General features: G+C 35.4%; 1 protein-coding gene and 1 long non-coding RNA gene across 2 annotated transcripts in view; both read right to left on the reverse strand.

Annotated features, from left to right (window-relative positions):
- Nucleotides 1–16540: 16540 nt before the first annotated feature.
- On the reverse strand, nucleotides 16541–24023 carry LOC113093347 (uncharacterized). The gene is made up of 3 exons (XR_003287731.1): nucleotides 23908–24023; nucleotides 21693–21745; nucleotides 16541–16649 (listed from the first exon to the last, which is right to left on the reverse strand). It is a non-coding gene; the product is annotated as an uncharacterized LOC113093347 (long non-coding RNA).
- Nucleotides 24024–63299: 39276 nt separating this feature from the next.
- The window catches only part of LOC113093351 (collagen alpha-1(XII) chain-like), a 70143-nt gene continuing 61353 nt past the window's right edge, over nucleotides 63300–72089 (reverse strand). Inside the window, 9 exon segments of the mRNA XM_026259175.1 lie at nucleotides 63300–64148; nucleotides 67346–67516; nucleotides 68551–68628; nucleotides 69138–69320; nucleotides 69871–69937; nucleotides 70024–70059; nucleotides 70751–70822; nucleotides 70952–71005; nucleotides 71699–71752. Coding sequence (XP_026114960.1) covers nucleotides 64027–64148; nucleotides 67346–67516; nucleotides 68551–68628; nucleotides 69138–69320; nucleotides 69871–69937; nucleotides 70024–70059; nucleotides 70751–70822; nucleotides 70952–71005; nucleotides 71699–71752 — 837 coding nt within the window. The 3' untranslated portion in view covers nucleotides 63300–64026.

The raw sequence follows: 72089 nt of genomic DNA on the forward strand, positions 1-72089 counted from the left end.
ATATAAACAATATTAAATGCAATGGCTTTTTATAACTCTCTTTTGTCTCATTCATTCTTACATATGGACTTTTACACTGCTGGTGTACACAGCATCGCTATTTGTCTTTTTTTCATACCATCTTTATTGCTTTTTGAATGGGACATGTCCAACAGCTGGAAGCCTCTGGAATACTTTCTGAGCCAGATATTTAAAACTTGGTTCTGTTTTCCACTCGTTAAAAAACAAGAGCTAACTCATCAAAAAAACAAGTGTCATCTCAGAGGTTTGCGTATGGAGGTCCAGGAACCGTGCCATCAGCGTAGAGTACAGGTTAGCCGGGTCTGTCTCGAGCATGTCCCTACAGACCACCGTCACATAATGAGTATTTTTCAGCTTTCTCGTAAATCGGCATCATTTCCTCTTGAGGTACAATGCAATGATGGACAACGGGCCACATAAGGATATGTGTATAAGTGCAATGTGTATAAGCACATCAATGCTTAACATTTTTATACCCATTTTTGGTTATGCAAATCTGAACTGTTTCTCACTTTTGATGTAGGTTAAAATCAGTATAAAATTTGATCAGAAGTAAATTTTAAAATGAGGCCCATGGTGTTGAGAGTTTTGATTTAGGTCTGAGCTTTTCTCAAAGCTGTGATGTGCAGCAAAGATATGTTAATGTCTGATGGTGAGTTTGAATTGTTTATGTTCTGTTAATGGACCCTTTAACCAATAGCAGATGACAAAACAAGCTCATATTTAGGTTAGTATGGAAGCCTATTTTCTGCACCCCGCCCCCTCCCACAGATCATGCTTTGGTAAACAAACGTTATGATGAAAAAAAAAAAAAAACATGACAAAAATAATAAATGATTATTATTAGATCTTGAATAATATATAGTCATAAAAAGTATAAATAATGAAATAATGTCATAATTATGGCATTAATAGTTGAAATTGAGAATCTAAGTCATAAATGAGATAAAGACAGAATTAAGATATGGAAAAATTATAATAATTATGACATAAAAGTAGAAAATATTATATACCAAGTAAATTATGAAAAGTCAAAATTTTGAGATACTGCCATAATATTGATATTTATGAGAAACTAAGTCTCATCTGAGAAAGTCACAATTATGACTTGAAAAAGTTTATTATCACAAATAAATTTGAGATTTTACTTCATAACTATGACATCACAAATTGAAATTAAGTTATAATCTACGTCAAAATCTGTAATAATTTTGACATGAAGTTAAAAATGTTTAGATACTAAGTTATAATTACAGTATGAGATAAGCAGGAATTGTGACATACTTAGTTGTGATCATCAGTCATGACTTTTTATTATGACTATAATTATGATTAACCAAAACATTTTATTATTTGGCAAAAATTGGCTTCCTAAAATTAGGGATTAGAACACACACATAACTGGTTACATTCTTCTGATTCATAAACGCTTGGTGGTCCAGGTTCGAGACATGTCCTTATCTCATTTCTGTTGCTAATTACTTATCTCCTCACTTTTGCAGACAGTGATTACAGACTAAATCTAATCTGGAAGCTGAGTTTGTGAAGCAGCATGATGTTTGGTGTGATGACGAAGCCATAGTGTTCCAGTCTGCTGATAGCACAGATGGGAATAGATTTCACCCCAGAATAACCATTTTCATGTGATTCATCCATACCCACTGACGAGTTTCCAGGCACAACAGAGGAACTTTGGTTACAGTTAAACAGGTGGATGAACTGGTAGGAAATGTGGAATCATGATGAATAAATACCAACCCAAAAATAAAAACAGAAATCATAATTAAAACAGTGATGCAGAGAACATTTGTCATCACACTGAAAGGTTATCCCACTCTAATTTAGAGTTTCCTTAATGGAAAAAAATGAGAGGAAAGGAGCGAGAAGAATTAAACAAATGTGAAATGGGGCCACTATTCATATTTTTTAATCACAAAAAAATATATGTCATGTCATAAAGGCCCACATACTTTCCTCCCTGGATGTTTAGTGGCATGGAAGATGGTCAACTGTGTACTGTATGTTGTCATTTTGTGGAGATGGATATGCCCATTCTGAGGATGGGCCCATGCCAGCAGTTCAGGTTTGGGCATGAAACATTCTTGCCCTGCAGTCATAGAGCTTATGTAAGAGTGAGAATAAACACAGATCAGATGCTTTAGTTTCTTATATTACACACCACTGCTTTTGGGAAACCGTTGCATTCACATCATGATGGAATTACTGTAATTACATATTTCAACTCTGAGCTGGTAATTTCCTTGGACATAGAAATGTTCCTAATGCCAATATAGATCCATGTGCGGATTTGATGTCGTTAATGCCAAAATAACCCCCTTCTTTGTTTATTATTTGCAAAATCTTGAAGAACAAAATTGCATCAGGTTGCATTAGCTGTAATAAGATGATATATCAAACAGATATATGTGCAAGTAGCTACATAACTAACCTTATGCTTTCACTTAGGAGTAAATAATTCTTTGGCTTAACTCAAATTGAATTGTGCAAAGTGGTTCCATATGTAAAATGTGAATTGAGTAACCCCCAATAAAATTAGAGATGGCAAAATAACTTGATAAATCTCTTTCAGGATAACTACAAACACTTTTGCATTCTATTTTCATATTTAATGTAATGCTTGGGATGAAAAATACACAAAAAAGTATCGATGTTGTGACTTTTGTACAGTATTTGTTTATTACATGGTGAGTAGAAAAACAATTGGTCAGAATGAACTCTCTTGGAAAAATGTGCTTTAGTGAATTTCAAGATTTGGAATCACTATGGTTACTGATCTAGACAGTAAGAAAACATTTCCAATACCAGATTAAAAATGGCATACGAGCAATTAAGAAACATATCTGTTGTTATGGTTCAGATGTTGTTTTGGCACAGGATTCATCACATTCCCGCCTGACTCACTGTTTTTTTTTAGATTTCTTTGTTTTGAAAAGGTGATTTCCCCAAGATATCAACGAAAGTTCATTCAGATTGGTCCGTGTTAAATGCTAGCAGGCTAACTAGTTTAAACGACACTATTTATTTTAGCGACAAGCTGTATGCAAAACCTGCCATATAGTGTAGAAGCAGGACCGTTCCCCTTGAAAGGGAGCTCACGCTGCGTCCCCTATAGGGGCTATGGGGAATGCCATATGTAATAAATGGACGTAGTGTCTGTGACGTCACTCATAGGTTTCTGAAGAGTGTTTTTAAAGCCTAAAGTGGGCGGAGCCAGCCGTTGGCATCTTGGTAGCGTGTCACTCCCAGATAATTACAGAAGCAGCAATCCACCTGTCACTCAAGTGGCCGCGCCCTTAATTATGCAGAACTCTAAGTCTTAATATAATTTAAATGGATGAGTTATAAAAAAAAATACCCCCCCCCCCCTCACAGTTGTCAAAAATGGCAAAATTAGCTATATAGACCAAAAACACTTTTTGTACCAGGCTGTAAACATATTTTTTTCTGCTGTAAATTTGGGCACTTTAACATGGGGAGTCTATGGGACTGACTCCCTGTTGGGGCCAGCCTCTAGCGGCCAGTTGATGAATTGCAGTTTTAGTCACTTCTGTGTTGGTTTCATGAGAGAGAGAGGAATGTTGCTGCTTTGGTATGATGCATTCATGAGACAAGAGACAGGTAAAAAAAACTCTTTCTTTATACAGAGAGCTCTCTTTATTGAGGCATCTGCTTACCAGAGTTCCACTAGGACATAATTTTGCAGGTTGCAGGATCTCTGTAACCCCTTTTCCACCAAGGCAGTTTGAGTGCTGGTTCGGAGCCAGAGCCTAGTTTCAAATTGGTTCTTTGTATTTCAACACCCAAAGCACCAGCTCCGAACCAGGAAAAGGGGTTCGCAAGTAGCCCCAAACCATTGCTGGTCTAGAAGTAAGAACTGTTGTGTCAGGGGCTGAAGGCGGTGTTACCATGACCATCAAGATGAACAGAAATTTTGACCTCCATTTTTGAAATCGCAGCTAAAAGTGAATTTGCTGTGTTTTGATGCCGATGTAGATTCGCAAAGCCATAAACATCAATAGCAATGCAGTGTCCACCATTGTTGATTGTGTGCGTTTATGCTTGTTTGGGCTGCATCGGCATGTGTGTGGGGCATAGTTAGGTCTCATCTCGTTTTAGAGAGTCATCATGCTGAAGCCTCAACTCCTAGAGCTCGGCTATCTACTGTGAGTGTCATCAGGTGCGCTTTCACTGCAGATACTGTAGTTATCTTCATTAAGGCCTCCACTAGGACACCATCTGTGGGTTGAGGGGTCTCTGTGAGCCTCCTTACAAGATATTTTGTGCGTGTGGTGTTGTTAGCTGTTTTCTCGATTTAGAGAGTCATTCATTCTGAGGCTACTGCTCCTAGAGCTCGGCTAGGCAGTAGTGTAGTATGTTAATTTGCTAGGCTCTCTGGGAGACATATTGGCGTCTGATATTAGTGCGGAGTGTCTTTAGACCAGCTCTCATTTAAGAGGTGATATATTTAGGCCTCCACTCTGCAGAGCTTTACAGGGCAGTAAGTTCTGAGTGTTAGGTTCTCTGTGAGACTCCTTGGACACTGGACTGAATAAGAGGGTAATTAGGATTCTTCTCTCCAGATGAGGCCTCTGTTCTTGAGAAGCTATCTCTCTCTCTCTCTCTCTCTCTCTCTCTCTCTCTCTCTCTCTCTCTCTCTCTCTCTCTCTCTCTCGCTCTCTATCTCTACATATAGTGGATGAATGCCACTTATTAAAACATAGTAGGCAGTATATATTATCAATTGAACAGGAGGATGCTAATATTCCATTCTGAACATAATTCCATTCAGAATCTTCACTCACTTCCCGTTATGCTAGGAATCTTCTTCTAGTGCGTAACCATTCCAAAATGAGTCCCAATAATGTGAGCTCATTTTTCAGCTATGAGGGAAAGACTGTTTCATATGATTAGAACCGTACGCTAAAGCAGACACTGGGGTGCAGGTCGCCACTAGATGTCAGGCTGGTTGTGTAAAGAAAACCTTTTCTTTTGGAAAGGTGACACAGAACAGGGCCGCATATTGTTTCTCTCATATCATCATTTCTTTCTTGTCTCTCTGTCGGTCTGTCTGGGTCTCTCACTAGAACATTCTAACAGGCTCGTCAGGGAAAGGAGGATATGTTTCCACTGCCACAAATCATCCCAGATCAACCGCGTCTGGAAACTCAATAACTCCCATAAAGAGAACCAGAATCATGCCTCCCTACAGCTACCTATGCTGCTAAAACAGTCCTGCATTTACAGCCTTTATTAGTGATGTTTGCAAAAGCTAACATTGCTATTATTATTCAGAGTTTGGGTTAGTGATCTAAACTAACCTCTAACCCAAATTAATAAAGGGTAATAAAGACACCAGCTATATATAGCTAAACTCATGCAAATTATTTAGGATAGGAGTTTGTTACGCTCTTATATGATTACACTGGCAATTCTGGCCTGGTGGATGATAAAAAAGAGCAAAAATTATCTCAGACTTGGCCTGCTTTTGAAGCTGGGACACAAGCCATATCTAGAGAGCAGAATATCACAAATACTTTGAGATATTTTGATTTGGACCAGTAGCAAACACACATTTCAGTGCATTAAGAACTACCTGGAACACTTCAGCATCATCATTACTAAAACTTAAACCCACACTTGTAGGTATTTAATGAAGTACTGGAATCCTTCACAGAGAATAATAACGGTCTTCCAGGGACGATTACACATGTCATCCTTTTGCATGACTTCATTTGTCAAAACACGAGCTAAAATTAATATAAAGCATGTTTTATACATTAGATGCTATAAGTATAACCCAGCACCATTGTAATTTTGGGTCTTCATAGTGTCTCCTCATGGGATTTCTCATGTAAAAGGGAGTTACTGGAAAAAATAGCAGCCAGCGGAGAACTTTGAGGAATTGCATCTCAGAAACGTCTTGTTGCACATGGAAAAGCTATTTTGGATGGATGCATGTTGGTTCATCAGCATGCTTTGTGGGTTATGCAAATGCCTGGAGTTCCCCGTAATGGGAAGAAAGGGAAATAGTGCAGCAAAAGTAAGTTAGGTTCAAGACTTTTTTTTTTTTTTTCGAGGAGGACGTTATGGACTAGAAAACAGGAAATTTGCATCTTCATGTTATGTTTTTTTGTTTGTTAAGATTACATAATTTTAGATGAGGATCTAATGCATCTCATGACATGCCAAGGTGCTAGGTGTAGTTTGTCAACAAAAGGTGTTTTCTGTCATCCAAAAAATTTACATTTTGTAATGATGAACATTTCAAACCATTGTATGCTGAAGTGTTGCATATTTACATTTATGCATTTTGCAGACACTTATCCAAAACTATGTTCTGTACATTGCATTCAAGGTACGAATGCATGCATTTCCAGGGAATCGAACCCATGACCTTGCCATTGCTAGGTTTGTCTTCATCTGGAAAGCTGCAGGTTTGGAAATGATTGGTTGTGGTACACTCTTAAAAATTAAGGTTCTTTTTTTGGCATTGATGGTTCCATTTGTAAAGATTCACAGATTTCCCTTCCACACAAGATTCTTTATAATGAAAATTAGGAATGTAAGAATTGAAGATTTTCTAATGTAGGTTCTTTAGGGATGGCCTCAATGAAAAAAATAAAATGAAAAATAAATAAATAAAAGGATGTACCATTATGATATTCTTGTGGAAAATATCAATATGTTATTTTAATGGTGTTACTGTGAATCACTTTTATAGTTGATTTGATTTATTCCAAAACACATGTAACCATTATTGCATTTATTACTTGAGTCTGAATGACCAATCATGGCATTTTGTACTCAAATTTCATTTATAAATCCTGATCATCCTGTTAAAGTAGGTTGTACAGCATTGTACCCCTTGGTTTACATGGAGATAGAATAGTATATTATCAGCTTTTTATATTCTTTCATATCAATAATATACGCATAGGCTAGTCTTCACCTCCAGTTGACTTTTTTTTTTTATAGAAACCTGTTGAATCATCATAACCAGTGGAAGAAAAACGGGGGAAGTGTTTGAAAAACCTTGTTTGAAAACCATCATTAATTTAAAAAATTTCCTTTGGCACAGCAGAAATGACACAATATTTATCTCCAGCCCTCCTTGTGCGAATGATATCTGAGCACGCTAGTTTCTGGTTCATTGTATATGATTGTACAACTCACATTTGAACATCACTTGAAATATATTCCATGCGGTTTGCTTGGATTCCCTTGTGCATATCTGTTTGTTCAGTATTTTGTTTTCGGTATATGGAGTGATATTTTCCGTAGCTTTCTAGTAGCAGCTCAGAAGCCCTCCATCATTGGCTGTCTGCCGAACGCATTACTCTATGACAGGAAGAGAATATCTGTGGCTCAACTGTCTTCTTCTAGACATAACATACGCTTGCTCAGATCTGTCTGATTGGCTGACCTTGAAAAAATGAAGGCCATGGTGACTCCAAAGCAGTACAGGGTTCCACATTTTTGTTATGTAAGGGGTGTGGGGTCACCTCAATGGTATTTCTCATAAATGTTGCTCTGACTTCCCAGCTAACAGGGAATGTGCTCAGAACTTTGGCAAGGTTTTCTCAAAGTTAACAGATATTCTAGCAGTAATGTAAATCCGGGGTAAAATTGGGCTGGGGTCACCCGGAGCTGAGCCATTGCACATGGCTTAGGCTGGTAACTCCTTAGTGAACATTCATCATATATCTTAAACAGTGTTCAGCTTGAAGGACACTAGGGACAGTTGAAGAATTGTACCTGCACATGTTTTTAAGTCTTGCCAATTTATTCATAGTTTTTAAACCATTGAAGCGCAATAAGCAGTAAAAGAGTACTCCTTTCAGTACTTACACACATTCTGAGAGATGGTTTACAGTAAGCATGCACACATAATAAAGCAGCCTCTCAGACAGCAAGACTCACTTAAACACAATCAGTTATATCCTTAGTGAACGTAAACAACTAAAAGTCCCCCTGTCCAAATACCCACACTGTTTGCACTTGACCACTTGACTACTTATATGATGTATTTCCTGTATTTGGTCCAAGTGTTCAAGTGAGTATGAAGAACACAAGTGTATGTAGAATTTTTCATTACATGATGGGACACACTTATAGTGTTGTAAAAATGCAAGGTTTTACCGAGCTTTATTTTTATTTTCAATATTTAGAATTTTAAAATCAACTTCTAAAAAAAAGTTATAGTCTCTATAACAGACAACAGAATTTAATTGTGTTGCTTCTAATTAAGTGATAAAAAAGCAGTTGTAAATGTTGTACAGATTATCACCAATACTCATTTATTTGCACCAGTAAAATGTGCAACTCTTTGTTTTACTACCAAATTATATGCAATATTTAAATATGATTAATATTTTAACATGCAATCTAAAGCGAGATCTCTGCAAAAAGTCTAAAGATTTATTTCCACAACATGATGCATGATGGGTTCCACTAAACCTCAAATACTGCTCCGGAGTTTTTAGTGTGCGTGAAGGGCACTGCACTTTGGCATTTTTAAGACCTGGGACAATCTTGTGCATGCACTTCCTGTCGCGAGCATGCACTCTCAAGTGGCCAAAAGACAGTGAAATCACTCACCCCTCTTTAATTGTAAGTTTTCATCTGTATTTGCTTATACAGTGAAGACTCCAGGGTTATTTTACATTTAATTACTTAATTCAAATTCTGTCTTTCATCAAAGAATTCTGAAAAAAGTAACATAATTTCCACAAAAATATGAAGCAGGACAACAGTTTTCGACGTTGAGCAAATCAGTATATTAGAATCATTTCTGAAGGATCATGTGACACTGAAGACTGGATGAATGATGCTTAGAATCACAGAAATAAATGACATTTTAAATCTATTCACATAGAAAACAGTTATTTTAAATTGTAATAATATTTCACAATATTACTGTTTTTTTTTTTTCGATCAAATAAATGCAGCATTACTGAGCATAAGCGACTTCTTTCAAAAACATCAACAAAAACCAAACAAAAAATCTTACCAACCCCAGACTTTTGAATGGTAATGAATACTGCAAGCCATTATTTATTTTAGAAATAGATAGATTTTTTGATGTAGAATAAATGTCAGAGTTCTGAAGTGGAACTTTGATCCCAAATCAAATTCTAAAAAAGAAACACCCACTTTAACAAGTCTGTCTTTTTCAACGCCTTGCAGTGGTTAATGGATACATAAGAGCAACACAAAATCACACTGATGCAGTAAAATTGCATTTTCCATGGAGCTTTACATCAGAGAACAGAAAGAGGTGGGAATGAATGCAAACATAATGGAAGGAGCTATAAAATAACAATTCACATGAATGCAGAGAATTTCTGCTGTGTATCGCCGGACGTCCTACATTTACAGAGTACTTTTGCAGATCTACTGTGGTAGTGCTTCTTTTTGAAGTGCATTAAAGATTTTACAAAATCTGTAGTTAAATTAATCAGCCACTAAATCAGCCGTACAATCTCATATTAAACAGAAATTTAATGAGTCACATGAATATGAACCGAAAATGATGTCATATTATCTTTTATGGCTAAATGCAAAAGTCACGATTAAATTTATTACACCACATAGACAATAGGGCGTGTATATTGATCTTAAAGAATTTTACAATCTCTGTTTATTTGGGTATTATTGTAGATTGCAGAATTGGTGATACGTCATCTGTGGTGTTCTAAACAAACTTTATGCAACCGTTAACATACGTAATGTAATTTTATGCCCAAAACTTTCAAGAAAGAATACAAGTGCCCCATGAGCTTTATTGGTTTCCTAAAACTATAATTTTTCATTGTAATAGAGCTGCATGAAGCATTGCATAAGTGCAAAAAAAACATGCAACATAAACAGGACAACTGAAAACATATGTAGCACTAAAACCTGAAGTTAGCCTGGGATATGTCACATAATGAAAGCTTGTGTAATTTTTGCCTGGAGAAACTACATCACCTTTTGCCAAAACGTTGGTAACTAATAACGATGCTTAAGTGACTGTGAAGTTTTTTTTCTTTATTTAGTTTGCCCCTTTTACTTGCACCTCTAAAAGTTTTGCGTTTGTTTTATTAATTTATTGTAGAAGCTGCCACTAGCTTTAGTGTTCCTGTGGCTCAAAAGACATTAACTGATGGACTGTAGTGGTGTGGATTATTGTGATGTTTTTATAAGCTGTTTGGACTCTCATTCTGACGGCACCCATTCACTGCAGAGGATCCATTGGTAAGCAAGTGATGAAATGCTAATTTTCTAAAAATCTTTTCAGATGAAGAACAGATTTGAGACAAGGCATGGATGCGTTCGGCCCATAACGCGTTTTGCCAACTGCAAGGCAGTGAGAGCTCAGTACAGCTATGGGCAGATACCTTATAGCTCTCATTATGTCGAATGATTGCTGTGTACGGTTGTGTAATGACCTCAAATGAATACGAGGTCATTTTTATAAGACCAGCTGCATCCTACATTATGAATTATGTTGAAGAGTTGTTACAGAAACGCCTTCAATCACTCACCACATCTAAACGTCACCGAAACTTTAGTTTGGCATACTGTACAGTAGGTCATATATCGCTTGTCATTATTTTTATTTTGCTTTTACTAAACATCCATGAGTAGGCTTGCAAATGTAAAGGTGCAGCACTTTGCACTCTGTTTCAGCAGTCTGCATCTGCCAGTGGTGTAATAAATGAATCGGTCCAGGTCAGAAATGTTGCATCTCGCCCGCCAGATTCAAATTCAATCACTGCTATTAAATAAAATCTCTTGAAGGGATCTTTGTAGGGAGGGTAGAAAGATTTACATTTACTTAAGAGAGTGTAAACTCCCTGTAATTCATCAAACGAAGCCTCACAGCTGGCCGTGTTCTGACGTTGAGTACTTTTACATGCTTTGAGGTGGATTATCTGAGCACTTTAATCAGACCAGCACTCAAATCCTGTCTGTCTGTCTCCTTAACCTCCTACGTCCCTTACAGGGGCCATTTGTCTGGCTGTTTTATATAGAAAGGGGCATTCCTAGCGGTTGTGCTGTTGGACTCACTCCTCGACTGCTGAATACGGCAATATCAGGCGGCAGATCCCATGAGCTTCAGTTCTGCAAAAAGATAAACTTGATATAAAATGTTTTCATTTGAAGCACTTGCAAATTGTAACATGGGTTATTAAGAATTATTACAATCTTTGTTGTAGTGAAACCAACCTGTCAAAATGGGTACCAAAATAAAAACTGTGTTTGCATTGTGAAACAGGCCCTAAAGTCTTCTATATTTCCTCATCAGTACTAAATGTCTTTGAGTTCATGAATGGCCCAAGTGGGCATTTTAGAAGCACAACATAATGGTTTCCGTCTAACATGAATGAATTCCTGGGAATCTACCTAAATCCTTTTCAATTGTTGCGAAGGTGTGCCAATGGCTTAAAGGCAAAGCTGTGCATTCTCCACAAATATCCCTTAGCCAGGAAATAAAACATGGTAATCATCGTATTTCAAGCCATGTACTCATTTAAATTTATGCAGCAGATGTATGCTTTTATGAGTTTTGGAGCATGAAAGATGTAGACCCACACACACACACACACTTGAATACTGCAAATGCCACTCTTAAGCTGGCTTTGGCCTCTTTACTAGTTCACATAGGCTAGTATTAAATGGCTAAATTACTGATTTATTCTCTTGCGTCAAACAAATCGTTTTTATGAGAAGCAAATTCTCAGAGGTGAAAATGATGAGGATTATAGCCTGCAGTCTTGTGTTACTGTAAGAGCTCAAAAGTCTAATTTGCCCAACCGTTCACACATTAAGGAGGAAAGACATTAAAACGGCATACTGTAATCCTGCTTTTTCACAGATTACACACACCGTTTGTAAGTAAAAAATCGATTTAACTTCATCAAATGGATCCGTCATGTCACTGTTCTTGTTTAGAGAATATGTTTTAAATTAGTGCATGCAACATTAATCGCATCATTTAAATTGGATGTTAGTTTACACACGTCTACTTTGGCGTCATTGCAGCTTCACTGATTACAATGGAAGTGTTCTATTTTGTGCCATGTCGTGCCTATTGGAGAGTAGATTGCATGGATCAGACTGTGTGTGTGTGTGTGTGTGTGTGTGTGTGTGTGTTTATATAGCCTTAAGTAAGCTATCCAAGTGTTTGCATGGAAGCCCATTTCCACTGCTTGATTAAAAATATATATATATATATTTCACCATTTTGACTATTTTCCTCACAATTGTGAGTTTATATCTTGCAATTCAGATTTGTTTTTCTTTCTCAGAACTGCGTGACATAAATTCTGAATTCCGATTTATTTTTTCAGGCTTTTACAAGTCTACATTTTGCAATTATTACTTTTTCTCAGAATTTTTGGCAAACTCACAATTCTGACTTTTTTTCTTGCATTTGCATGATATGATATAGACTTCAAGTTATAAAGTCTGATTTGTTCGATATAAACTTGCAATTGGGAGGAATAAATTAAGGGATTTATCTACGAGATACCCAGCCAGCAATGACATGTGGGGCCCACTTGTATACGGCTTGCCCCAATGTGGATCCCGGGTACAAGCCCATAATGGGGCCCACATTTGCCGCCCATGAAGCCCAGATGTACAGTACTAAAAGTGGGACCTGTAAGGGTACTTCATGGGTCTTAATTGGGCAATTCATGTCAGACCCATTTGGGCCCCACCTGCCCAAATGGGTCTAAAGTGGGTTTGCAACCAGGATCCAGCCGTGGATGCCCAGGTGGGCTTTTAAAAGGGATCTATAAGGGTGTTATGTGGGATCTGAACCAGGCAATTCATGAAAGACCCATTTGGGCCCCACCTGCTCAAAGGGCGTTTAAAATGGGCTTGCACCCGGGATCAGCCGTTGGGATGCCAGCCGTGGATGCCAAGATGGGTTTTAAGTGGGACCTGAAAGGGTCTTATGTAGGTCTTAACTGGGTAATTCTTGTCAGACCCATTTGGACCCCACCTGCCTATAGGGCTTTAAAGTGGGCTTGCACCAGGATTCAACCGTGAATGCCCCTATGGGCTTAAAATGTAAACTTTGACCTATTTCTATGTTTTTTACATTTCTGGGAACATTTTTCATTTTCTGCACTACTAACAAAAATGACTGCTGGATTGTTTTGGCAAAAGATCTACATGTATGCAATGTTTGTTATTTGGTGACTAGCGTGACTTGATATGTATTTAGTTACAATTACTCCATCACAACATGCTTGATTAGCCTACATGTAGAGTTACTACAAGTTACTTAAAATTGTACAGTAAGCAATTACATAACTCAATAGACCTACATAGTTACTTTGCACCTCTACCATGCAGGACCCGTGTTCCCAGTTCAAACCCAACTTAGCACATAAATATGCTATGCAGGACCCATATATGTGTTCTCAGTTCAAACCCATGCCCAATTGGCCCATGCCTGTCCCTTATTGGGCCCATGTAATCAGCTCATATGGGCATCCTATGTGGGACTCATACTACAACAACTTACATGGGACCCGCTGATTTCACCTAGCCAAAGCCCATGCCCACACAGTAACCATATATATATATATATATATATATATATATAATTTTCTTAATGCAACCTTAATTAACCTCAGTCCTGATCAAAACTACCAAATGTTTTCATTTTTTTTTTTTAATCCAAGATTTTAACTCTTTAATTACCAAGTTCATAAATTATGTCACTGATTTAGGTAAAAAAAAACACACAGAATTACATATTTTCAATATAAAAAGTGATTGTGGACTGGATTTTTTATTTATTTACTTTTTATCACAGTCTTGGGCATGTCAAAGATTAGTAACAACATTGGCTTTGATGCATTGTTAGTTTTTGTGCAGCATTAGATTTAAAAATGTTCTCCCTCATTTATGGTTTGTGTCTGTTTTTGCCCCATTGACTTCCGTTATAACGACATTTTTGACTGAAAAGCCATGACACCATAAAATCATGCATTCTTGATTGCTTGTGATTTTCTCTTTTGGCAATAGGTCAAATTTGTTATTTTAACAGTTGATCACTAGGTGGGACCATTAACCCTTTAGATACGCCTGTGCAAAACAAGGCTCAGCTCTATATTCTTACTATATCATAAAAATGAGCCATAAAAACCTGATGTATTGGATTTGATTGTCAGCAACAACACCAACGACAACTAGTTTCTTTTAAGGTTTCTTTTTTTTCATAATTTCATATTCCTTTACAGGTTTAATGTTTGCGAGTCAAAAAGTGCAGTTGTGAAATGCTTTTCTGAAGCTTATGATGTTGCATTGAGGTGTTTGTGCTAATTTGAACTTTTGTTGTTTTCAGATGTTATTGGGAGTCAACTTCACAAAAGATATAGTTTTATAGTTCCCTTTACTTCCGTTTACCTCCACATCCAAAGTCTTCCTGTATTTTAAGTACAGCAAGTCTATGTACATTAAGTCCTTTCTTAAAACAACAAAAAATTGCCTTATGCATTGCATGCAAAGGTTAAAGTGAACATTTCTGTGGAGAAATTTGGCAGGAGATGAAAGATGCTGGTCAAGACAAGGAAGCTAAATCTGAAACGGATTCTGTGTAAGGATGAGTTGTTACCACGTTTATTAAATATTTTATTGATAACAGCCCTGAAAACAGGAACGCACTTAATCATCAAGTACAAGTACATGCACAGATCTGTCCACATGTTCATCTACAGCAGCGCTGTGTGATTCATATCTGCGTCAGATCTCAGTTGAGGCATGTATACATTTGGACTTTTTATGAGAAAGATCACAAAGCATTTAAACCATATACTCTATGGGCTTTGGCTTTAACATTGCAACATTTTCCCTCAACTGATTAGACGTATTTGTATGCCTCCACACAATGTGCACCACATGTTTTCAGATAGCTTTATAAAAATAAATATTGACATAAAAAAAAGACTAGAAAAAAGCTGTTTGTCATGCAGAAACACAGAATGTCCACCCATGTTTTTAGATCAATATTTTTTTTTTTTATAAAAATAACTACAAAATAAAAGATGTTAGCATAACCAATGCCTTCTTTAGCCTTATATTTGTTCATTCTGTAAGTACTTTGAGTTTTAGTTGGCTTGTAACCCTCTGACTGTCAGTTAATGTAAAAACCCTGCTCATTTCCCAGAATATGCATGAGTGCATTCACTGGAGCAGGACGCACCATTTCAACAGAAGCACAAACATGCCATGATGATGCATTCAGAGCACTTTTAAAGTCAAACTGCAGGAGATCATCGACTGTGATCTTTTGTTATCTTCTGACAGAAACACTTTGCACTTGCGTCAGATTCTGACTGGAGCAGAAGAAATGATTAGGTGTGTTGTCTGGCAACCGCAGGACGTTAGCACAGAGAAGACAGCTCGCCCTTGTTTCACAGTCAGATCTCTGGTTACAAGATAAATATTACCACCGTTTATAGCAATAACTTTTGTTTCTAGTGCTCAATCTCTCTTTATACTCTAGACACTGGACGGCCAGCCAAGTTTCCATCTCTTATCATCACAGCACAGGCTGAGTATGACTGATATAACAAAATATTTTATACAATGGTCAAAATGCTTGATGATCCACTTACAAACTTGCATTACTTGAGAATTACACCTTCGTGTTTGCACTGAATGGCTGTCTATGGAGAAAGATTACACACACCGTAAACAGCAGGTGAACTTTGTCATTGTGAAAATGTACTTCTTAGTTTAACCATTAAAAATGGTGTCATGGGCTGACATTGCACAAACAGATTACGACAGAAAACATAGATAGAAACAAATTGAATTCAGCTTATGTTGAGTATTACATGACTTAGAAGATAATATAACAAGGGACACAAGAAAACATATGAATTTTAAAAAAGGAGAAAACATTTTGATCTTAATAAATGGTCAGTTTTTCTAATGATGAAATAATAGCATACTATTTTATCTAATATGTTTCTCTAATATAGTTACATATACAACAAATATATGACTTCTTTAATAACCATGCAATGTTGAAAACAGCAGTTCAAAAGAACAATATTTAAAATCTTTTGTAACATCTGATCAGTTTAATGGTTCCTTGCTAAATAAAAGTATTCATTTCATAAAAAAAATATATTTTACTGATCCAAAAATGTTGAACTTTTGCACCTGGGAATGACCTATATGATATAGCAGGCGGATTTCGATGTAACCTTGTTCTTTGTGACTGGTTCTCTTTCTGTGTCTGGGTGGCTCAAACAATGGAGTGTGTTGCGCACACACACACACACACACACACACACACAGTCTTGTTGTTTTTGCACAGCGTGGAATGAAATGCTTCCTCTGGCATATGAACGCACCTCTCTCCTTCGCCTTTCATCTCCACAGATGTGAACGATCGAGCAGGGTGAGACACGGCCAATCAACCCAGCATGTGCACAAACACAGCATCCTAAATAAGAACAGAAACTCCACTCCAATGCAAGCATGCAGGGATGCAGAGGTCAGGCAGGAACATTTGCAATCCCCCGTTGAACTTTTACATTTCTCTGTGGAACATATGTTTGTTTTTACTGGATGCAATCAAAATAGGATGAAATCTGTAGAAAGTAGAAAGAAAATTCATTATGAAATTGCTATTAAGTTTAAAAAAACAACAGAAATAGCAAGTAATATTAAAAGAAACATTAAGCAGAGAGAATGAGATAATTTTCTTGTAAAACGTAGTCTTTGTTTTTCATTTACAACTATAATATATATATATATATATATATATATATATATATATATATATATATATATATATATATATATATATATATATATGTATGTGTGTGTGTGTGTGTGTGTGTATATATATATATATATATATATATATATATATATATATATATATATATATATATATATATATATATATATATATATATATATATATATATATATATATATATATATATATATATATATACAGTACAGACCAAAAGTTTGGAAACATTACTATTTTTAATGTTTTTGAAAGAAATTTCTTATGCTCATCAAGCTTGCATTTATTTTATCAAAAATACAGAAAAAACTGTAATATTCTGAAATATTATTAGAACTTAAATTAATAGTTTTCTATTTGAATATACTTTAAAAAAAAATGTATTCCTGTGATGCGCAGCTGAATTTCCAGCATCATTCCTCCAGCCTTCAGTGTCACATGTAACATCAGTCGATCACATGATCATTTAGAAATCATTCTAATATTCTGATTTATTATGAGTGTTGGAAACAGTTCTGCTGTCTAATATATTTGATGAATAAAAGGTTAAAAAGAACTGCATTTATTAAAAAAATAAATTCTAATAATATATTTTGTTTACTATCAATTTTTATCAATTTCAACACATCCTTGCTGAATAAAAGTATTGATTTGATAAAAAAAAAGAAAGAAAAAAAATTAATGACCCCAAATTACTGACCAGTAGTGTATATTGTTATTACAAAATGTTTCTATTTTAAAAACATAGCTTTTTTTTTTTCATCAAAGTATCCTAAAAAAGTATCACATGATCTGAAAAAATATTAAGCAGCAGAACTGTTTCCAACTTTGATAATGAATCATCACATTAGAATGATTTCTAAAGGATCATGTGATAATGATCCTAAAAATTCAGCTTTGCATCACAGAAATAAATGATCATTTAAAGTATAATAAATTTAAAAACAATTATTTTAAATTGTAATAATATATCACAATATTACATTTTTTTTCTGTATTTTTTATCAAATAAATGCAAGCTTCTTTCAGAAACATTAAAAATTGTAATGTTTCCAAACTTTTGGTCTATATCTCGTTCAAAGAGTTTTCTTTATTTTCATAACTATGAAAATTGTAGAGTCACACTGAAGGCATCAAGGGCTATTTGAGCAAGAAGGAGAGTGATGGGGTGCTGCAGATGACCTGGCCTCCACAGTCACCGGACCTGAACACAGTCGAGATGGTTTAGGGGTGAGCTGGACCGCAGACAGAAGGCAAAAGGGCCAACAAGTGCTAAGCATCTCTCGGAGAACTCCTTCAAGACTGTTGAAGACCATTTCAGGTGACTACCTCTTGAAGCTCATCAAGAGAACGCCAAGAGTGTGCAAAGCAGTAATCAAAGCAAAAGGTGGCTACTTTGAAGAACCTAGAATATGACATATTTTCAGTTGTTTCACACTTTGCACATGTGTTAATTCATAGTGTTGATGCCTTCAGTGTGAATCTACAATTTTCATACAATTAAATAAAGAAAACTGTTTGAATGAGAAGATGTGTCCAAACTTTTGGTCTGTACTGCACACACACACACGCACGCACACACACACACGCACACACACACGCACACACGCACACGCACACGCACACACACACACACACACACACACACACACACACACACACACACACACACACACACACACACATATAATATATATATATATATTAAATGCTGATAAAACAATAAATTAATTAATATTAACCTGATTATTTCCTTAAAATAAATCAGAATTTTCAAGGTTTAGTTATTAGTTTGGAAAACTGCTGAAACGGTTTGTCATGTACAATATAGTGAAAATTTGCTTAAAGTTTATATAAAGTTTGGATTATGAACTCTGGATTTTGGCCAGTAGAGATTTAATGGGTAAAATTTTAGTTTGAAGTTATTAGTTTGAATTTTAGTTTGTTTATTAGTTTTTGCATTTTAGTTTAAAGTTAAAATGCCTTGATGGATTTGTTTCATTTGTTTGAGAAGCTTTTCACTTCTCAAGATATTAACTGATGGAGTGGAGTGGTGTGGATTATTGTGATGTTTTTATCAGCTGTTTGGACTCTCCTTTTGACGGCACCCATTCACTGTGGAGGATCCATTGGTGATCAAGTCACGGAATGCTATATTTCCCCAAATCTGTCCTGGATTGGTTTGAGAATGAGTACATTTTCCCGCAAATTAAAAATTTTCGGTGAACAATGCTTTTAATCTAATCTAATTAATGTTATAGTCTTCCTGATTTTTCCACAGAAAGGTATAACAAGCTGCATATGACACAATCTTGATCGCTTCACAACTAATGGCACATTTGAGTTGTGTAACAGCCGTTCACATCTGGTCATGGCATCAATCCCAGTGTGTGCTTTTGGGAACGACGGGTCATGAAACACGGTTTATATCAGCAGGGATGTCGGCTCACACAGCAGTCATGATAACATTTACCTGGGAAGCATTAAACTTTATGTGTTTGTTTCTAAGACTGAATCGTGGGTACACACTGAAGAATTTTAAGCATGTATTAGAGTCCGCTTGTAAACAAATGTTGTTCCTGTTCTTTTTCCCTTTGCTGTTTTCAAAGGTTTAGTGCATTTACTGATGCACAGTGGCTGTAATGACATGATTTACAGAGTAGGCCTACGGCACTACCACACACCATCACCAGAGTTGGGTATAACGCGTTACAAAGTAACGCGTTACTGTATTCTAATTACTTTTCGTGATAACGCAGTAATGTAACTCATTACATTTAAAATAAATGTAATTTGATTACAGTTACTGATGTCAATAAAATTACGTTACTTGCGTTACAAATGTATTGGTAAGAAAAAATATTAAAGTAAATAAATTAAAATGCATTTCTAATCACGTTTTGGGGCGGCTGCGTCAGTTATTGAGCATGCGCTTTAATGAATTACTGGAGAACTCGTGCTGTTAAAATGGACGGAGATTTTTGTTCAAGATCGGGAGGGAAGGTAACTTCTGGACAGGTGAAGAGCTGTAGCAGCGTGTGTGGTGGAGGAAATTTAGAGACTTGCTTACGATGATAGTGACGGACAGCTCTGTACCCTTGCAGGACCGAAAGATATTTGCAAGGTATCTAGATAAATGCTATGCGGATGGAGGGCTGTCACTTTTGTGTAAAAAGCATTTTCGATTTTTAAGACATAAGTGTTCATTGAATTGATTGTAAAATCGATTTTCCATGTCTAAAAAAAAAGACGTTTCCTTTTTTTTCAACGCCACATATCGGACGAACGAGAGCGCTTGGAAACGCACAAGTCGGCTATATTTCTTATTTATTGGCATTAGAGCTTTAATCGGGCCTTAAAAGTTAGGCCCGACAGGACCCGAGCTCGACAGGTTTCGGCCCGAGCCCGAGAAGTATTACATTTTGATTGACAGCTTTTTAAAAGCCCGAACCCGTGTGCAGCGCAGCCCGACATTCAGATATGCGCATACACACACAGCTCTTTTGCCTTTTGTCAACAATGAGTCATGAGTCATACATGTTTTAACATAATTTATTCATAACTAACGTAGACTAGGCCACTTGGAAGTTGGAATAAAGAAATAAAATAAGTCCTCTGTAACATCGTAACATCTCAGCACTCTAAATAGACATAGACTCATTTAGCCTATAAATAAAAAAAACGCATCAATAAAAACGAGTCTTTTTTTAACAGATTAAATTAAGATAAATTTTAAATTAAGATGGATATTTGGCAATAACGAAATTAAGATAAAGGCTCCGCTGGGTTTTCTTCTCCACATATCAGCTGACATTTAATAATAGAATAATGCCAACATTAGCGTAAATACTCAGTCCACATTATGCATTTAAGCCTTAATGAATATATAGTTATCATTTGAAAAACCTTTACACACAGAGATTAGGCTAGGTCTACATGTTTTTGTGGAGGAAAATGATTGAATCCACTGTAGATGTCTTCAGCGCGTTCCTGCGCTCACTGATGGTGCGTCATTATTCACTCATTATTCTCATTATAAACACGGTCAAAACTTTTCCACACCTCAGAACTTTGCTTTAGTTGCTGGTGCAACCAAAACGTATTTTCGCCAGAGGCAAGCTTCCGTTGCATCTACTCAGCATCCATTTCACATCTTTCTCGCGCTACTCGAAACACATCACATGAACGTTCATTTACCTCACAAACTGGAGCGCAAGCCCGAGCCAGCGTAACATGATATAAAGTAAGCCCTAACACAAGTTTTTTTACATCTATATATTTTTAATTGTTTAATTATTTTAAATAAATCGATAATTATTTCAAAATCGATTCCCTATTTTCATTTTCGAAACTTTTTTTGGTTGGTCCGATCGATTGTGCAATCGATTTTCGAACGAAAAGTGACAGCCCTATGCGGATATGGAGTATGTACTTAAAAAAACATTCGATCGTTTGGAATATGTCTCCACAACCGCAGACATCTGGACTTGTAATAATAGAATCTTCCTTGGAAGGACACCCATGTAGTTAAGACATAGCTACTGTAGATACATTTAAAAAGACTACAGTTTTCATGTTAGGCAAGTTTATGTTAAGAATGTTAAGTTATAGAAATGCATTGCATTTTTAATTCAAGTTGCTGTTTTCATATTTCTCTAATATTTTTCAGTCAATATTAAATTACGGAAAGAACTGAGTTTCACTTTGTTTGTAGTTTTTTTCCTTGTATGTTTAATAGGTTTTCAAAGTAACTTGAAAGTAAAGTAATTAGTAATCTGATTACTTTTTACATGCAGTAATCAGTAATGTAATCAAATTACAATTTTAGAGCAGTAATTAGTAATTTGTAGTGGATTACTTTTTTTGAGTAACTTACCCAACTCTGACCATCACTGACTTCATTCCCACTGTTCACTGCTGCTTTTTGTTCTAGGACAGAAGAAAATCATTGGACAGCAATGTTTCAATGTTTCAGTTTTCTGAAAAGGTATTTTTAATATGCAAATAGAGCATTATCTAACTGAATATGCACTAAACTGCTTTCATTTCTAGAACAGAAATCTGAATATTGCAGCCATGTTCAAAATGTATTTGACAAATTAAGAGTTATTTAGTCATTAAAAGTGTTTTTTATGATTCCATAAAGCAGAAAACTCTGCCAGGATTTTTTTTTTTTTATATAAAGTTAGTTATACTTTTTTTTTTTTTTTTGTGAGAAAACTGCCTTTAGGAATATGTATTGTAATTGAAATCTACATATCAGTGTAATAAAATGGTCATTTAAATGTGCATTCTGGATGTTTTATTTTTACTGGTTTAAATAAACGGTAAGTTGCAAAAGCAAAATAGCCTAAAATCTAAAATAAATACGATATATGAATAATAAAAATGAGTGTCACATCACCAACCAATATGTTACTGTAATGATGGGCCACTCTTGCCAAGCAAACATTGCAGTTTAATTTCCCAAATGAAATATAAAGCAGTGACCTGTATTCCCGTTGCCTAATATTGCCTGTGAACCCTTAATCTCTCAGCCGTCTGTTTCTAGTCAGTCTCAGTGAATGCGTTTAAAAGGAGAATGCATTTCCTTTTGTAAAAGCTTGTAAACTTGAAGAATTGTCTTTGAGTTTCTGCTGAATTCAAAAAAAAAAAACAAGGTCGTTTTTGCTTTTTACCTTTCTGCTCTCCTCTAGAGAGTTATTTTGCCTAACAGTGGTGATGCAACTACTTTGCCAATTTAATAATCAATGTCCAAAAATCGAATTTTATTTACACCATCTTATTGAAAAAGCATGTGTGCATCTCCGCAGGCAACCTGAGCTTAAGTGTTTCGATCAAAGCTCAATCCTTCTAAAAATCAAGCCAGGTAACAGCCACACGCTTTAATCACACTACCTCACGAAATCAAAAAATCACTTCATTGATCTGTTGCTTTGTTTTGGAAAGGAAAATGAATCTATGGAGGCTGTTTATAACGTCTGACTTTTTACTAGTAAATTGAATATCTGGTTGATATGACTGTGGTGGAATAAACTTTTTAAGAAATGAATTCACTTGAAGGTTGCACCACTTCTGTGCCCATCATCCTCACTATCCACTTTAGCCACACATTGAATGGACTGAAATAGCAATTTAAATGAAATAATTCTCATGCATTTCAGCACGACTAATGCATGACTAAATTAAAAACTTTCTAATTCACAAAACTCGGCCAAACTTGTTTCACTGCCACTGTTAATGTCATGCAATCATCACCTGCAGAAAGGAACAAATAATTATATGAATTCTATTTTTATTTTTATTTTTTTTTTAGCAAGGACAACAATTGATTAAAAGTGTCCATAAAGACATTTATATTATTAGAAAATATTTCTGTTTCACATAAATGCTGTTCATTTAAACTTTCTATTCAAAATCCACGAAAATTTGAGGGAGCACAACATACTGTTTTAGACATAAAAAGAAATGTTTTTCATCATATTAGAATGATTTTTGAAGATCATGTGACACTGAAGACTGGTGGTGATGAAAATTCAGCTTTGATCACTGAAATAAATTACATTTTAAAATATTTTCAAATGGAAAACAGCTATTTTAATGTGTAATAATATTCCACAATATTACTGTTTTAACTGTATTGTAATCAAATAAATGCAGCCTTGGTGAGCAGAAATGACTTCTTTTAAAAATTAAAAAATGACCCCAAACTTTTAATGTTAATTAGTGTACTGTATATTCATGTACAGTATGTTCTAGTAATTAATGGCAGCAGTAATTTATATATATATATATATAAAATAATATAGCAGGGCATTATAATTAGAAAAACAGTCAGGACTCATGATTCAAAATATCAAAAAAGTCCCAGTCATTATTTTTGCAATTCCAAAACACTGAAATAACATACTTCTCCATTAATCTGATGAGGAAACTTTACACGTTCAAGAATCTTAAGTACAATATTTTGTCCAAGAACATAAAATAAAGCTGAATTATGGTAGCCTTCATCTTAACTGTTTAGAAATAGCTTTTTTTGTTTGTTACTGGTGTGCACCTCCCACCAAAAAGAAGACATCTGTTTGTTTTACCTGACTGACTTGGAGTCATTGAAGGTCATTCGCTGAACTCTCTTCTTTTTCTTTTTTGGCTCTCATACACCATTGAGTCTGCATGAAACTTGAAATCTGTTTGTCTGAGATTCTGTATGAAATATAATCCACATAATTATAAACAAGCTACAAAGAACAGCTAGATGGAGTGCAGCTTAATGGAACAAGGGTCAAAAAACAGCATGCAAGAACAGTATCTGTGTGAGAAAATCTGACAAGCTCATGTTAAATGCAGGAAAGAGGGATATATGTACCTCTAAAGCCACTTTTCCTTTATTTAATGCTTTTGTCTGACACTGTAATGTTATCATTTGGGTTTTGGCATTGACAGTCTTAATTATAAGCCACATTTCAGCACATACAATTAAACTAATCAAGGCCGAAAATACAATTTCCATTCCCTTTCCACAGGGACCATTCTCTGTTTTCCATATAGACATTTTTTGTAGAAACATCTGAATAAAACATCAAATCCTACACGGTCTCCACATCCTGCATGCACTTCCTAACCGCTTGTTCTCTATCGAGCGTATTGTTCACTCCCCATCTGTCACTCAAGGTCTGTTCATGTATTCAGTCTTTCAGCTGCTTGAACAACCATTAACCTCCCATCTTTGATTTTGTCATCATCAATATTCGGCTACTATGTTGCACTGGACCTTGAGTTGACCTGGCACGAATCAACTCACTTGCGCCAGGCATTGCAAAATCACAATGAAATACAAAACCATTGCAGTATTTTATGTTTACTTTGTCTAACCTAATATTTACCTAGCCTTCAGATTCAATGAGAACAATGCATTTACGTTTTGAAAAGACTGACTTGTTCTTGAAACTCAGACAATTTACTTGTAATTATACAAGCACATCTATATTTCTGGTTTATATTATTTGGTGTAATGTATTCTCAAGACTGTTGCTTGATAACTTGAAACATTTTAAATGAATTATGCATTATGAAGGTATTCATAATGTACATTATAATGCATTTTCTTAAATAATTGTAACAAAAGTTAAAATGCAGTTCTGGTATGAAACTCTAGATGGCACAGTCCGATAGGTCTAGTTCAATCTGACTTGGTGACATCATTGTCACATGGCAGCTGATTGGTTCTCTCCTGTATCGGTAGCCAATGAGCTCGCTGCTCAGTATTGAAATACCTGTTTTTTGTTTGCTGTAGCAGTTGGCAGCGCAGAAACCCTCCACCTTCCCCAGCTCCACCTGTATAGATAAGTTTCGGGGTGATTTATGTATGCTATATGGTGGTTATTCATATGTGTTATGTGCCGCAGCAGCAGTGTAGCAGATCTATTCCGCCAAGACCAAATACATTAACATGGTCATTTACATTACCATGCCAATCCCTCCGAGAGTTGTCATGACAGAACTGTATTAAGCCAGTTGTGTTCAGATCAGTCAGAACCAGGTGTAAACGAGGCCTCTGCGTCTGGGATTGACTAACCGGTTCCCAGCAGGCCGATTCCAGACTCAGTCCCTCTGGAGCAGCATCTGGTCTCCATGCACAAGTCTGCGAGTCTGAGGACATTATTTTCCTCCCCCTCTCAGCGCCTAAGAAAATGCCACAAATGAACATTGCTGTGTCACAGAGATTTGCATTTCACCGAGTTAAGTTAGTGTTTGTGCGTGTGTGTTTTATTCTCTTGGAAAGCGTTTCGTGCCCGCTGACAGAATTGCAGCAGTGTTTTTAATGTTATATATTTAAGAGTCATTGTTGCTGAGATGACTTTCAAGATGTAAAATTTGACTGCACATCTGTAAACACTTTCGGTGGTTTGGAAAACGGCTTTGTTTCACCACTATGGAATGTGTTCACTTCCCTCTTTTGTGCACAGAGCCGACAGACACCTTGGGCACCTTCGAACGATCACCGAGGAGGATTGGCTCTCTCAGACGGACCTTGAAACTTTCACAAAAACGCTCAGTGAGGAGGGCGGCCGCCGTACAGGAGGTCTGTCTCATTCAAGACTCATTAACTCACATCACTAACCCATGAATCACAACTCCTCTCGGAGTAAATAATGGATCTCATCTCCATATGGCTCCTTGAGACATCATTCTGGGTTTTCAGAGACATGAGTGACAAGGCAGACTGTCTGCGGTGTGATGGATGGATCTTTCGCTCCGAGACTGTCGGCTGTGTCCCGGTGCCAAGGTCATCTGATTTAGGAGCAGCATGCTGGCACGTGTTCATGTTGATGGAAAAAAGCCTGTGAGCCTCAGAACAGAGTCAGAAAGCAGAGTTGAGATCAGTAGGAGGCGCAATTTCCTTTTCTTACCCCACAGAAAAGGCTCCTGATCCTAGACATTAGCTCAGATGTCTGCTCGCATTCATGCGTTTGGCTTGATTTCTACCATTTTTCAGAATTAGCTGTCCTTTCTTGAAAACACCTCTGAAATGAAAAACAGACTAAGTATTAAATGAATGATTAATGCTTCCTATACAGTGATTTAATTAGTCTTTCTCTCTATCAATCAATCTATCTATCCTTGCAACATAGATAGATAGGCATAGATGGATGTTTGCATGGACAGATGGACAAATGCACAAATAGATAGAGAGATGGATTGACGGACAAATAGGCAGACAGGTAGCTATAAATTATTAAAACTCCAGTGACACTCAGTGAAAAATCACCCAGAGCTGGTATGTAGTCAAATATCTGAATGCCGTTACACAACCGTGAATCACTTGGCGTTCTTGGAAGAGCCATTTTCCATGAAGTCTCATATAAAACCTTGTTGGTAAACTGCTACAATAAAATGCAGTTTCCTGAGGCTGCAGAAGGAGTTGTAAAAATGCAGTATTGATGAAGTCATGAGGGGGAATCGGCCAGAAAGAGTTCTTCTTAATTCTTTAAGCTCCCCATTAGTGAATGATGTCACAATAGCAGGAGCAATTATGCGGCTTTAAACGGTTGTGTGCTGGCATCGCTTTACTAACATGAAAACAACATGCAGAGCAGGAATCCTTTACCAGAGACAGATGCTCATATTTCCAACCTAATTACAGATGAAAAGAGACTCTAAGGTCTTTAACACATTTGAACTAAGTGTAAAAAAAATGTAATGGCCCATGCAAAGTAAAAGTCAAAACAAAAACAAACAAACAAAACAAAACACATTGCTAGGGTGTTGCTAAAGAGTTCAATTGGAACTCATTACAAGGTAGAGCTGCAATATTGACAAAAATCATTATTTTCATTTATTACTCTTGACATTGTAATAATGATTATTAATATCGATGAATAGAACAGATGTAAAAACGTTGTTTTGAGTTTTGGGAAATCACTTAATATTCTGGCTGTACAGACAAACGTGTCCGTTCAAGGCTTATCAACTGCGAAACCCGCAAAATACACTTTTTCATTCATTTTCTCATTTATTTTTAATTACAACTCCCATAATAGATTTGATTGAATTGTGCAGAGGCAATGTTTGCACCTTTATCTTGAATCTGTGTGCCATTTTGTTAGTTTTTTCTGACCCTTCTTACCTCCTTCAAAGTAAGTTTGACTCTCTACATTTTATGAAATCATCATTTTTTTCCTATGGATGTTGTCTCTACTGTACTATTTGTACAAGTATTTGACTCCATTGGCCCCTCTATTGTTGAGATGATTAATTCTTAATTTTTAACTGGTGTTGTTCCTAGCTTTTTTAAACATGCTGTTGAAACGCCTGTACTTAAAAAAACTAATCTGGATCCGCTACAACCTATAAGCTATAGGCCAATATCTAAACTTCCATTCATGTCAAAAATTCTAGAAAAGGTTGTAGCAGAGAAACTCACTCTTTTTCTAGAGAAGCATGAGTTATTTGACAAATTCCAGTCTGGTTTTCGAAAAAAAACATTCCACAGAAATTGCATTACTTAAAGTCTCGAGTGATATTATGATGTCAGCTGACTCGAAAGAATATACAGTGCTGGTTTTGTTGGACCTCTCATCAGCTTTTGACACCATTGATCATAGTATTGTGATCAATAGACTTCGTGATCTGGTTGGTATGTCTGGATCAGTTTTAAAATGGTTTTCTAGTGTTTATGTGAATCAGATTATGTCTGAAACTTCTGAGTTGTCGTGTGGGGTTCCCCAGGGTTCTGTCTTGGGACCTATTTTGTTCCTCTTGTACATATTTCCTCTTGGTCAGATAATTAGCCAGTTTAGTGACATATCTTACCATCTTTAAATTGTCTTCTTTAACCAACTGCCTGACTAGTGGTTGTGTGAGAACTGTTTGCTCCTGAATTCTGACAAAACAGAAACACTAATTATTTCTCCTGAAAGTAAAATCCCTAAGAATATAAAACATATTGGTGATTTGGGCTCGTCTGTCCAACCGAGCCTCATGAGCTTAGGTGTTGTTTTCGAGTCAGCTATGACCTTGGAGCTGCATTCTAAACAATTAATTAGAAACAGTTTCTTTCAACTGAGGAACATTTCCAAATTACGATCATTTGTGACCAAGGGTGAATTGGAGATGATCATTCATGCATTCAGCTCCTCTCGATTAGACTACTGTAACAGCCTTTTTACCTGTTTGAATAAGAAGGAAGCTTTATCGTCTCCAGGCTGTCCAGAACTCTGCTGCAAGGCTTTTAACTCACATTAAGAAAAGAAAACACATCACGCCGGCTTTAGTAGCACTTCACTGGTTACCAGTCCAGTATAGAATTCATTTCAAAATCCTGGTCCTTACTTTTAGAGCCTTGCATGGCCAAGCCCCCACATACATCACTGACCTGATACAGCTTCATACTCCTACCTGGAGTCTCAGATCATTTGACCAAAGGCTATTAGTCGTTCCCCGTACTCATTTTAAAACAAGAAGGGACCAGTCATTCCAGGCAGTCGCTCCTAGGCTGTGGAATGCTTTGCCTCTTTCTTTGCGTTGTGCAAACTCTGTTGATTATTTTAAAAAACAGCTGAAGAGTCTTCTCTTAAAGCAGGCTTTCGGTTAGTTGAGGGTTTTTTTATGGTTGTTTGTTGTGTTTCCTGTTTGTTTTTTTATATTGCTATTGTATTACACCTTATTGTGAAGCACTTTGTGATTTTAATCTGTGAAAAGCGCTATATAAATAAATTTTACTCACTTACTTACTTTTTGGCCTGTTTCGTCATCCGCCCAGTGAAAAACACAATTCCAGTTACTTTGAAATATAATAGCATGACCTTAGTGCAAGGAAACTGGGGTTAGATCGATGCCAAATTTGAATACTTTGTGAACCTCTAACCCTATAAACGACTCCCCAAAAATGTCTGAACCATCTTTTCAAATGAGCTCCATGTTCTGAACTCAGAGCGTCTGATCCGTGTTTCTGAGATGAGAGCCGGTTACTGAGTTAGAAATCAAGAACGTGCTTTTGATTAACCTAACTCCAATTTATCTTAATTAGCACAGCGTCTGTCAACTAAATTAAACAGAAGAAGTCATGTGAGAGTATATAAATGTGAAATATGGAGAGCAGTGGCAACCACATGAAGCCTCTCTCTGTCTGTGTCTCTGACATTAATTAAAGTGATTTACTGCACGTTCACGTTCAACACTTAACCATCCCAGCTTTAACCAAACCCAGCACAGCTTCAGATTTAGATGCAGTATGTTAGTCCTAAATGTTTACAGTAAACTACTATTGGATTGCTCTGTAAATGTAAATATAAATGTGAATGTATTTATCAGCAACTGTATGGCCGAATTACAAAATAAAATAAAAAAATACGATATAACTTAACATTAATGCACCAGTTCAAGAAAAGTTAATTAAAAGCACTTGAAAAAGCTAGCAACTTCAGCAGACTTGTTGTATGATCTGATAGGCCTACTTTGTATTAACATTTTATTTTTATTTTTCATGTTTCAGTTTGTCATAATTTTAAAATTAAAATGTTAATTTTAAATATCAGTGCATATAAAATATTACTACTTCATTATTTCACGTAAGCTTTCATGTTATAACTAGTCTAAAGTGTGCTGAATTAGTAAATAAGACATTTATGGCCCTTGTGGCGTTTTGTGGTAAAGTCATTTTAGTAACATCTGCTTAGTGTAAATTTGTCTCAATGCATGCAACAGTTTTGGCAATAAAACACATTAAGCTTTGACAACTGCTAAGACTTTGCGGACACAATCTGGAGCTGAAACTCGTCATATGGTAACAGTGCCAGGAAAGAGACTTTGCATCTTTATCATTTTTTTCAAGCTACTGCTCTTCAACAGTGAAAACATATAAAAGTTAGCCACTAAGCAGACAACATTATTTTTAACCTGACATTTTATAGTAGCATTACATTTTTATGCATGTTTTATCTGCCATGTTTACTATTGTAAATAAAATTTATATTTTATATGTAATTTTTCATGTTTATAAGTAAAGTAAAACTATCCATATAAATATTATTTCATATAAAGCATTAATTATAATATATATATATATATATATATATATATATATATATATATATATATATATATATATATATATATATATATATATATATATATATATATATATTATAATTAATGCTTTATTTTCATGTTTAGCATTTTTATATTCAAATTTTAATAATAAATAATATACTGCTACATTATTACTTTTATAATTTTTTCAGGTGCATCATTTTTTCATTAAAATATTAAATATAAATATTAAGTAATATTAAATATTACTACATTTTTATTTTATTGTTTTTTTAATGTTTAGAAATTACTTTTAGAATTTTTTTCAGGTGCATCATTCTTTCATTAAAATATTAAATATAAACATTAAGTTATATAAAATATTACTACATTTTATTTCATTGTTTTTACTTTTATAATTTTTTTTCAAGTGCATCATTTTTTCATTAAAATATTAAATATAAACATTAAGTAATATAAAATATAACTACATTTTTATTTCATTGTTTTTATTTTTATAATTTTTTTTCAGGTGCATCATTTTTTCATTAAAATATTAAATGTAAACACTAAGTAATGTTAAATATTACTACACTTTAATTTCATTGTTTTCTTAATGTTTAGAAATTACTTTTATATATTTTTTTTCAGGTGCATCATTTTTTCATTAAAATATCAAATATAAACATTAAGTAATATAAAATATTACTACATTTTTATTTCATTGTTTTTTTAATGTTTAGAAATTTGTAAATATTAATACAGCAATATTGATTATAAAATATAAATATTAGTTATAAACAAATATATAAACAAAAAACAATTGGAATGACAGTCTCACATTTATCCCTAAATATGTTTTCCTTAAAACATTTTTTTTCCTTCTAAAAAAATTCATGATTCATGCCATACAATACATGAATCAGTGAATAGATTTTTATTCTGAATAACCTGCACTATGAGCTACATTGTTGTAGCTCTGTTGTGTATCAAAATAGCTTAGTTATACTCAGTCTGTTGGAGAGTTCTTGCTATAACACGTGTTGTAAATGACAGATCACGATCAGCACTCAACAAGGTGAATCCTACTCACATTAGACGAGAGCAGCCTGATGAAAGATGAAACACTCCTCTTTGTGTTAAAGCGAACAGTCGAGCACACCTGAGCAAAGAAGGGATTAGGTGGATTTGTTCAGAAGTGTGTATGTGTGTGAACCTGCAACCGAATGTCTGCATGTGTGCTTGTTGATGTCTTTGTGTTGGTTTAGCACATCAGAGGCATGTAGTCTTGGATCAGTTGTTAAATCATGGTTGTGATTCACACCATGCTGTGTCTCGCCTGCGGTGAAGCTTTGATTCATTCTCATGCCAAACATTATACAGCGAGGATGTGCTGGGACTTCACAGGCCTATTAGGAGGGACTAGATCAATTTGACATTTTAATCCCTTCTGAATTGAAACATTGTTCTCTCACACAATTTATCTAGAAATTATGTAGCAAGTTACCTGCTGCTTTTTGACTACTTACACTGAAAAAGTAACAGTTTTCACTAATAAACTGCTAGTATGGATTGCTTTGTAAATAATAACAAAGACACTGCAAGTAATATACTGAATTAATCAAGAAATCTGGAAGTAAAAAGACTACTTTTTATTAATATATGTTTTTATTAATATATGATAATGTTTATTTGTTATCTTCTAGTAATCTTTTGTCATTTTAGTACTTTTAGATAAAAAAAAAAAAACATAAAAATAGGTCTATATAGTGTTTAGATTTTTTTTTTCAGTTTTAGTTTAGTTTAAGTTAAAGTAAATGAAAATGAGAAATTTTGTCTTGAAAATTTGCTGAAATTAAATGAGTTTAAGTTGTTTAATGTGCAAAAGAAAGGAAATTAGAAAATGTGAAATAAAAGTGCAAAAAGTGAGAGAAAGCACAAACAGAAAGCTGAAAGAAAGTGCAAAACAAATTGTGAAGGTGTGAAAGAAAGAAAGGGAATACATAATGTGTGAAAGTATGAAAAAGTGAATGTGAAAGAGTGCAAAAGAAAGTGCAAAAAAGGGTGAAAGAAAGAAACTACTGAAAGTGCAAATGAAAGAAAAAGGGTGAAAAAACTACAGAGTGCAAAAGCGTGAAAGTGCATGTGGGAAAAATTGTGAAAGTGCAAAGAGGGCAAAAAATGACAGAAAGTGGGAAAGAAAATGGAAAATAAATAAAGTGTGAAAAGTGCAGAAAGAAAGAAAGAGAGAACACATTAATAATAACCCTGGCGAACAGTAGCATATACAAATTAAAATTATTAATCACTTCTGCAAATAAGGATGGGCTGTTTCCAAATAAATGGCAAAATGCACCAGAATCAACCAAACTGCATTCGCACAAACCAAACAAACTTTGACAAGTGGATGTAGTGTGAGAGCGTCCTAAGAGACATGAGGGTTTAAAGCAAGCCACCAGCCGTCCCAAAAACAATTAGCCTGCTTTTGCCAGCAGAATTATGAACTTCCACATACAGTACAAATGAATCCTTTTTTCTTTCATCGAGGATATCCAGTGACCGAATTTCTGAACGTGGAAACTGAACGTTGCTGGATCCTCCTGAATAACTGTCGGCTTGTTTTTTGGACTTTACGCACTATGGAGTCTGTTTCACCGTTGCACTTTAAATAGGTGCACAGGCGAAGAAAGTATAAATGCTCTTTCCTCGCTGGCCACCACTTCACTTTTTTTCACTGGGAAAAATCCACTTTGGCTGCTTCTCTGGGAAAGTCAGCAGTTTTCCACATCGCAGGGAAACACTGATCATTTCAAATAATACTTCAAACAAAGTTAAACCATTTTTTTTTTTTTTTTTTTTTTTTTACCAGAAACATACTATACACAAGTTGTGAATACTTGGTCACACATCACAAGTGTGCCGTCCTGTTGTACATTCATGAAGAATGAAAAGTTAGTGAAAATTGAGTACATTGAGTGAGTAGATTTTCAGCAGATTTTCATCTGTGTGTCAAATATTCTTGTAAGATACATAACCTCAGTACTCAAATGTCAGACATTTTTAATCACTGTTCGATAGAGTCACGGTTTATAAAAGTCTTTTCAAACTCGTTTCATCAGTAGCTGATCTAAAAGAGAAACAAGAAAGACATTGCAGTTGTATTCTGCTTCAAAAATTATTTTTCAAAGATTAAGAAAACACTATTTCTAAAATACAAGAAAATACATTCCATGTTTAATTCATTGTGTTACTTCCCGGTTCTCGGAAACGAAACAAAATAAATCCAGCACCAGCTGATTCCAGTGTGTGTATCTGTTCACAAGTCAGCTCTTAATGTGCATGCAATGCATCTTGTGATAAGATCACTTTCTGAGGCTGCGGTCAGATTGCATGTGTAGTGCATGTGTAAACGCTAATGTATCTTGATACGTCAACACCGCAGGCCGTCGAGTCACCTCACATGCAATCAAACTTTGCCAGTTTAAATGAAAGCAACTTCTCAATCTTAAACAATGTAAACATTTGAGACATGTTAGTACCAGGTGTAAACAGCCATCGGTCTCGACTGACATGTGATCCGATCACTCCAGACAGATGTGCAAACTGGCTGCTATTTGGCTCTTATAAGGTGCACTGGCTGTAAATGCAATTAAAATCTCATATTAAATTACATTATTTTTTTATTATACAATAGTATTCACTGTTTAAATAAGATTTAGATAATTAATCACAATGCAATAACGTTTGTTTATTTATTTTATGATTACACTCCACACGTTCATACACATATTGCTTTGTTTTTTTTTGTTTTGTTTTTTGTTTTTGTTTTTTGTAATGGACAGTGTGATTTTGGTCTATTAATCTAGTCAGTACTGAGAATTGTTTTCCTGTGGTAATGGATGCAATCCATCCTTTGGGGTTTAATTAAAAAACTTGATTTTTCATTTTTTGAAATTTTTGAGTGATGCCTTGCATATGCAAATCTCAATTGATCTCTTAAAGCAACAGAACACCTCCTTAAAAGCATGCAGTGTGATTTGTGGTATCATTGGTGTTCGTAGGACAAACGGTGTGGGATAAGTTATAGACCAAAATGTAATACTTATTCTAAATATGCATACTTGATAATGCATAATGCAATATGAGAATTTGTTTATGTGACACGCATGCAAAACTTCATCTACAGTCTATTAATATTGATAGACATGCTCACCTTGATAACAAATAAACTGGTTGTCATGAGCAAGTCAGAGCACAGCAAAAATACATTTCCTAACTTGGTCAGGCCTAAACCCTGGCAAATGTCCTGGTTATAACTAAAGGAATTGCAATCGCACTGGATCCAAACCTCTAAACAAAAGATTCATAAGTGTTATTAATGAAATAGACCTTTTCCTTGTTATTGTATGTCATTTGATAAAGCATCTCACCCCCTTCTTTCCAATCCACATATTTCCAAGTTACTAACGGGTCAGGAATGGAGGAAAATATCACTCTATGAATCACTCAAATCCTCACCTAAAATAAAAAATATTTGTTTTTCATGAAGTTCTATTTAAAATGAGCAAGATGATTAATTTCCAGGCTCGTCTGGGATTTGAAAACATTTACAGAAGCCCTGCAAGGCTTTTCTTCTGGTTTCCTTGCGATTATGTTTTTTGTAATTGCTAAATTTCCAGAGCACATCTGCCAGTTTGGTACTGTGTGTGCTATCTTGACTACAGGGAATATCAAACACACTTTCAGATTGGTCATTTTGTGCACATTGTGACACTAAGAGATTCTGAATTAATTATTATTTATAGTTATATTCGCCATATGTTCGAGGAAATAAAAAAGTAAAAAGGCCTATGTTATAAATTTATCCAAATATTAAAAGAAAATGAAAAGAAGCTTTTTTCAAGATTTTGTGAATTTCACCCCTTTGGACTGTAACTGTGCATGTGAGACTCATCTTGTGACGATCATGGTGTATGTTTTGAAACACATGGTCTTAGAAATGTGTGTAAAACAGCTGAACCTGTTTCTGATCATGGTAAATGAAAACTCAATATTCGTGAGCAAACAAATTCTTGCGTTTAAACAAAGTAGAGGAAAGTGTTCGCCATCATTGTTCTTTGTCAAAAGTTGCATGTGGTCAAAAGCGAAAGTCTGCAGGGCACAGACAAAGCATCTGGCTGGCTGACAAAAATTAGTGATAAAAGAACGTAAACAGAGAGAAAACGCGACTCAGATGTTGGAAAAAATACTTCAGCCTTCAATAATTATCAGGGTTTTCTTAAAACTGTCACAGATGGCATGTTGAAAACAGTTCCCCGCAGACTCAACAGCTGCCTGATTAAATTACAGCGCATTGTCATTGAGTCGATGCTTTTATCCAAAGTGACTTTATTAAGACATTAAGTTCACTACAACCTGCGATTCTGAACGAAACCACCTGGTCACTGAACCCTGAACCTTCACACACGAGCTCTGAGCTCAAACCTCTGGACTACTGCATGAAATACGTCTATTTTTATGTCACTCCATTTTCTCCAGCCAAAACTCAAAGTGAAATTCGCAGTAGGGACCATCTGGTGGATACTGTACACAGAAACCTTAAGCTCCAATCTGATTGCCAGGTTTTATGCAATCTCCGTGTCTCCGAGTGCATGTGTTTTTTTCATTGTCTTTCCAAGTTCCCCAACTGCTGCATTACACTTATGCTGTTAAAAGCCTGTCTACACAAACCTGTATTTCTCATGAGCGACTTCTTGGACCTAATCAGGGATGTGTAAATTGGAGTAAATCTGTAAATCTGCAGTTTGTTTGCTTCACGAATGCTTTTCTCAGTCAGTATTCCTGGCTGTATTCCCCACTCAATTGCTCTCCCTCAGAGAGGTCATGACCTCAGAAACACAGAAACACAAGCGGCATTACACCACAGGAGTCGTGTTTCACTGGCCCCGGAGCCACGACGTCTACCGTGTGTGAAGAGCTGAGATGCTGACGGACTAAATGGGGACCACACTCCAAAATATGTGCACCTAAATTTAAGATCTATGCATTATAATTGCATTTCCATGCATTTGGATTACACTGTTTTAATATTGAATATCATATTTTCAAAATGCATTTATTCAAATGGCATAGAATCAGCATAAATCAGAAAAGAGGTAGTTAGGTTAAAATATGACAAGCTAGATTTAATTTGCATCTGATTTTATTTAAAATAATCATGTTTTTAAAACGCATTTCTTTAAATTGCTTAGAACCAGCATAAATCTGTTTATTGTGCAAATGTTATTTATTCAGTTAAAAAGTATGAACAGGGTTAAACATTGCTAGTTGTGGAACAAGAAATATAAATTTATTAGTGATAATTATATAAATTTAAATTTATAAAATATTTACAAATATATTATATAAACTGATTATTGTTTATTTAAAACAGTCAGTTTATTAGTACCATTATTGAGATCTGACCTGTTTTATTTATGCATGTCTGACAAATATACATCACATTGCTTTTAAAAATTAGAAATCCAAATGGATGGAAATTTTATATGCAATTTTAATAATAATAATAAAAAAATTACTTTAAGCCTAACTCTTTTTTTTTTAGAGTGTAAACGCGTCAGGCATCTGGCTTTTGTACTGATTTACTCTTGGCAACATGTCGCAGCACAGGCAAAAGCCATTTAAAGATCTAGTTTTATGCAATTAATGCAGTCCAGTTATTCATTTTATTAAGTGTCAGCAGTTATGATGAAAAAAACTGAATGCAGATAAATAATTAAACCTGATTGCCAAATGGACAGACATTTTTACACTGTAAATAACAACCAGACAGTGTAAACAAAGCAATTGAGAACTTAAGGTGCATCTTAAATCCTTCATGAATGTACGAGGTGTTCTGAGGAAATCACTTACCATCCTGAAAAGATAATAAGGAAAAGAAAACGGGATCCTGAATCAGAACGGTAACATCTCCTAAATAAACATCCATCTTTCTGCTCCACCCGTTCAGTGGATTTTCTCTTCATCTGTTTGGCACGACATCCGTTCTTCAGATCTGACCTGACAAGAGACGAAAGGATGAAATGAACTCGATGATGAATGCGCTGTGATGAAGGTTTCTCACTCTATTATTCACCAGAACATCACCATTTCTCAACTTCTTACAATAATTGATATCTTTTTGTTATAGTTTTCCCTCGCTCAAATGAACTTGGGGAAATCAGCAAAGATAAGCCCTTTCCAGAGGATGTTAAATTTTCATTATCAAAAAAGAAAGAAAGAAATTAGTTCTGACTTCATGTTGTGACCAACAGCTAGCAGACAGCATCTGATTTCCAGCTCAGATTAGCATTACCAGTATTACAGTTTATATTTCCATAAAAAAAAAAAAAAGAAAGAAAAACACACAAAGCAGCTGTAGCAAACAAACACAGCAGGTGCTTAGCAGAACACACACAAGTGCCAGCCATTATCTGCTCCCCATGACACAGATAGTTTACCTTCAGCACTGTTCAGAGGCTCAAACAATACATTCCCAGCGCTGTTTTCTAATATGAAAGTGACGTGACATACAGCCAATTATGGTGACCCATACTCAGAATTTGTGCTTTGCATTTAACCCATCCAAAGTGCACACACACAGCAGTACACACACACCCGGAGCAGTGGGCAGCCATTTGTGTTGTGGCACCCAGGAAGCAGTTTGGGGTCTGGTGCCTTGCTCAAGGGCACCTCAGTCGTGGTATTTCCGGCCTGAGACTTGAACCCACAACCCTAGGGTTAGGAGTCAAACTCTCTAACCACTAGGCCAAGACTTCCCCCATGTGTTATATAAACTATATGTACTGACAACATTTTAAATTTAAGTAAGTTTTAACTAGAAAATCTAAGCATTTTAATCCTTCTACTTTACATTCAAATTTAAACTGCAATTCTGCATTCTATTTACCACCTCAGTTCAAATTCATGAACTGGAATTTAAAGGGATTCTTGATTGAATTCTGAATTTTATCAGATTTTTTTGTGAAGTCTGTCCAAAACCAGAAGTATGTGTAAAATGTACTGCAGTGTCTTTTTAGTATTGTGTCCAAATGGTCCACATGCTGCAGATTCCACCTGAATGAACTGTATATGAACCCTGAAGAAGATCATGGACAGACATGAATCACACCTGGAGGAGCGATTGATCTGTTGATTATTAATGATGGGAAAACTCTAGACATTTAAATGTATGGTCTTTCAGCATATATCCATCACTCTAAACATATTTGAATCTGTAAATAAAAGATGGGTCAAATAACTCCAACGCTATTATGCAATGACATGAAGCACACATCAATGCATAGCATAATTCTAGCTTTTTAATGACGTTCGCTGTTTCATGAACCAGCTGTATATTATTATACTGAGCTATTCGGAGGTGGGGAAGCAGTATAGAGGAAGCCACATCACATTTTCCGGGTCTCTCTAAGACACATAAACCACTCCTGTGGTCTATCCTAATGCTACCATACTGTAATATTCTTGGCAAGAGTTTTGTTACCAATCTGCCTCTCAGGAGTGTGAGACGTGGCCTGGTGGGCTTTATACACGCTCTGAGATGTTGCATGTTGGCGCTTAACTTATGCATTTAAATCCATCACTGCACTCCGTTCTTCCCATGGACTCCTGTTGCTTCTTCACTTTCCTGTCGGATTAACTCTTTCCCCACCAGCGGTTTAAAAGTAAAGAAATATCCAGACAGCATAATAGCTTATTCTAATTGTTACATGTTTATAAAATATATGTATGTGGGTCAAAGACGAAAAGCATAAAAAAAGTGCAATACTGCTTTAAACTGTTGTAGTTTCCCCCCCAAAAAATGCATAAAGTTTTCTGTTTCATGTAATTGCAATTTTTATTTTTGTTTTTCTGAGCAAAAAATAAACATCATACATTTAGCCCTGATTTACAGAAGACACCCAGTAAAATGGCATTCAGTGTAACAATCTTGTCAGGCATATTTACAACAAAAATCAATTTATGACATATTAAAAGACTAATTACTTTCACCCCAAATACTTATGAGTTGTAATTTTACATTTTTAACATTTGCCACTATCCTAGGTTTTGCCCATTTGTCAGTAAGAATTTTGTCCTTAATTAAAACACAATCAAATTTAGTATGCTCCATTACTCTTTTAGATATTTTAATATGTACACGTCAGAATAAGTTTATGTTTGCATAATTATTGTGTTAAACTGAATGACAATGTAACATTATTTCAACCAAATTTTGACATTTTATTTTCCCAAAACTTATTTAAAACCTTAAAAGTAGACATTTTACTTGCATTTAATGTGCTTTCTATGGACACAAAATCACTTTTGTACATTTTTCTTGATGTGGACATCTTAACGTCTTTGACCCGTTTGTGTGTGTGTGTGTGTGTGTGTGTGTGTGTGTGTGGACCGCAGAGGCTGATTTTGGGACATCCAGCTAGCTTCAGACTCGTGTTTGTGAGCCTTGTTTCTTTTCTTTTTTGAGTTGACAAGTCAGGCTACATCCTGACTGTATTGTGACTGTAGATGTGTTTGAATAACGCAGCCAAATCAAGTAATTAACAGATGAGGAAAAGCCAGTAAAAACCCTTGAACATGCTTGTTCATTCGAGGTCTGGATTTGATATCTAAAGAACAGAAAGAACGATCCAAGCCAAATCTAGAAACCAAAAGGTCACAGAGGCTTGAGCTGGGACAACTGCACAGCAACAGCCTAAACCCCCTCATAACACCCCAGCATCATAGCAGTGACTTCTGAATGTGTAAGTGTCTCTCATGTTTACTTCTGAAAGATCTAGTGTTAGCAGACACCTGCAGAGCATCATGGGAGAAGGAGCTCAGTGATTGTTTATGGAAGCTCACGTTTGTCAGCACAAGTCTCTTAATGACTGCTTTGTTCTGCTGAACACTCATTCTGCTGTAAAGGGTTCACGTCAAACTCTACTGTTTCTCTTTTATAAAGGAAACATAATTTGGTACTATACGCCATTATGAGGTTTAGGTAGTCATCATAGTAAGCTACCCAAAACTACATTTTTGTTGGTATAATGGTTGTACAGGTTGTAAGCTCTCGTATTTCTTGACTTTAACTCTTTCTGCACAATTGATAGGATTTTCCAATTTTCTGTCTTTTCACTGTTATATAATAGGGGGCTCTATTACACATTTGAAACAGTACTGAATCAAAACGAATATGACTGAAGAAATTATGACAGCTTTTTATTTTTAATGAAACTTGCCCACATTCAAGTGCTGATAAGAATGCTTGAAGCTAGGATAAAATGATTTTTGTCTATTTTATTTAAAAGCAGAGGCTCTGTTCTTTCTTTTAATATATTGAATGATCAGATATTCGTCCAAAAAATTAATTCGAAATTTTGTGATGAAATGACATTTTTGTGAAAATTATCAAGAATGCAGGCAATGGCTGGCAAAAAAAAAAAAAAAAAACAATGGCGGTGAAAGAGTTAAATATGAAATCTTTCCCATTCTATGGAAATCAATGGGAACCTCAAATATTTGTTTTTTTTTTTTACATTACTCAAAATATCTTCTTTTATGTTCCATAGAAGACAGAACGTTTTTGAACAGCTTAAGGTGATTAAATGACAGAATTTTCTTTCATCTTTTTTTCTCTTTTGGGTATACTTTCCCTTTAAAGAGACAGTCTGGCCAAAAATGATGATTCTGTCATTTACTCACCCTCATGTTGTTTTAAAACTGTATGCCTTTCTTTCTTCTGTGAAAAAAAAAAAGGGAAAGGGGAAAAAATACTAAATAAGTGGATGGCTACCACAAACTTGGTTACCCACATTTTTCTAAATATTGTATAGTTTTGGAACAATTAAGTAGCTTCAGTTTACATGAATAATGGCACAAATAACTCAAAAATAGTTTTTTTTTTGTCCAATGAATGTCAATGGGCTCCAATGTTGCTTTGGTCCCTACAGACAAAAACAGTTCTCAGTTTTCTATCGTGTATTTGTAGAAGACTTACATGTAAGTCCGTCTAAATTGAAACAACATTGTTTTACACATAACAGGAGTTATGTATAACATTGTTTTGCTATTTTTGCCTGCATGGAAAGTTTTCTTTTGGTGTTTTTTCATCCAGAGTGGACAGTATCTGGATTTACAACAAACTTCAGCTTTCTCAATCTGCTTAGGGTCAACTCCTGCCTTCAAGGGGTCGTATTATGGAAAACCAGATTTTCCTTGCTCTTCTGAATTAAAAGAGTTTGAGAAAATACATTATCTTCAGAACTGAAAACTCAGAATACTTTCATCATCTGAGTTCATTCATTCAAGTGAATGATGCTGATCTGACATCAATATCAGCTGCTTTTATCAATAGTTCATAGTAAGCTGATAACTTTGATGCTGATTGACATCAAACATATAACACTAAGTCATCCAGTTTCCCAAAAAACAGGTGTTGAAAACTAAAGATGAATGGATGAATGGATTTTTTTATCCAGATGCGTCATCTTATAGAAGTCCCTCATAAGTGCAGTTCTCATAAAAGGAGACTATAAAATGACATCAATATTCAACATAGTCTTAAAAGTTATATTTGTATGAGTAAGGACAGAACGTGGTGTTTTAAGAAGCATGATGTATCTGATTGGTTTTTCCACTGAGGCGGAGAGAGGGCGAGACGCTGTTTCTGCCATGAACGCAGATCTATGGAAAGATGCTCTGCTGCTTAGAGATCAGTGTGGTTGAAAAACTGCTTTGGAAAGCAAAAGAGATCTTGTTCTGTCTTCCTGTGTGGTCTGACTCAAACACGCTGCACAAAAGGAGATGTTAGCCAGAATAGCAGACTTTTGGTTCGACATAGTAAATTGTGATTTATACTAACAGACCCCTGAAAAGACCAAAAAGAAAAAGTATCATAAAAGTGGTCAAAATGACTCACAAGCTATATTCCAAGTCTTCTGAAGTCATATGATTTATATGCAATTTGTTCTGTGTGAGGAACAGACGCTATTTGCCCAAAATTGTCCTCTCAAATCTCATTCATACTAACAAGCGAAAAAGTGCTAATCACTGAAATGTATTTATTATGTTTTATTTTTTGGGTAATTACATTTTTGGCAATTTACATTCATTAAACTGCTTGTAACCGAAATGGCCAGGTTTCTTCTTGTGATTCTGATGTTTAAAAGATACAAAAAAAATATATATATATATGTTATTTGAATGTTTATTCATTTTAAATGTTAAGATATCCAGCTTTCTTTTGTGATTATAACACTAATTAATGTTATGAAATAATACATTCTAATAAATTAATTTCCACCTAAACTATAACTTTATTTGAACATTTATTTTTGATGTTCTAAGAATGTTGAAATGTCCCATTCTTGTCACGAAACCCATTTCATAGAATGTTCATCAAATAACATCATAAGAATGTTTTTAGAACGTTCCATAAACATTACTTTAAGAATGTTTAGTCCTAACATTTCACTTTTCAAAGATATTAGAGAAAGTTGTAAGAACATTCCATGTTAGCTGAGAAACTTCACAAATAAGTAAAGAAATAACAAGTAACACAATTAAGTACAATAAAGTAAAAATGCCTGAAATTTGATTTCCTTGTAAAACCCTCCAATTATCATATTTACAACTTTGAGAAAAAAAAACACAGTAGATTGACAGCTGAGGTCTTGCAAATCTACTAGCACAGAATAATGCGTCTAATATGACAGAAAAAAAAGAAATCGAATGAAAACGCATTATTGTTTGCTGGTTGACAAACAAAATTTGAAATCATTTTTATTTGGCCAATTCTGACATGGCCATCCAGACCGTCCACGAGGGTGGGCACATATATGACTCCCAGAGCGGCTTATTGAGAGAAAACGTAAATATTTCCACTGACATCATGGCCATCTCCAGAGCGGAAACCTTGGAGTCGGTGGATTTTCTTGTGCTCAATGGCACAGAGATCCCACCAGATCAGGATCGCTTACGGTCTAAATGAACATCAGCTGCTGGTCTCCCTGCATTTGAAAACCCCCCAACGCTGCTCTTTTTCCAGCTTTAACGTGCAAAGGTCCAAGCATAAACCTGAAGCTGCTTTAGTTTAAGAGAGTGGATTCTTCACGAGCATGACGTTCACACATACACATGCTGATGAACTGTACGTAGATGTCCTTGTCCTTCCAACGACACATTCGTCATGTAGTCTGTAAAGTGTTTAGTCTTTTGATATGCATGCATGTGTGACTGAAATAGATTTACGAAGCCAGATACTTCCTTCTTAAACTTTTAACTGCAGGTTAAAATCAGACGTTTATCATAAAAGTTTTATTGGGTGAAGAAAGATGCTGCCTCCACCAAATTTCCATTCGTGCAGCATGTCTGGCTGTAGTCTTACCTGTAAAGCTGTAAACTGGTGCATAGAAATTCCAGTGTCAAACAGGACAAAGTTGAAACATAATGAATTATTAGACCAGCACTGTCCTGACGTCTCCAGTAGGTGGCTTCTGCAAAGCTACTTTTGAGTCTCATTCACCAGATTTGCTTGAGAACACGTGAATTTCGCATTTTCTAAAGTGCTCTGGCAAACATCAATATAACTTTGATCACACCATAAGGTTAGTGATTGAAACAAACTCATGAGTATTATACTTGGATGCATAACTCTTTGAGCTAATAATTCAAATCGTACGTATTGTTGAGAAGTATTGTTGTTGTGCAATTATTTTTCTAAGGAACTGGACTCGAATCTGGCAGGCGATAAAAGATCTAAGACTTCATTTGAGCCATGCACTAATTAGTCTTTGGATTGAAAAACAAGTGTAAAAAACAAATAGTCTTTAAAGAAACAATACTTGTTTATAGATATATAGACATTTACGTAGAGAACAAGACATAAATACTCATGTTTAAAGGTCAAAAATCTCAAACAGCTTTGACAGAACACACTAGAAACATGCTTGCATTTTGTACAGGCAAGCACCACTCATTCTGCTCAATTTTATTCATTTAACTTTCATTTACTCAGGTATGTCTTTCGAGGTGTCAAATGTCTTATTCCGGCTGTACAGTAGCTTACTTCTCTGCGCTGTTTATTTTTTGCATATTGCATAACTGGAAAAGCTCTTAGTTTGTAAATAACAGTGGAGTGTTGTTCTGCTGTTTGACAGTTTCTACAGAGACAGCTGCTTTACTGAGAGTTCACAGGTAGCGTCTGGATTCAAAGAGTTCCTATGAAAACTGTCTGAATGCTGGAAAACTTTGCTGACAGCGGAGCTCTACTAGACGCTGCCAAGATGATTTATCCAATCAAAGCCCTGAATGCAGACGCCAGGTCTCCGGGAAAAACTTTGCATCGGTCAGTGACTCTAATGGAAACATGCTCTAACCGCTGCTGGTAAATGCTTCTGTTCGAGTCGCCAAAAATGCTTCGAAGCTGGTGCCGTTATTTATTTAGTGAATCCTCTACCTACAGTAGATACTTGCCAGCACTGCCTTTTTTGGGCTGGTAAAATTATCTGAGCTGCATAGGAAGCCTGTAAAACCGCGTGCTGCCTCACAGTGTCCCCTCATCCAGTCTCATAAATGGCTGAAAACAGCAGTATCTCGCTCACACTAACGCCTGGCTTCCGTAACTTTGACAGGTGTTTACTGCAGCCCTTGGGCACAAAATTACACAAAACAGGGACAATGTGTAACATCACAATGTGCAGTGTATGAAATCTGTCTCTTAAAAATAAAGGTTTCTTATTGGCTCATGTTATTAGTTCCATGAAGAAACTTTAAAATCAATTGAAACTTTCCTTTTTTTATATAAATAACTTTTAGTTGAAAGGTCCTTTGGGGAACCCAAAACGGTTACTCTACTGCTTTGCCATGAAAACCTGTCCCACTGCATCAGTATTACATGATGTATAAATAAATACTTCTACTATTTTTTTAAAGGTAGAATGGGAAACAATATGCAGCCAAACAGCTGATGGAATGTTCTCAAAATGTCAGGGTAAGGCGTTCTTCAAAGTAATGTTTACTTTAATATTTGATATATTCTTGTATATTCTTGAAACATCCTTGTGATGTTATTTGTACTTGATGAACGTTGTAAGAATGCTGTAACCTTTAAATAACGTTATAGTCAGCTAGCATTGCAAACGAACAGATGAAGAAAATTGGGTTTCAAATCCAGGGTATTTTATAATAAATAAATGTTAACAGGACAGAAGGTCGACGCAAACACTAAATCAAACAAGACCGGACAACAAACACAGTAAAAAGGGGAACTAACATACGGACACAAACAAGGTTAGTTAACGATACACAGCTGAAAACTATGACAACAAAAGTGAAGCTGTGAAAATCAAACACAGGAAACTTATAAATACAAACTAAAAGTCTATGAAAACAGAAACTGAAGGTATTTGTGACAGTTGTAATTATGCCAAATTGAATAATGGACATTTAAGTATTTTCATAACATATTCAAAGCAATGTTCTTACAATGTTTTTATAACCTAAATTGCATTTCTTACTGTAATACTGTCTGCCTCAATATAGTCACATGTCCTCATTTTGTTGCATGTTTAATCCAAGTCTTAAATCCAATTTTCTGTACAGATTTCTTAACAATTGGCAGTCTGTGTAAACAACAAGTCAAAAAATTGATGTTGAAATCACTGTTAATGTTTCTTCTGGTTCATTTGCCACACTAGATGTGTCTAATGCATTACATTTTATGTATTTCATGCTCTGTGCTCTAGTTGTATACTGCACATTGACAAATGAAGTAGGTCATCAGGTTATTTTCTTTGAATATTATTATGATAAACATAATTTCCCTAGCTGTTGTTTTTCTGTTTTTCAAAAGGGATCTAAGACTCAACAAAAACTAAGACTGAAGACTAAAAAGTTTGCTATTCCAAACACAGCCTATTTCCAAAGCCAGCACTGTAATTTTAGGGAAGGTTCATGGCCACATATAGAGAAATCAATGGTGTTTATTTCATTTGTAAAAAAGCGATGACCTTCACCATATGATTTTGCAAATAAAGCCATCTGCTTCGTCTTATTGATTGACCTGCTTTTCCACAGAAAGCATGAGCAAATGCACATAAAGAGAGATGACAATAATATTTAAACATAGCACCTCTGAGTAGAGCTGGAGATGATCCAGAAAGCACCTTGAGCTTCAATGGAAGTAAGAAAATCTGACTGCCTCACTTATTTACTTCCATTTGATGAATCACCTAGAAACACAATTTGCATAAGATGGTGTAAACATTTCTAATTCTGTGCTTCTCATGGAATTATCCTCTAAGCTCAGGTTTAAATGAGATTTTTTGTGATCTATCTTTTTTGAATCCTATGTATATCTCCTTCATGTAATTTGAACGCAAAACTATTACAAATGTGAAGTGAAAACATAGTGTTAGCTTGCATTCCAGGCAAGGATATGAAATGCAGATCCAATCACATCTTAATTTATGTTGATACTGCTTTCTAAAGAACAAGTACAGCTACTTTAAAAAGTAGCAGGTGTGTAATATCAAGCGTACAGCCTTGCAATCTTCTTAGACAAACATTTTTGTAATGGGGCCCTTTTCTCTTCCTGCATGCATGACAATGTTCCTGAGGTCCATATAGAAATGCTTTTCTGAGTCTGGCGTGGAAGAACCTGACTGAACTGCCCTACGCAAAATGTAAAGCTTGCATACAATATGACACGTCTTTTTCCATTCATTTAGTCTTCGTCCTGGCTATGGGAGGATGAGAACATTTTCTCCCCGAGGACAGTGAATGCCAGATGATGTGTAGAGCCAACATTACTTTATGCTTTAGATTAATGGACACTCTTAGTTCACGTGTATGTCTACATCCATAAAGCCAGACATGCCACACATGTTGTGTTTGTCATTGTATTTTGCATTTCAGATTCTGTTATCATCCCTTAAAATTACTACAGACATTCCGCTTTGACCAATAAAATCACATACCCTTAAAGGCACAGAGGGTTAGAGGGTGCACATTCAAAACGAACAAAGAAACAAAGGCATAGTTTGATGTCACAGTGATTAATTATTGAATCATTGGAGTGGTCGTCTTTATTTCCACAGCTGATGCAGTCTGACGGGACTCGGGCAGAAATCATTTTCATGGATGGACTGATGTATTAAAGATTTATTAACCTCAATGATATGTAGTACTGTATGCAGGGCGGGGCTGAAATATGAAGGTAAAATAGTAGCAAAACTAAAGAGCTTGTTGATTTAAATTTGAGAGCTTGTCAGTTGTACTGCAAGATCTGAGAGGTTGTACTGTATGTGGTTATACAGCGAACCTGAAGTATACAGTCTATGGTCCCGATATGAACTTATCTGAAGTAACTCAGTCCACGGTGCATTGAAGACACATCGCGCGATGACAGAGGCACAGTCCTATTGGCTACAGGTATTCCAGTCATTCAGAAACATTAATCTTGCTCAGCCACAAACACAGTCATTCTATAATTGTGTGTGAAACTTGCAATGCTTTCGCAACTTGCGTTAATAATAGTGGTGGGCCGTTATCGCAATAACGTGCTGAGTTAACGCGAGACTCTTATCGGGCGATAAAAAAAATATCGCCGTTAATCTATTCTCCAAGTCGGGTTGGGAGCTGGGTCTATATTAAGCAAGCTATGATGACTTTCACCTTGATATTTTATATAACTGATTGGCTGAAAAGATGCTCAGGACAGTTGACGGGCCACTGCTGCGCATCGTTATGAAAGCTTATCTTTCTCACGTGTTGTTAAGCAGTACCGCTTGTCGATTTAAACATTAAAGCATCCAAACACAAGACGTGGAAAAGCTGAACAGAGAAGCTGGTTACTCGTGCGCTGTGTTCTGTGCGGAGAGAGAGAGAGAGAGAGAGACGCGTCTGACAGACAGTAACAATGAACCGAGCTCTCTTCTGAGAAGTTCTCCTCGAAGTCCCTCCTGCACCTGAACGAACAAATACAAATCGCAGTTTGAACAAACAAAAAGATGTGAAAGAGCACAATTCAACACCGCGGTGTTCTGGTGTTCAGGGCTCACGCAGAGAAAGGCGTCTCAAAACACTTGAACGTCGAATTTGCTTATTTTTGCTCTTGTGCCGACAAATACATACAAAATATGTCAAAATATCCACCTTGGGAATTATGCTTGATAAAACTGTCAGTTACTTCTTAAGTGAAAGTAAACAGTTGAGGAAAAAAATGGGATGTGTGCATTACGTATGTGGTGCAGCACACATACTCAATGTTCTAATGCACCACCCAACTTGATAAACTCCTTGTCAAAGACTTACTGTTTGTCAATTTTATTTGGGTAACACACATATTCTGAATGCCATCGGCAGAATTCGTATGAGCCATTTTAATCTAGATTAATTTCAAGATCACAGTGAGATTAATCTAGATTAAAAAAATTAATCTATGCCCACCTCTAGTTAATAATAATAATATTAATAATAATTATAATAATAATAACCTCAATTATGTAAAACAATAGTGTGTGTGTCTAGTCATTGTGCATTAAATGTGCCCATTTTTTGGTTTTTAAATCACTTTTCATGGAGTAAAGAGAGTCAAAAGGATTTAGAATGACATAAGGGTAAATCGGCTGGTTTTGGCACCTTATTGTCATTTTTTTATTTATTTATTTATTTTTTGCTTTTGACCTATTTTTTTCTGAAACATGGCCCAAATCATCTTTTTCCGGAGACTTGTTACAAAAGAGTCTGGACTGAAGTCCCTAAATCTCCAACTTGTTTTGTAATGTAATTGAAGGCCTTCACCGTCTGTTCTTCTGACCTTGGACCCAAACGAGATGATTGCCTCATTATTCAAAGGCCATCCAAGGAAATCACGGCTTCCACGGACGAACAGGAATCCTGAAGTGTTTCATGTATATGCTGAACATTAGTCACCTCCTCATTTACGTCTGTGAGAAAACAAGCCTGTTGCAATGTTTGTTTCTTCTGCAACAATTCAGACAGAGTATCATGTGTTTTCTTGATTTGTGAAAAGACAGATTGATCATTCTTGTGCTCATTTGCTCTTTGATGTCTTTTTCTAATTTTCTTTTCCTGATTTTTTTATTATTATTTTTTTTGAAAGGCTGTTTTTCAGCATGGACTGTTTATGTTAGCGCAGCACACAGTGCCCTGTTGGAGAAGGATGACGTATTCTGTTCTCTGACTTCATTCACCACGAAACCAGATAATTGTCAGAAACGCTTCTTAGCCCTGAGCAGTAATTACATCAGGTTGGCTTATATTTCAATCTCCTCACATCACGCATACAAGTTATAAAATGTAACCAATCATACTTCCCATGTGTTAATATTTTCAGAACCATCCATTATGGTACGAACAAAAATTATTGTCAAATACTGCATATTAATGAACTGTAAATAATGCATTGGCCATGTACTAACAATATTTTTTTTACAGCGCTTAAAATGAATATTGATACGTGTGTGTGTGTGTGCGTGTGCGTGTACTCAAACATGCTTTTTTTGTATAAAAAAAAAAGTCATTTTTAGTAGTTTTTTTAACTACTAAAAAAGTTGTCATTCATTTTATTTAGTTAAACTAAATTTGCCTTGACAGCTAGCTGCATTTTTTAATTCATAAATATTTTTACATTTGTTTTATTTATAGTAATAGGTTTTTTATATACAGTTTTAATTTTAGCTAACTACAATAATCCTGATGTATACAGTATAAATACATTTCAACATCATATATCAGACATTTTATTAAACATAATACATTAAATACAAATATTGAACATAGTCAGTCTGTGATACGTAATGCAATATTAATAAATATTTATAAATCAAACTTTAAAGTGTTATTAAAATCTTTGTGATTTACAAATTCTTGCATCAAAGGGTTAAAGAACAGAAGGTAACACTTTTTATTTGAAGGATTGATTCACACTATTAACTAGTTGTTCATACTATAGTTATAGTTTGTTGTAGTTTAGTTTACAGTAAATAGTAGTTTATCAAGGGAAGACTCTTAGTTAAAAGTGAATATGTGTATCCTAATCTACAGTTTTACTGAACAAAACTATATAGCATTGGTGCTGTTAATGTGTCATTAAAGAATGAAACAGATTATGAATATGTGATACTGGAAAAGTATGTCAGCATTCAGAAGGAATGTGAGGCTTTTGATTTGTGTTTATGTCTGGAACATTTTTTAAATGATTTCAAAAGATCAAAGTGACCTTGAATCATAACTCCTGTCCTAGACAATGTCTGATCATAATCACTTTATAAGATTTTGCAATCTGCCCTGTTTGCACATTAGCAGAATATTTTCCAGAGGAAATGTTATGACACAACCAAGATCTTTGTTGTTCCAGTCCATAAAGCTCTTTGGTGTTCCCTCAGTAATATATACAGGGATCAGGGGATCTATACACTGCGCTGTGATGTTATAATGACAAAAGCATGTGTGTTGAGGTCTGGCAGTCTTTGTGTGCGTATAACTTTCAGGCACAGACACAGATCTACTTGCACATTTTTAATTTTATGAGCTTGAATTGATAACAAACCATGCTGGGTTCAGTTACACAGGCTAGAGGTCAAGGGTGATTTTCAAGGCAGTTTCTCCTAGTCACCATAATAATGCATGGTAAAATATTGTGTTCAAATAATCACATGAGATACAGCATCACTGACGTCCAATGATCAACCAATGACATCCAGACTCAGATTCGAAATGGTGAAAGTTCATGTTATATATATATATATAAACTTAAGGTCTAATTTAACCTGCAAATTTAATTTAACAAGAACGTAAACAAATAAGCCACATTTACTAAGAAAATAAATGTAAAGATTCATAAATCTGTATTTAGTGGGTTGTTAAACTTGAGTGCAGATTTATGTTTTATATAGATATATGTTAAAAATGTATGTGTGTACATTAATATATAATTAAAAATGCAATTAAAAATGTTTAAAAAACTGTTTTCCAATTTATCCAAACTATTCAAGGGGTTGGCATTTTTTTCACAATGCCCTGACACTGTGCTAAAAAATATAATATAATATTATCTATATTATAATCTAAATATTTCCTAAATGGAAAAATTCCTTCTTGAAAGCAGTCTGAGAGCTGAGGTGTGTTCAAACTTTGCTCTGTTTGTTTGAGTGGTTTGACATGTCCACCAATGGTGTGAGGTTTTGCTGCTTGTCTGACCAATGGCAGATGGTGGGCAGGGCTAGTAACTATCTCTCTCTCTCACTAAGCTTTTGAACTCCACAGTTTCTCACTTTATTTCTCAGAAGAAAGATAGTTTGTATTCTTTGGTAACCACCTTCCTGGATGAATCAGAGCAGTTCCTCCCAGAAGACATCAGACAAGTTCTCCTTCTCTGAGACTCCAACTTCCAAACTACATTTCCTCATGACGTTCAGTCCCTGTTTTTACCTCACTTCTTGTTGTAAATGTTGTAATCCTGTTCAGTTCACATCAACATGGAGAAAAAAATACAATTGTAGTTTCTGAAGAAATGTGTGGTTATGCAGTTGCTGAGGTGTTCTGATGGGTATTAGCATGTTGCCATGCAGTTGCTATTGTGCTTTGAGTTTGATAATTATCATTTTTTTATTTTGTATATTCCTATGTGGTTGCTATATAGGGAGTTATGGGTGGTTTATAGCTAGTTCCTATGTGGTTGCTGGCGTGTTCTTGGTGGTTTATAGCCCATTTCAAGTAAAAAATCAAGTTACATTATAATTTTATAGCACTAATGTGAGTGGCTCTTGGTAGAGGATTTCTATGCTTTTGTGTGCTTTTGGATTTTTGTGCAGTTGCTAGGGCATTTTGAGTATTGTTGGGGTGTTCTGGGTGGTTTATAGCACATTGCTATGCTGCTTACCAGCTTCTGCCTCTGATATTCTAGTCTGTTGTTTTCATCCGCCAAGAGAAACAAATTAGTCTGACTTAGAATGAAGAAAAATGAATCATGATGATTGACTTAGCAAACAGCACTTATTCAATTTTGGGATAATGATTGATTGATTGATTGATTGATTGATTGATTGATTGATTTAATCACATACTTTACATTAGTGTTCATGCCACAATTTTTCATATCAACATCTTTAATTATCATGAAAACAATAGGTAATCACAAGCTATTTGAAAGCATGGTTGCATATTAAGTATGTTTTTCATGGCTATTAAATATAATTGCACCACATCATGAACACTGTAATGGAAAGTACGACTACAGCCTTATTCAGAAAGGATCAACTGAGTAAATTTGCATTGCGCTGATGCAGGATCTTTATGATTTCAATCCCATCATAATCTAAATCGTTTTCTTTATTTTATTTTTTGCACAATCTCTGTAATAATTACTGAGCAAGTTCCCTACCGTTTTTCTTCTAACATGGCCTTTGACAAATCTAATCCCAGATATTATATTTTCTCAACGCTTCTCTTCATTTATTTTGACCTTTGTGAAACACCGTAACTTAAGGTAACTTTCACATTTTGTGTGAATCTCCTGACTGCCCAATAAACCTTTATGATTCTGCCAAATTTCCAAACTACAGATTCTCCCACGGTCACATCCCATTCCAGTCAGCCAAATAAATAATGATTTAAATGTTGTTTAGGAAACAAATCCAGTCCGAAGGGTGCTAAAGACTTAAACTGTTTTTCTTGCGCAATGAAATCTCTCTCTCACTCACAGAGAAATGTCACTGGATCAGCGAGAGTCAACATGAACGTATCTGAAAAAGCACTTATTCAATGTCAAAATGAACCCAAACCCAAGTCCGCCCAGAACTTGATGAAAAATGTCAGAGATGTGTAACTTTTGAAGGTTCAAAAGTTGCCAAAGTCTGACCCATGTATGAATGATTTAGCTTTATCAGGAAGGCACTTTTCCTGCCATTAATCAATGGTGTTTTTTTTCCATCATACTGGCTCTGCAGTCGTCTCCAAAGTCAACAGAACTGCAGGCATCATTAATCTCTCCACAGGCCGCGTCAGAACACAGAGCGCTGCTACTGATTTTGCAGACTTGAGGTCTTGATAACTGGCTGCTGTAAAGTACACTTAATTGCAGTTTGAGAGTTCTTTCACTCTTGAGCTCAACTGTGCTTGATTTATTACTAGCTGTTGAGAGAGACACCATTCATAATTGGGAAAGGCGGTGGGTTGAGTTTTACACATTACACATTAGCATCTCAAATGCATCTTCAGTTCGGTGGTATGAATCCAATTCCAATTTGGTTTCAAGGTTTGTCAGCATTGGTTTTATGGTTTTACTGTAGGAGCTTTGATGTAATAATAACAAATTGTATTATTCATGATACTGTTACTCATAAAAATTGTTTTATGAGTGTCCTTAGAGAAACCCCTTCCACCAGTTCACTTGCTGAGTCTGTGCATCAGGAAATCCAGCCGATTAAAGTCAAATGATGAACATAAATGCTGCATAACGACACATTCGAGAGTCTTGTGTAACATAAATAATTGCTGTGGAATGGAAAGAGAAATACTCAGCATTCTCGCAGCTCCAATGCTTGTTTGAATCGAATTGATCAACAATCACTAGTAAAAATCAAGCAGGTGTTTTGGTGGGCACATGCATCTAATTACAGCCGAGTGAAATCATCCCTGTGACCCCACTTATTTCTGACAGATGGCCGTTCTCATGCCAAACGCAGAATTTATTCTTTGAGGACGATCGTGGAAAGTATATTATACTGTAGATCACTTGATAAATTTGAGTTGGCCAGGATGACAGCGCTTAGATCTGTGTGATTCTGATGGGCACTCAGTGCCTCACGTCACTTTAAAGTGCTGTAGTCGAAAAAGAGTTTTATTTGTTAATTGGCTGTAGTTGAAAAAGAAGAGTGAGTCAATTAAAGGAATGGTCCACCCCTAAAATGAAAATTGGCTGAAAATGTCCTCATCCCTAGGCCATGCAAGATTTCTTCATCAGATTTGGAGAAATGTAGCATTACATCACTTGATCACCAATGGATGCTCTGTAGTGAATGGGTGCCGTCAGAATGAGAGTCCAAACAGCTGATAAAAGCTAGGGTTGTCCCGATCAGGTTTTTTTGCCCTCTAGTCCGAGTCAGAGTCATTTGATTTTGAGTATCTGCAGATACCGAGCACCGATCCGTTACTTCTATAATACATTTAAAAAAAAATAAAGAACAGCGAAAAAACAGATCCAGGGTGTTCAATAAATTACATTTTGAAATATATTCGAATATAAAACAGCTATTTTAAATAGGCTTGTAAAATATTTCAGATCAAATAAATGAAGGCTTGGTGAACAGAAGAGACTTCTTTAATTACCTTATTTTCTAGACTATAAGTTGCACTTTTTTTCATAGTTTGGCTGGTCCTGCAACTTATAGTCAGGTGCGACTTATTTATCAAAGTTAATTTGACATGAACCGAGAGGGCGCTCTATGCTGCTCAGTTCTCCTGTAGTCTACACTGAACACATAGAGCGCCCTCTCGCGGCTGGAGACGGTAATGTTTTCTCTTGGTTCTTGGTTCTAAATAAACGCGACTTCTAGTCCAGTGCGACTTATATATGTTTTTTTCCTCATCATGACGTATTTTTGGACTGATGCGACTTATACTCAGTTGCGACTTATAGTCCGAAAAATACGGTAAACAACATTAACAAGCTTACTGTTCAAAAACTTCTGACTGGTAGTATAGGCAACTTTAATTTTTCTCTAATTTCAAAATTTTTCTTTTAATTGGCTTAAAAATCTATAACTATTGGACGATAACAAATAATAATGATTTGTTTATATACTACAAACACGGTTTATCACATAATTAGGTAGAAGAGTTTCTATAGTGTAATAAATGCTATGTCAATCAGCACTGCATTGTTCATATACTTTATTTATCACCTGCTGGAGATGACTTGAAAAACCATATATTGTCGTAATTGTATATTAATGTGTTCGTGTTTCCAAAAGTTTCTGTTTTTATGTGAAAATAACTTTTTTCATACAGCGATAGCTGGACGCTTTTGCCCATATTAGGAATTTCCTTATATGACTTTCTGCGCAAGAGCGCCCTCTGGCTTTGAGTATGAATGTAACGCACACTGCTCCGTGATGTTCATCTCGCCTTATTCTGGGTCCGAATAAAACACCAGATCATGCGCAGACTATTCTGTTTCTTTTAGTTTAAATCAATATTTATTCACACCTTTATTATATATATATCCGAGTCCTGATCGGGAGGTAACATCCGATTCCGATCAAGTCTGAAACCACGTGATCGGGCCAGATTTCCGATCCCGTGATCGGATCTGGACATCCTCATTAAAAAAATCAAAGTAATCCACACCATCCACCAGTCCATCAATTAACATTAACATCAAGCTGTGTTTATAAAAAACAAATCCATCATTAAGAAGTTTTTAACTTCAAACTGCTGACCTGTACTGTACTTAGTCCTCTATATACAATATTGCTTCCTCCAGTGAAATAGTTGTCTAGTCTGAATCAGGAGAGATATGCAGATCAATCACTGTTTGCAATCCAGAAATGATTCTAAACAAATTTGTTAGTGAATTTTGATGTGAGAGGACAACAGAGGATGGACGTTTTCACTGGAGGAAGTGTTATTATGAATTATAGACTTGCATTTTGGCTAAGAAATAACAGTTTTGATGTTAAAATGTTTTAATGGTTGATTTGTTTCTTACAAACACACAGCTTTTCACTTCAAAAGACATTAACTGATGGACTGGAGTGGATTATTGTGATGTTTTTATCAGCTGTTTGGACTCTTCATGGTGTTGCTAGAACATTGTTCTGTGGTTGATGTCTAATCACTTAAAAAGCATAATTTGAGCTATCAACTGATCTGTAGCATTGCCAAAGTTTAATTTAACCCTAAGTATGTGTAATAGTAATAGTGATCCTTTCCTTAATGAGCACCACTTGCAATATGCAGCAGACTGGAAGGAGCTTTGAAGATGTTCTTGTTCTTCCACAGCTGGAATCATCCAGAACGAAGAAGGGCTGCTGAATCAGTCAAACTGCAAGACTTCAAGCTTATAGCTCCTCATAACCAGAGTAAACAAATTCATAAAAACATTATGCCGTGACATTTAGGGAAAGTGACACGCAATTGAAAACATTTGGCTCAATCATGCGTCTTTTCATTTTCAAGACAATGTGTGCCAGTCTCATATCAAATCAGACAGACACATGGGCTTTATTATGAGTCACTTGATTCAATCAAAGCGGGTCAGTTGTTTATTCACATATGGGAGCTGACATCTCATCCCAATTGTATTTCACAGTAAATGGACAGATACATGTTCCAAGATGAATGATTAGGGGGTTAAAAAATCATGGATTGTGATTCAAACAAATGCCTTTGTTTATGGGTCCTAATAAGTTAAACCTATTCAGTAGGTTAAAAAGATGCACCTAAGGCAGATTTTAATGGCTCAAGTGGAACTCAGATTATTATTAGTGCATTAAGGAAAAGCTTCAGATTCTGTCTAAATAAAATCTTAGCTATTAGAATATATTACAGCTAAATACATAATGTCTGCTAATTCAATAAACGCCTCAGCAAATTATGCCACTAATTGAGTATGCACTTAGCATTCTTTAGAACGTCTGCTCTGCATAAGATAAGCAAGCTCATGAACTTCCAGTGAAATGTAATTTGATGTTGATGTATACAGTATGTATATATGTAGAGACTCTTGAGACCCTCACTGAATCCTCTTCTGCCTTATTCTGGTCAGAAACTCCAAAACAGATTAATTGCAAAACTGTAAATAATGATAGTGGCATTAACATGCGGCATCAGTTGCCATTTCAACTCTCTAGTTTTTGCACGTCTTGCTTTTGGATTTATTTTAAAATGACTATCAGAACAAATTTTACATGTTTTACTGTCATTTATAGCAATGATTGCCAAGTCCGCTTATAATATGCAGCTTTGGGCTTCTTTTTTTGTAAAGTTGCGTGTTAAAATTCTGCCACGTGTTGCAGTTTTATGGGCTTATTTAAAAAAAATATAGTTGCTTTTTAGGAAAATCTGACAAGCAACATTGTTTCTTTATGAATTTAATGCACTGACTGAAACTCCACACAGCTAATAGCCAATCAGTGCAATATTAGACTTTGTTGCAGTTTGCAGATTTTTGTAAAATAACTTATTTTTTTGCTTTTCAAATAAAAATGTTGAAAGCTCATTTACTGGTAATAAATAATATAGATGATAATAATAAACAGATAATAGGCTATTGGGCATGTTTTTGAAGCTGCGGTAGCTTGTTTGATCATTTGGGTAATTTTTTACACTTGTTTTTTTCATTCTTGAAACAGTATGCATAGACGTTTGGTAAACAAAAACTTTCCTCAACAAAAGTCAACTTACATGCTAAAGTTTAAGATTTGTTTAAGTCGCTACGACATCTTTCATTCTCTATGCTCGCGTTTTTTTGTAAATGGCTCCGACATGTCCCAGATGTTCTGACACACAACAGAGAGGGTCTCCGGCAGGTCTACTTAATGAAAAGTCCAAAACTGCATAGAGAGGAAATGAGCCTTGAGTGAGTTCATTTGGACTGAAGGACACAGACCACCCTGATCTGCCAAACACCTTTAGCTGCTCAAGGTTTGTTCTTACAGCACAAAAACTCTCATCAAACCATCGTGCCTTCTTCAGACTGTGTGTTATTATGTCACAGAGCGGTTTTCAGGATTTGAAATGTTAAAACACTGACACTTCTTTCTAAATACTAAAACTGTCTTCTTTTAGGCATCTTCCAGTTTCAAAAGTTAGTGAACAGCATTTGTCGATTACCACAAAAAATAATTTCAGATCAACTGGACATTGCAATATTCATTAAAACACGCACTGTTAACTTACAAACGACAGTTTTTTTAAACAATGACATTGAACTTATCAAAAGTGACATTTATGATGTTGCATTTCTATTTCAACTGTACATTTAAACTTTCTATGCATCGAAGAATCCTGAAAAGAAGGAGACTAACAGTTTGAATGGCTGATATTTTTAACAGTGTGTTAATTATGAGTTAACCCTTCTGCGATTGAAGTCAGGAATACATTTTCTCCGCAATACGTTTCAAGGGAATTTTTCATCAGTTTCATAAGGTCTACACAATAATTTGATTACTATGCCATTGCAAACACACAATTGAACAAAGTATGTATTAACATTGCTGGAAATGTTTGATGAGATCAGTGTTTGTTTTACATTAAAGTGCTATTTTAATGCAGATGTGGTTTTTGTAATGTTATAATATATATTTATTGCACAACAGTGCAACCCCTTCATTTCAAACCCTTTTCATTTATTTAAATCATAGGCTTTTATGGTTAAATAATCACATTTGGTTAGCTACATATTGTGCTATCCTACTTTAAAATAGCCACAAAAGACACTTCAACCTTTTCCATTTGACCTGATAATGTCAACAACCTTACCAAGCAGCTTTATAATAGATCTCCATAATTCAACTTCCCCAAAAAAGCCTTTTGTGTTTAAATACTTTTTCCTACTTGCTTTGACTAACTATTGACTCTAAGAATGATCTCAGATGATGTCATGCTTGAGATATAGAACTGAGAGGAAAGTGTCTATGACTGAATTAAAAATGCCGTCCACCTCCAATCAGCTCTCACTGAGTCCAAGCATTTCATTCATCTTTGGTCTTGTTCTCGTATGTCGGTAAGGATATCAGGATATTAATTTCTGCAGACAAGCACACACTGAAACTAATTGGAGCGGTTAGACCCCCTTCTGCTGCGCGAGCACCAAGAGCTGCCAGATTCCTACTGCTTACTTTCCATGAAGTCATGTTTGGGCATCACATCAATATGAGTTTCAGCACAGCGATGAAGAAGCTGAAAAGAACAGTGTTGGGTTTTTTCTCGTCGATACCCCTCTGGTTTTTGGAGGCAGTCATCAGTGAGTGTTGAAAACTCCCTGCAGGAGGCTTGAGCTCTTTCTTCAGCTCGGTGATGTTCCAGGGTGTATCTGAACAATGTGCTCACGTTAAACCCAAATGGGCCGTGATGAGCCCGGTTAGCTTTCATAATCTATTCATACCATTGGCGGTTTGTTCACTGACGGTTGCCACTTTGTTTTCAACAACGTTTCAGCCAAAAATCACAATTATATTTTACTTAAAATTTTCTGAACCCAGTGACCAGTAAAGCTGAAGCCTACAAACGATCAACATAATATTTTATATTTCAAGAAAAACACTTACCGAAGTGATAAATCATGTTAAATTGCAATGATCAAGAAGGTTTTTGAAGAATGTTTGTTTCCAGAATCTTTACCTTCTCTGTTACTCAGTGGAGGAATGATCTTCCCAAGCCTCGGAAACATCTCAGATCTCATCTTTTGAGAAACGTTTATTTGTTCATCTCAATCATCATCGTATTGCATTGTATTATATGTTTCAAAACTACAGAGCTTTGATCATAAAATGAAGCATTACTCTTAAATCTTATCTTACTAAAACATATTATTTGGATATGTAGAGTGGCAACTGATATTTAAATGCATATTATGTAAGTATGTGCTATACTTTTATGAACTCACTGGCTTCCATTATGAATTATCAAAATTTCATCTTACTTCTTGGCCATATTTTATTATAGTAAAAGTACAAGTTTTTTAGCAAATGGTTTACCATTTGTATTTAGTTTTCTAACAAATTCCATGGTTAGACAATGGTTAGTTTAGCAAAACCATGGTTAATTTGTGGTTATAGTGGTTTAACAATATAGCAACCATTATATTTGGATTTAGACAGGATATATCTATGCCAAATTCTGACCCTACACTCTTAGAAAAAAGGGTTCATTGGGGTTCTATATAGAACCATAAGGTTTTTTACTCAACTCCAAAGAATATTTTATGCTAAAAAGGTTCTATAATGACAAGAAAGAACACTTTTGGCACAAAGGTACTTTAGGCTATTATTCATTCATATATTACATTATTCTGCAACATTTTGTATTTGTAATTAAATTATTGTTTAATATCACAACTTAATATCACACTCAAATCTAGATAAAAAAAATTAATCTATGCCCACCTCTAGTTTATAGGCTATATTTATTTATTAACTGTTGTTGACAGTGTCACTTTTTATCCTTTTAGCTGCTAGCTGCTTGTAGCTGAGTGATTGATCTTAAGAGATATGCAATGACAATAAAACGAACTCTCGAGCTGACGCAAATGACTCTCGAACCCGCTACGAACTCCCGAACTGACTCAAATGATTCGCGAACCCACTCCGAACTCCTGAACTGATTCAAATGATCCGCGAAGCCGCTTTGAACTCCCGAACTGACTCACCCCGCTCCGAACTCCCGAACTGACTCAAATGATTCGCGAACCCTAGCCAGTGAATTGGCCCTTTCCACTGTGGTAAAAAATGGTCAGTCACATCCCTAATTGTTTGGAAGAAAGTATGCAAGATTCTAAGTTATTTCACAAATAATTTATATGTTTTTCCAACTTGCAGGAACCAGTAAAGCCAACTCTGACTATAGTTTTTCATGAAGCTTCAAACCTCCTCCATGAAAAAAGAGCCAGCATCAATATGGAGGGTGTCAACATTGTGAGCGCAGAAATGGATGTTTTTTTTCTTTGCCACTTATTTCATATTCAGTGTGAAATACCACAAGCACATCACTCACATGATGAATTTTGTTGAGCAATACCTGTTTAAACTCTCCAGAAGCCAAAAAAACCCTGTCTGTCCCAGTGCTCAAAATGTATAATCAATTATCATAATACGTTGATATTTCGTGAATAGTGCTAATGTAAATGTGTAAATATGAGGCGTTTGATGTTATTCTGAAATGCTGATCTGAATTTGAATCTGTAATTACAATTCTTTATGAGTGATATTAATGTAAATTTGTAGATTTTAAGTACTTGATATTCTAAAATGTTGATCTGAATTTTAATCTATGTATTCACATTCTTTATGAGCGATATTAATATGAATTTGTAGATTTGAAGTACTTCTATATCTGTATATTTCCATTGTGAGTTATATTAATATGAATTTGTAGTTTTGAGATACTTGATGTTGTTCTAACCCTGATGGGAATTTAGATGAATCTGTATATTTGCATTATTTATTAGTGATAGATTAATGTAGTTTTATAATGGACTTATTTTGTAATACGTAACTCTATAACTCTATTTTATGTAACTCTATTTTCATTATTTATGAGATTTTTTAAATGGTTGGTGTTTTAATGTTGATTTGTACATTTAAAGCCTTGAATATTTGAAATTACAGTAGCTTTCTTTCTGTAATAGTAATTATTTTTGTTAATATAAATTAATGACTAGTTCTATGCACTTTGGGTGTGCTTTTTTCAGTATTCATGGGTGACTTTTTAATGTGAATTACATTTTTACATTTTAGGGTCTTGATGTTTGCAAATTATATGAAATATTTAATTCAGAAAGGACAAAAGAAATAATCATGAATGAACCCCTAAAAGGTTCCATATAAAACTTTTTACTGGTTACTGGTTCGTTTGATCGAACCCTTAAAAAGGGTTCTATATAGAACCTTTTAGGGGTTCCAAATACGTAGCGCCTGATAGAACCTTTTAAGGTTCTATATAGAACCTTTTCTTCTAAGAGTGTACCATCTGAATGTTGCAGCAGAAATGGAGACTCATAATTGGTCGATTATGTATATTGCCTGCATGCTATTGGTCGAACTATCTTTCAATCATTACCTTCAGAAAGTATGAAAACCCTACAGGAATACAACGCGAAAACACCGTCATTTTAGGTAATTTAGAGAAGAGGACGTATGATGACCCTAGTTTAAGCATTTAACAAATTTCAGGTCTGGTGAGCATCATAATGTGTGTCGGTAGGCTGAAGTGACTTTATAGTTTTGATGCCGTCAGGGGTCCCGCTGCATTCCTCTCGATGACATGTTTGGACGGACTTCAAACGCATTCGTTACCAAACACTGCAGTACGCCGTCAGATCCCTCAACCTTTCAAATTTAATTCCTGACCTGCATTGCTGGAAGCTGCTCACAGTTATGAGACGCTTCTCTGAATCAGGGAATTTATCTGGATCTTGGACACATGTGTCTGAACAACATTAAATGTGGGCTATTATGCAACAGTTTTGGTGATAAATCAATGAAGCCCCTAATAGAAGCTTCCAGTCCATTTTGAAGTGGTTCCTTATGGGAGAAAAAGACTTCGTACACATGCATTTAATATTAGTCATGTGAAATTTAGTACCCGGATTACAATGGCTGCAAGGGTAAAATCTGCTCCTTAAAATATGAAGCACATGCTTAATTTGCTCAAAATTCTACGAATCTATGGTCTGGGTGGAAAACAAGCTGTATTGGTCACAGGAAATAAAGGCAAAAATCACAATGCATGCAAGTGTGCCCCATTGTGTTGACCTTTTTTTCTCTATACATTTTTGCAATTAATTGAGTCAAACAACCTCTGATTCAAATGACCAATGGCAGATGGAGGGAGTGTTTGAAAACCATTAAATATATATATATATATATATATATATATATATATATATATATATATATATATATATATATAAACATTTCATTTTGAAACAGTAAAGTTGGGGTGGGTCAAATAAAAGCCAATAAACTATAACTTTGGCTTGAAAGCAATGAAGGCACTCTAGATTCTTTCAGCTTAAATTTAGATTTCACACATGGGCTAAAAGCCTGCTTTTGATTTTGTAAGCAATTTAATCATAGTTTGGGTGTTAAATTCTTTATCAAATGACACTAGCAATAAAATGTAAATCTTATGCAAGGTTCTACTTATACAAAAATGGCACACTTAATATTTTCAGTAGTTTTATTGAAAAATGCCTCCTCTGTTTCAGAAATAAATAAGAAAATAAGGCTGTGGAATTCACAATGTGCAGTTACAAACATGAAGCAGCAATACTATATATATATAGTCTTGCACGCAAATGCCCAAACTGCATTTGATACTGATAAAACAACAATTACAACAACTATATTCTGAATTACAAAAGGGAAAAACAACTACAAATGAAAATTAAAAACAAAAACATACTAAATATACACCACAGACATGCAATCCCACCTTTGGTAAAAATCAACTGTGAGGTTAAATCAAACATTCATCCAACATGATCAATATCGGATTTATAATATTGTGATGGAGGGCATGTTTTACTGCAGATGTTAACAAAAAAACAACAACAAAAAGACAATCTCTCAGGTGAATGAAGACAGTAATGAATAATAATGTGGATTGGTACATAAGTGATGAATGGTGAATATGCAGATGACTGGAAGAGGCAATGATCTTTGAAAACACTTCAATGTAATAAATTATCAAACACCTTTCACTTGCACGCTACGATGTGTGACATGTCATTGATTCCAACCGTACACAAATTCAATGCTATTTTACAAGCGATGGAGTACAGAAATAAGCTTTGAGGATATAATATTATGAGATTCAAGGGTCTGATCAGCTGAACTCACAAACAAATAACATGATCCAATGAACCCCCGCCTCCCAGCCTTTTTATTTTTTTACCACGCTTTCCTTTCAGATCCCGTCTCTGGCAGCGACCTCTTGCGGCGTTGGTTTGATGAAATCTCAAAGTCTTCTTCTGGGATTGGGACTATTTGCTCGGCATCAGGTGGATACTGTTCTGCTTGGAGATACGGCAGTGGCCAATTGAGTCACTCAACAAGCAAAATGCAAATGTTACCTTCCTCTATGTGGCTACAGTAAGTGCAAAGGGTTAGAAAGTGCTTATTGATGAATTGTAAATGGGTCAGTGCTTTATTTACTCTACTGTGCAAAAGTCTTAGGCCACTAGTATTTTCACCAACAAAAAATGGTTTAAGTCAGTTATTTCTATCAGTTGTTAAAATGTCACTGGATTATTACAATGAATGAACGGCAAGAGGAATGTTTAGCAAAATATAGAAATAGATACACTAAAGCAAAATACAGAAATAGACTTAAAAGCATTTTTTATTGGTGAAAATAATAGTGGCCTAATATTTTGCACAGCAGGATCCAAAAGCCTGAAAATTCAAGTAAAAATGCTTCCAAATTGCATCAGCAAAACAATTTGATTGTTAATCTACCTAGATGAAAGATCTTCAACTTTTTATTTTTATTTTCCTACAAATCACACAAGGTCATTGGTTCCCATCCACTGCACATGTTGACAACATAAATTACTTGAATTCAATCTGACCAATTTTGGATTAATTCATAAATAATGTCAAATAGCCTACATAAAACTTTAGCAACCATGATCTTCAAAATCTCAAAACATTGATTCAATGAGGTTTCAGACTTTTGGACCCCAGTGTTTGAATATAGGGTTAATTCAGGATAACTGGACCATTTTTCCCAGTCATCTCAAATGGCAAAAAGTAATCTGTTGTAACTGAATTTATCCTATATTCACAGACATTGTAAAATTTCTATTAAAACTAGTTTACATGCTAAAGAATAATATTAACGTGTAAATTGAAATCAAGAACTCAACCATATGCCCATTCAGATATTCATCTAAACCCTTACTAACAGCCAAATGAAAGAGAAATGATCTTTGCTGATACAGAAATGAACCTTTAGGAAATGATACTGGCAAGATGAGTGTGTACATACATAGATACTAAAAGAGAAAAGAAAAGAAACCTCCAGGGTCCAATGTACAAAAAGAAACTGGCCCTGAGCAAAGGTCTGTGAGATCACTTAAGGCACGAAGTAAAACAAGAGGCACTGGTGTCGGCATTCAGCAAGCAGTTGAATTCAAGCTCACTACAAGGGTTAAAACTATTGCTTTTTAGTGGACTGGGATTCACTTACTAGGCATGATTAGTTTATGTCCAGATAAACAACGACTCTTGGAGTTAACATGCTATATGACAGTTGTTTTGGCTACAGATCCACCTGGTTAGTATTTGTTGTGGCTGCTGGGGTGTTTTGGTCATGCGTCTCCAGCCGACTGCAGATTGTTTTGGGTTGTTTTGGCTGCCGTCACTGATGCCCGTGGCTGTGAGTTGTTGTTAGTACCCATCCGCAGATTTGTTTGCTTTTATTCAATAGTGTTCGCTTAATCATCTCCGTGGTTGGTTATCCGCACAGAGCCCAATAACATGTGATTTTCTCAGGATTTCAAAGTGTAAGCAGCACAGGTGCTTTAGAAAGTTTATGAACCTGGAACAGGTCAAAGAGGGGGTTAGAATTCTTTGCCAGACAAATCACAAACTGAAAATCAGCTTTTGATACTGTGATACCGAGAAGGTGAGAATCCGGAGCATGTTTCATTCCAAAATCAAAATAATATATATATTTTTTTATTGTATTGTGCATGAAAATGAGAGAAAATTATGCTTATTTATAGGACAATTATTTATTCTTAAGTCATTCTTTTTTGTGTAGAAAGACTGTCCTAGTCATAATATGTATGCAATTGCAATGTCAATGCAAACTGACGCTTTAAAAAGGATGAAACAATTTAATAAAAGTAGTCCACATGTCATACGAGAGCTTTGTTCAAAGAAAAACCTGAAAACTGAATTTTTAAAGAACTTTTAAAGAGTTTTTAAAGAATCACTCTTTTAAGTCAGATATTTTTAATGAATAATATGAATCTGTGTTTACAAAACATTAGTTTGATTCTCAATTCAGCATACAGACTCAATCACTGACTTGAAAGAACAACTTTGACTCATGGAAGAACAACTTGGGTCAAATTTTGGTCTGTGTCTCACATAAAGTTAGCATATGGTTTTTAAAGACTGTTTTGTGCATTACAGAAATTGGAATAAATGTTCTAAATATCTTTACAGATTTTTAGATTTAAAAACATCATAATTGAGAAGTAATAGGCTATTTTCTGTCCTGTTTTGCCCCCCTCATCAGAACGCTCTGTCTGAATAGACGTGATAGATTGTAGACTCGGAAGTAAACTCAGTTGTGTGTGTCTGACAACTACAGCCTTCATAGATGGATGCTGCTGTGATTTAGGTTTAAAACTCATAAATAGTACATATCAAAGGATCTATAATAACAAATAAATAGTGAGCACATAATAAAAAGAGTTACTCACACTTGTGAGTGCGAGATTACTGTCAGATCCAGTATAGTCAGCACAGCATTGTCTTTTAGTTTCAATCTTTCTAAAAATTGTGCTTTGTTTTTAAACTAATCTGCTGTAAAATGAAGTCAACAAAGGACCAAGTTCTTACTGATATCTTTTTGCTGCTCTATTTACACTACATGCATGAATTGGTGGGCGGGGCTAAACAGGCAGTGATGTAGAATTAGTGGGCGGGGCTAAACAGGCAGTGATGTAGAAGCAGGTGTTGACCTTTTTCTGTGGAGGCGGGGTTTAGACACACTATTACATCATAAAGTGGTTCATTCCTTAAGCTGTCCTTTTGGCAGATCGAGTTCAATATAAGCTGTTTTTAAACAATGTTTTTACAGTAAAATTGCATCTTATATGTCAAAAGATCAAGGGAATTTTGATTCCTCAGTTAAAGACCCCTTTAAAAAAATATCACAACAGAATACAATTATTTTAAATTGTAATAATATTTTACAATATTACAGGTTTTACTGTATTTTGGTAAAATAAATGCAGCCTTGGTGAGCAGAAGAGACTTCTTTCAAAAAGATTATTTTGATTTTGGAGTGAAACATGACTTACGCATGTTCCTGATGAGGTTTGATGAGATTCACCCATGATAATCTGCATTACTTTGCAGCATCTGGCTACATCATCTACTGCTCAGTTCATGCACTGCGTTATACTACACATGCTATTAATGTGATTTCTACTGACATGCAATGGGGACAGCTAGAGCATGAGAGACGTACCTCTGTAACCCTGTCCATTATACGGGATACCGACACACTGAGAGGAGTCACAGTAGCCAGGTGGGCCGGGGGGACCGCTGACACCGCTGACACCGTTGCGACCGGGAGGACCGCGGCTGCCCGGAGGGCCAGTTGAACCAGGAGACCCGACTCTGGACTCACCAGGTGGGCCTACAGAATCAGGAAAAATACCGTCTCAGAAAACAACCTTTAAATGTGACATAAATAGAAGCTTAAAAGAGAATTAACTTTCAGAAGTATCATCTATATATAATAATAATAATACAGTTTTGCGACATTTTTTTTCTTTTTCCAAACAGGGGACTTAAAATTAAATTTCAGAAATATTATCAATTTGACTCCAGTGTTACTGCTGGATGAGAACTGAATTTGATAATAACACTATTGCCTTCATTTCATAATTAAAAGACTTTTGCGTTATTGACAGTTGTAGAACTTGACTAAATCATTGTTGAATTCAAGTTATCTGTTCAAAATATGTATGTATTTTTTCAACTTTTTAATTGCATATTTTTTGGTGCAGAAGTTAAACATACAGTACATTTCATGTTTTAAGCAACATTAGCATCACTAAACAGAATTGTATGAACAATGACTGTTTTCCAACAGGTTTCTGTCTACAAAACCTGTACTGCACTAACAAGAAAATTAACTTTCAGAAATATGATCAATTTGACTGCACTACTGCTGGATGAGAATTTTTTTACAACAACATTATTTTCTTTGATAGAGCTGTATTTAGTTCCTCCATAAAGTTCCTCATTAATGAAGAACTTTTGCAACATTAATATTGTTATTGGAAAAAAAAAAAGATTCTAGCCAGATTCTGCTATTTTCCTGTTTATTTCTGTGCTATTTTGAAAAAAATCTGTACTGTATAAAGCACATTATAAAAGAATTTGATTTGACTTGAACTGACAAAGTTTCTTTGAGGGAGAAGTCCGGAAGAGTTATATCCGCTTATTCTTTAAGTGTGGCGTAACTTAAAATGCAACACATCTAATAGCTCTGTACCTAAAAATTAAAGTGGCGGAGGTTGAGTTCAAATATAGCATAATCTCCTACTAAGAAAAATGGAAAAAACTTCATAAAATCACAATTTTCTCTATCATTTCTAGGTTTTTCCTGATTGTATTCCTCATCAGATGAGCTACATAAGCTAGGTTTTAGTACATGAAACATACCAGGTGGTCCAGTGGCTCCTCTCTGTCCTTTCTCTCCGATGCCTGGACTTCCTCTGTCTCCCTTTTCTCCGGCTGACCCTAATGAAAACACGCATAAACACAGAGATATAAATATCCCCCAACACAAACACATAGCTGCAAATATGCATCTGTAACACACTGCCAAATGTGCCATAGACAAACGTCTGAACGCAGAAATGCTGACAGATGCATATCTAAAGCAATGCCATGGAAGATCCATTTTGGGTCCATAAAGAACACTTCTTAAATGTAGCTTAAAATGTACTTTTTTCAACTGTGGAATGGAAAGATTCAATGAATATTAAAAGTGCATCATGGAACCATCAATCCCAACAAAGAAGCTTTACTTTTAAAAGTGTGTGAGACAGTGTTTCCTATTAATTTAGACAGTAAACCGCATGGCAGCTCACTAGACATCAATTATTTGTCTTAGCATTTCTGCATATACTGTACGGTGAGGGCAGTGGTCCAAACTAACCACAGTTCTTGAGGCTGATTAAAATCACATGGTTGTATTTGGCATGGTTTTCTGTTTCTGTTTTAGTTTTGGCTGTTGTTTCTGGTACCTCGTTCTCCCTGCTGACCAGGCAACCCTGGACTTCCGGGAAGGCCGTTTCTGCCAATCCGACCGGGCTCTCCGCGTGGTCCCATGGGTCCGGGAGGTCCAGGAGGGCCAGAAGGCCCAGGACTGTTGCTGTGATAGTTGTTTGGGATCTGGTTCAACACATCGTTGAATCGACCCATTTGTCCTGTAAACCGCGAAACATCAGATTATAATGAAATATAACCTTTTGGACCATCTGAACATCATATCTTATAAAATCTTTTCAAATGATCAAAAGTGACAGTAAAGACATTTATAAGGTTTCAAATAAATAAATGCTGTAGTTTTGAACTTCCAAATCATCAAGAATCCTGAAAAAAAAATAAACGAAAAAATAAACCATCTTTTTCTCAAGATTGATAATCAGAAATGTTTCCTGAGCAGCAAATCAGCATATTACAATGATTTCTGAAGATCATGTGACACTGAAGACTGGAGGAATGATGATGAAAATACAGCTGTGCATCACAGAAATAAATTACATTCTACAATATATATTAAAATAGAAAACAGTTACTTTAAACTGTAATAATATTTCACAACATTTCTGTTTTTACTGTATTTTTTCATCAAATAAATGCAGCTTTGGTGAGCAGAAGAGACTTTTCAAAAACTTTTGAGCAGTAGAGTACTATATATTTGCAATTGACTTTATTGCATAAATTACAGAAATTCTTCTGGACGAAATGCATTACCGTTCACGAGCTGTTCACACACTTGTCTGGCAATAGAGCGCATCATGCTCTGGGATGCGATGTCTCCCTAGGAGGATGAATATGAGATGTTAGCGTCTCCTCCACTCAGACTCTCGTGAAATGATGAAAGCAGATATTAAAAGCATCACTCACTCTGTCTCCTTTGTCTCCTTTAACCCCAGCAGGTCCCTGTATGAATGAAAACCATATTACTTTTTAAATAGACTGTGACACATCTAAACATGAACTAAAATCACTGGCTTGCTCCTGACTTATGCTCAAAACCGCGCTGTCCATTTGAGTAAATAATTACTGACCTGATTTGCAAACAATGTGGATCGTGTTAAGACTATTTCCTTTCTTAGCTTTTGGGGAAAAAAGGTCTTAATGTGTTTGGTTAAAACTGGTTAGAATGGTGCCACTCGTGTTTTGTAAGACTAAACATTTAACTATTCAAAGCAACATGTAAAATAAACTTTTAATCAGATGTTTCTGCTAAACAGAGTCAAAATAGACTAAAAACAGATTTCAGTGAGTCACTAGTTGTTATACAGCGAGTATTCATCTGTAAATTGAGATCGGATCGCATGCTCTTGAAAGACTTTGATAAGAAATGATTGAGATCAAATTGAGATTTCTGATTTGACTAAATCTTGGCAAATCTGAGCACAGTTTCAGAGATCTAGAAGTTTAGAAGAAACAGATGAGACTACTGGGGTTTTTTTCTTAGAAGGAAAATCAAGCTCTCAAATAATAGATATATTAAAGATAAGTGTTTTTTGTTGTTGTTGTTGTTGTTGTTTTGGACTGATTAAGCAAATTAGTGTCAGTGTCAGTATCGTGCTGTTATTAAGTCAATGTAAACCTAAAGGTTTCATACCGGAACACCGGTATCTCCATTCTTTCCAGGCTTTCCAGTAGGTCCCGGCATTCCAGGGGATCCTGGGGGTCCCTGAATAAAAGAATAACAGCTCTGGTCTTCAGCAAAACAGATGTCTGCAATACAGTCTCACATCTGAGTAAAAGAAAACAAATTTAACAACACTCCCTCTCCTCCCCCACAAAAAAATCAAGAACATACCATAGGTCCTTGTGGGCCCATGGGTCCCACTGGCCCCTCCTTCCCTGGGGGTCCCTGCGTTGATAACATACACACACAGATCCACATTAGACTGATATCACACACGTTCATTCAGATCCACACGAATCACATCTTAATGAGACTCTCAAAGAAACATCTGTGTTTTATTTGAGCCCCAAATGAAAATGAAGTACATGAAGCTTATTTAAAGAACTACTGAGATGTTTTAGATTGTGATATGATTTTTTAATACTGTATTACAGTAATGAGAGGAAAATATTCTTAATTGCTATGAAAATTACAACATTTTAATTATTAAATAATTCATTATTTTCAGTAAAAAAAATACCAATTTTAAGAATTATCAACTCAACTGTATATTTTTACAACATTTTGAAAAAAAATTGACCAAAGTGCTTTACCAGTGTAATAATAATAATAATAATAATAAGTGTTATTTTTAGTAGTAGCATTTTCATTATTATTATTATTATAAATATATATTTCTTCTAAAATAATAGAATACATATTTTATTCTTAAAATATCATTAATAATAATAATACATTTATAATTATTAAAAACAAAGCATAAATTAAAGGCAGTACAGCTATTCATGTTTTAAAGATTAAATACTTTACAAATGAAGTCTTTTTTTTTTTTTTTTTTTTTGGAGGGAAAAATGCTTGAAAAGTAAGTTTTCATGAGTTTCAGCCTATCGTGTTGTACACTCAAAAGTTTTCACGCACCCGTATTCCAGCAGGTCCAATTGGCCCGATGGCACCAGCTGGTCCTGGTGGACCCTTAGAGAGAGAACGGAAGAAAAGGGAAAACTTACACTAATAGTCTCAGTGCCAGAGTCTCACATCAGGTTCATATTATCACAGGTCGCTTACCTCCGACCAAACAAATAAAAACTCATTTACAGAAACAATATCCCACCAACACACAAGATATCCTCCATCTCTTTCTTGCTAGCTTGCTTGCTTTCTTACTCTTTATCAATCCTGCGTCTCCTTTGATGTCTTGGCATTAGATTTACAGGGTACTTAATATATTCCAGATCCATTTTATTGGCCGTCATAAACCCCGGCTGCATTCTCTGCGAGTCATTAAATGCATGCTGTTTTAGCAACTCCT

Source organism: Carassius auratus, unplaced genomic scaffold (genome assembly GCF_003368295.1).
Source record: "Carassius auratus strain Wakin unplaced genomic scaffold, ASM336829v1 scaf_tig00214968, whole genome shotgun sequence".
NCBI classification, from domain to species: Eukaryota; Metazoa; Chordata; class Actinopteri; order Cypriniformes; family Cyprinidae; genus Carassius; species Carassius auratus.